At 41.0% G+C, this 56015-nt stretch overlaps 3 protein-coding genes across 3 annotated transcripts; 2 read left to right on the top strand and 1 right to left on the bottom strand.

The window, feature by feature from the left end:
* Positions 1 to 2606: 2606 nt before the first annotated feature.
* On the top strand, positions 2607 to 17333 carry E2F5 (E2F transcription factor 5). Its single transcript, XM_077783025.1, has 9 exons — positions 2607 to 2741; positions 8873 to 8982; positions 9668 to 9831; positions 11029 to 11070; positions 12856 to 12920; positions 13822 to 14089; positions 14891 to 15091; positions 15496 to 15540; positions 16602 to 17333. The coding sequence occupies exons 1-9, from the start codon at positions 2619 to 2621 to the stop codon at positions 16709 to 16711; spliced, it is 1128 nt and encodes a 375-aa protein (XP_077639151.1). The 5' UTR covers positions 2607 to 2618; the 3' UTR covers positions 16712 to 17333.
* Positions 17287 to 22612, bottom strand: RBIS (ribosomal biogenesis factor). The gene is made up of 3 exons (XM_021550536.1): positions 22451 to 22612; positions 18915 to 19031; positions 17287 to 17454 (listed from the first exon to the last, which is right to left on the bottom strand). Exons 1-3 carry the CDS (start codon positions 22586 to 22588, stop codon positions 17386 to 17388), a joined length of 324 nt encoding a protein of 107 aa, XP_021406211.1. The 5' UTR covers positions 22589 to 22612; the 3' UTR covers positions 17287 to 17385.
* A 1150-nt stretch (positions 22613 to 23762) lies between these two features.
* LOC110481785 (carbonic anhydrase 13) lies at positions 23763 to 42376 on the top strand. The gene is made up of 7 exons (XM_021550554.2): positions 23763 to 23793; positions 30577 to 30774; positions 34455 to 34573; positions 37847 to 37942; positions 39067 to 39129; positions 39983 to 40138; positions 42255 to 42376. Exons 1-7 carry the CDS (start codon positions 23763 to 23765, stop codon positions 42366 to 42368), a joined length of 777 nt encoding a protein of 258 aa, XP_021406229.1. The 3' UTR covers positions 42369 to 42376.
* The last annotated feature ends 13639 nt before the right edge of the window (positions 42377 to 56015 follow it).

The raw sequence follows: 56015 nt of genomic DNA, 5'->3' as shown, positions 1-56015 counted from the left end.
ATTTGCTTCTTCTCAGAGTATCCTAAAGTTACTGAACTACCCTGTCCTCTAAAGCATTTTCATGCTGCTGAAGTAAAGAGAGCTGTGAGCAGTAAAATCACAGGGACATGCTGGCACACCAGGTTGGGGGGCTATTTCCTCTCCCCTTGCACCTTGCAGTAGCTGTAGCAGACTCCAGTTGCTCCAGTGACCATAGCAGTCCCTAACATGACTTTACCATCAGTTGTTCAGAACTCTGACTTTAGCACATTGGCACGGAGTAATTGATGGTGTGTTTTGGTGCCCAGCAGCCCTTTAAAAGTACTTTATTTAGTGATAGTAAAAAGCCCTGGCCTTTGGGTAACTGTGTGAGGCCTGCTGGGATTGTTATCAATTTGTTAATGAAAGTTTATTGTGTGAACCAGAGCTTGATACTAGCTGCTTCTTGTTATGAGGTGCAGCTTAAGGGATGACAAAGACCTTGAAAACATGGGCACAAGTTAAAAGCAGAAGTCTTGGCAGTGAAAACAAAATCTGCTGATCAGTGACAAGCCTTTAACAAAGCGCAACCTTGAAACCTGGGAACGAACTCTTTGTTTTAAAAATGGAAGTAGCAGTAGTAAAGCAAAATTTACAAAAAGGCAGCCCAATAACTGAATGAGGTGCCTGCAAGAGCCTAGGAAAACAACCCCCACTCTGCTTTGCACGGGGGAGGTGTGTAGGGCTGGGAATTGCCTAGAGATTGCACTTAGAAAAGGGTGAAATTCCAATTTTGTGGAGGAGACAGAAAGCAGACACCTGCTTCAGCTCTGACTCCCTGCATGCCGTTCCCACCCCTCCTGACCCATGAAAACACCAGGAGTGAGCCATCAGCAATAAAGGGGTGTCTGCACTGTGGTATTTTCAGCTAAGGTAGGAAAGAGCTGCTAAGGACTGTTTTCTTGGAACTTGTGTCATTGGTTCATAATACGTAGAAATTAAGAAATATTGGTAATGGTTAGCAGGGTGTAAGAACAAACCCCAACTATTGGTTTTCTAAAGGCAGAAGAATTATTTTTTACTCTTGTGCTCTATATACTCTGTCCACAGTGTGTGAGGGAAATGCTCACCTGGAAAGCCATTCAGTAGTACTTTCATGGATATGATTGGTGTAGAAAACGTGCACAACTTCAGAGTACCTTTCTGGCATGTTGATCAAGTGTTTCCTGGGGCACTTTTTTTTTGCTTATTATTTGACCAAGCCACACTTTGGGTGAAGTAATTGAATACCTGGAATGCACCAGGAAGTTAAAAGAATTTATTTTCCCCCTGATTTAATATCTTAATATTTCCTCTGAGTTTCAATTCCAAAATTGTTGTTCTGAAACTTTTGGATTTCATCATAGGTAATTGTTAACATTTTTAACATTAATTCTTTCTATTCCTTGCTCTTGGCTCAGGAATTTCATATTATAGTACCTGGGTGTGTTAGTAGTGCTTGGAACATTTGTTTTTCTTGTACATGACTCCATCTTTGGCATTGTTTCCCTCTTTATGCTTACATGGCTTCCTTAGAGCTTTTTAGTAAGTGTTTAAATGATTTTTTACTTTCAAAATGGTAAAATAATAAAGACATGGTGCAGGTGAAACCTGCACTGAATTTACCTATTCACAAGGATAAATTTCAACCCAGCATGACTGAAAGACATAACTTAATAAAATAAATTTAATTAGATAAAAATGTAAACAAAATGTGAACACTAGCCTTGCCAAATGCAAAGCATGCTCTCATGCATTAATCATGACAATTTAAAATCAATTCCATTATTGGACTTTCATTTGCTGACTAGAGAATAATCTGTTTCGATCAATAGTGAGTATGGAATCAAGAAAATTTTGTGTTACTTGAGACCAGGACTGCGGTTCCAGGTCCAGTGTTCCCACGCAGACGCTGCCCTGAGCCTGCGATGGGCTGTGCAGGTGCAGCTCCTGCGCGCCGCGGCACACCCAGGGCCCCGTGCCCGCTGTCCTGTGTCACGCCCAGCTGCGGGTCTGCTCTTTACGTGCGTCCCCGGAGTTCTTGCACAGTACGGACTTCAACGCTTCTCTGCTTTTATTCGATAGTAACTGAGGGAAAGAGGTGTACCTGAACTAAGGCCAAGTATATATGGACACCGTGGAAGGGGCTGGGTAAGCATGGAGAATTCGCTGTGCACCTGGCCAGATCATCAGCGTGTCTTGTGCCTCGCCTGGGGCTTGTGAGAACACCGTCTGCAATTGACCTAAGTGCTTTTATAGCAAATGCGAACGGTGAAATGAGTGACAAGGAGCTATCGAGGCAGCAAAAGGAAGGCTCGAGGGACATGTCTGCCCGACTCCAGGCCGGCGCTATCCGTCCTGGGGGCCCTGAGCGAGAGCAGCCCGACCCAGCCAACTGCAGCCCCTCCTGCGCAGCCCGCCCGCCCCGCCAGGGCCGCGGGCCGGGCCCGGCCCCACCGCAGCCGCAGCCCCGCGGCCGTGCCGCGCCGGTGTCCGGGCAACGGCGGCGGCGTCACTTCCTGCGGGCCGCCCCTGCCGCCGCTGGGCCGGGGCCGCGCTCCGCTCGGGCCGCGCTCCGCTCGGGCCGTTGCGGCGGTCGCGACACGTGGCCCGCCGGCGGCATGGCCGCGGCGGCCGAGGCGGCGGGCGGCAGCAGCCGCCACGAGAAGAGCCTGGGGCTGCTGACCACCAAGTTCGTGTCGCTGCTGCAGGGGGCCAAGGACGGCGTGCTGGACCTCAAAGTGGTGCGAGAGCGGGGGGCGGCACCGGCCGGGCACGGGGCCCGCCGGCTGCAGCCAGGGCGGCGCAGCGCGGGGACCGGCAGGGCCGCCCGCGCCCTCCTTTCCTCCCTTCCTCCTCTCCCTTCGCCCGCCCGGCGCGGCGTGGCCTCCCCGGCCGCTGACGGGCTGCGGGAGCCCGGGGGTGGCTGACAGCCGCCGCGGCCGGCTAAAACACGCGTTTGGGCCCTTTATAAAGGCGTCGTGTGTTAAGTTTAACTTACTGAGATTGGTCTTATTTACTATGCCCTGCTCTGGGCTCTTCAGTAGAAGAAAGACAAGGAGCTACTGGAGAGGGTCCAGCAGGGGGCTACAAAGGTGGTGCGGGGTCTGGAGCATCTCTTATATTTTGTAGTCTCTTATGAGAAGAGACTGCGGGAGCTGGGCCCGTTTAGTCTGGAAAGAAAACATTGAGAGCAGGTCTCACCGGTGCATGTATATGTGTATCTATCTTACTGATGTGTGACAAGAGGATGGTGCCAGACTCCTCGGTAGTGCCCAGTCACAGGACGAGGAGCAATAGCCATAAACTAAAGCACAGAAGTTTCACCCAACATGAGGAGGAACTTCTCTGGGGCAGAGCACTGGAAAAAGCTGCCCAGGGAGGTTGTGGAGTCTCCCTCTCTGGAGACATTCAGAACCCACCTGGATGACTTCCTGTGCACCTGCTCCGGGAGACCCTGCCTTGGTGGGGGTTGCACTAAATGATTTCCAGAGGTCCCTTCCTGCCCTAAGAATTCTGTGATTTTTTTTATTGCCCTATGTTGCTCCCTGCACTGACCTCAGTGTATAGGCTGCTGTTTAAACCTGTTTCTTGCCCACCTCCTCCTTTAAGCAAGAGAAAACCATGTTGAAAAACAGACCGTTGCCGCCTTATGCTTTCTGTGTGTGAATTAAAGAAGTTGAATTGGTACAGGAGTGAAAAATCATTGTCACCCAGCTCTGCAGCCAGCCTGCTGCCTCCAAGGCATGCCTGTGGCTGCAGCGGCTGGAGCCTCTCCGGTGATGCCCTGGGACCAGCCCACCTTGGCAGGGTCCTGGTGCCAGGAGGTCACTGTGCTGCAGGAGGATCCTTGCCACTGTCCTGCCGGGTCCCTGGAGCATGCTGCTGCCCTGGCCCAGGAGCTCGGGCCCTCTGGGCTGTTGGGTGTACAATGAATGCATTGAGGCAAAGGTATGTTAACCTAAGTGGTTAAGGTTGTCAGTGAACAGCTGAGTCGTTCAGCAAAGAGCAGCAAGAGGTTGGCGTGGTGCTCTGCTTGAAGTCCTTCCTGGAAAACTGACCTATTTTTGATCACACTTAATAGGCCCCAGGAGGTAGATGCTGTTCTCTGAGCTTTTTTTGGGTATCCCTGTTCAGAGCAGATGCACTTTGGTGATGTTAGTCTGGCTAATTAAACTTCAGGGTGAATAGGGAAGGACAGTGATAGGTTTTATATTCCTCAAGTTATACTGTGGTCTGGAGAAGTTGTTGAGCTCCTTAGTATTACTTGCCTCTTTATCTAGGAAAACAGAATGAAAATGTCTAGATCTTTGGGGTTGTTATGCAGCTTCTTTTAGTGTCTGCCACATCCTGAGAGATGTTCCAGGTCAATCTGAGAAGCAAAACATACTCAGTATGAAAAACATCAGGCCTAGAAGCTTGGCTTTAGGTGCCAAAGAGGATTGACTTGAACAATAAAGTTGGACTGAGTAGTGGGATGGAGCAATACTGCTTGTTATCTTTAGGAAGAAAGGTACCTACTCAGAGGGAGTGAAAGGGTTGATAGCCACAGAAGAGTTAAGTGGGCATTGCAGCCAATCACAGGCATTTCTGCTCAAGACCTATTGGAGACTGGTTTCTGAATTACAGAAATTTGTTGAAAGTAAATACTAAGTGCAGTACATAAACTGTTGGTATTTTCATAAGCAGTGAATGAGAACATACATTTCTGAAACTGGTTTTCTCCTCAATAAGCCATTATCTAATGAAAAATGAAGACCAGTTTGTGTGTTTGCGTTAAGCCAGTCTGCTCAGCAAACTGAAGAACAGGACAGCCTGGAACAGAGCATTCCAAGAAATGATTTGTGCAGTGAACACCTTTAAGTGTCTCCCTGCTGGCTGGTATTGACTGACTGATGTGCTGCTGATTGGTATTTCTGCAGCAAAACCAGCAGTAGAAAGAAAATAAAATTTGAAAACAGGTGGATTTCCAGCTTTTAGCAATTGAGAAGAAACATCTGTTCTATGGGATCATTTTGTGGTGATCTTTAACACCTCTATAGTTATAGTTTTGCAGGGTGTAAGAGGAAGCTGTGAATATGTTTTAGTGCTGGACACTGGTAACATCTGAGAAATTGTGGGAATGGAAGTGAGAATTTTCTTCACTTGAAACTGAATTTTGTATTTATTTTAAAATCAAACAGTGATTCTAAAATAATGATATACTTGTCATAGAATAGCCCTATATAAAGAAATCTATTTATGGAATTAAGTTTAAAACACTAGGGGATGATACAGAAGGGAAAGAAAGATAAATTTCTATCTGCAGCAACCCATGAATTGCAGGAAAGAGAGAAAAAGAGCAAGAAGAGTGAATAAGGGATAAAGCACCTGAATGGATGCTGTTCATAGTGTACAATATTTGTGCCCTAATTTCTTCGTTTCTAGCAGAATACCATCCCTGCTGTAATGATGTTTAAGTAATGTTTCTGATCATCAGTGCAAAACATGAGATATTCTAAAATCTACTTGTTTTAGAAGTGTAGTGGGCAGGGACAAATAACTGCCTAACACTTGCTGTACTCCACAGAAGAAAGAGCCTGTCTATTCGATTTACATTCCCTTAGTGTTTATGTTGCAATGACATTCAGTATTTTATAAACAATTCGGCAAGAGCGCCATTCAGTTTAAAACTCTTACCAAACTGTTGACAGCCCTCTTGCGGAGAAAATGTTGTCATGTGGTCCAGGCAGAGTTCAGAAGGTGCAGGACCTCCTTCCTTTGACAGACACATGGAGAGAGCAGTGCTGGCCCTTGTGCTTTGTTAAGGTTCTCAGTAATGACGCTGCCTCGGTGCTCTTCAAGTTCCTACTCTCTCTAGGGCTAATGAAGCACTTTACAGCTCATCATTTCTGCTGCCTTTTGTCAGCTCCCAGGGAGCAGACAAGTTTGGGGGGGGGGGGGTACAAACTCCCAGCTGCCCTTTTCCTGGCCTTTCTTTCTTATTTCTGGGCATGTGTGCCTGCCTGCAGCTGAACCTGTGCTGTACAGTGTGTTTTCTGCATTCCATAGCTCTGTGCTTAGATACTTTACTCCAGCTCTGAACCTATCTATGAGACACTTATGAGTGCTTGGCTTGAATACATACTTAATCAAAGTCTGAGGAGATATTAGAAGGAATAGAGTTCAGCAGCTTAACATTAGAAGGATTTTATAAAAGAACTCTGAATATGAAAGCTATGTCCACCCATGTTAGCAGGGCCATTATTGCAGATTTCTCTTTCCTGATACAGTCTAAGAAGAGCTGAGTTTTAACTGTGTTTTTCACAACAGATTTGTGTCAGGAAGCCCTTGTCATTATTTAAATTGTTAGTGAATTGTTTATGTGGTGGACTGAACTTAATTTCTGATCCATGTACCTGGCAGAAGTTACCACACTGATAACTGCTAGAATGTCAGGGAAGAACTTCTCAATTGCTTTTTAAAATACCTGTGAAATTTTTAAAAGATAATTAGATTACAAGATCTGTACCAGAAAGCTAGTGAATGTCTGGATTAAACTTTTGAGCTTGGGAACTGGCCCCAGCTTGTGTTGGAACTCTTGCTGTAAGCAGTTGAACTTCATAGCAGTGATTTAATTGTATACAGGGCTAGTCAGGCCAAATACCTATGTAACTGTGCTGTCCATTTTCCTATTAAATGAGCCCCTGTACTGGGGATCTGGAGCTGCTGGTGGTGAATCTGCTTATGGTGTTCATGACAGCTGTGCTTTGGGCATACAAAATGCAATAACATTTAGAGTGGAACAATTACTTTAACTTTGAAACATTTGAAGTTGGACACTCAGAAAAAGTGACTTCTATTTAAAAAAAAAAATCTTAAGCTTTGGTTTCGTAGCTCTGATTTTATATACGTTGGTATCTTTTGCTGCCAGTTTGAAAATACATTAAGATTAGTAAAGCATTTTTATTTTGTAGACAGACCTTTGGGAAAATTTCAAGAGGTAATGAAATCTATCTCCAGAGCTGCTTCTTCATTGTTCAAGCCATTAGTGGTATACTAAGTCCTAGGTAAATAATGTGGAGCAGTGGGGAAAAAAAGCAGAAAGTTGAACAGCATGTAAATGTGTGCTGCCCATTCCTTGCACTGAATAATGTAAACAGCCTTCAGAATAACTGAAGACTGTGAGATGTATGGGGTGCTGATTCAGCATTGTGCAAACAGCATCAACTCTGTCACTTGCTTGATTTTTAAGGTTCTCTTGCAGTCCTTGGGAGCAGTGTGTATGTATGCAGCAGAAATAGCAAATTAAGATAGCAGGTGCATACCTACTGAAACAAGTGATTGAAGAGCTTGTTTCCTTGGAGAGAATTAAACTGCACTTTATATGTATTTGCATGCATCTGGTTTTGTTAGTTAAGACAATGTTTTAAAAGGCTCATACAGAAGACCATACAAAAGATAAATGCTGCTAATGGTGTCAGTGGAAACAGTATTTAGTGGGTATATCACTGTCCAGGATAAAGAGCAGTGTTTATACTTCATGGTTAAAAGAGTACTTTTTATAATCTCTGTTCTTTCTTTTTATCCTTTCAACTTCATGTCAGTAGCAAAACGTAATTGTGCTATTAAGCAAAGAAATTTGGTTTTCCTTCCAGGTTATGGTTGTCTCAGGCTGTACCTTTCTTTCATATAGGCTGCTCACAAAAAGCATACATTTAATAGATTGTTGGAACAAACTGAAATAAATCATGATGTTCCTGTAGTAGAAATTATTTGCCTTTATGCATTAGTTCAAATTCAGAAGTCTTTGCCTACCCTTCTTTATTTTTCTTGTATATGTTTAATATGTACAATCCCATGTAATCATTGTATTGAGGTGTCCCGAGTAATTACAGACTCCTCTGTGCTTTCCCTTCTTTTAGTGAACATCTTTTGAACTTGAGCTGCTTTCAGGTGCGGAAGGCATGAGTAGCTCATTTGCTTATTTATCTTAACTCTTTGCATCAGTTACACAAAAGTCACCATGGAGAGAAAGAAGTAAGGCACAAAGTGGTTGCCTCTGCCTGATGCTGCTTTGCTCGAAGGGGCGAGGTGTGTCAGCCCTCAGATGCAGTGCACATCTGGCTGTGTGTCAGCAGCACCATCCCGGGCAGCTGTTGCAGGGTGCTGGTGCTCAGTGTGACAGATGGAGCGAGCCCTTGTGCCCTGCGAGGGGCATTTGTGCGAGGACAATGCTGGCCTAAAGTACTGCAGCTCTCCTGCAGCCACTTTGTGAAATTACAGCCCTGTTGTTTGGTATCCTGGCACCACTGAACCCAAACAAAGGCTGTAATACCTCGAGTGTCGGTGGAGTGGATGGTTGTTGTGGCCGGGCGTGACCGTCCTCCTGTGAGCTCTGCAATTCCCAGTTATCGGCAGGTCCAGCGCAGGGACAGACAGCAATGACACGGGTCTGGGGGGAAACAGGCTGGACTTATTCCTGGGCTTCCAGACAAAGCTGGGGGAGGGGGCGAACAGAAGTTTTTCTACAGCAACTCAGGAGGAGGGGTGTAGGAACACTAACCAAGGAGTGAAAGGCTGGGGAGGGGTCAAAGGTGGGAATAACATTTTGTGAACCTATCAGGGAGAACAGGGGAGGGGAATAATACAAAATAACAAATGGGGTGTCAACGGCAACAAGACGGACACAGAACTCTCTGGAAAAAGGGGTAGGGATAGGGAGGATTGACAACTTGGAAGGGAGGGGTTTAGGGATGGGCTTCATGGTGGTGTCTGGCTCTTGGAGTATGGAACCTTCTCCGTTCAAAGTTAAATTAGATGGCATTTTTCCGAGGGAGTGGTTTAAGTGTCTTTCCCTCAGCATGCAAGTTGCTGATACCTGTTCTCTCAACAGGCTGCTGATACGCTTGCTGTGAGGCAGAAGAGAAGGATCTATGATATCACCAACGTTCTGGAGGGGATTGATCTCATCGAGAAGAAGTCAAAAAACAGCATTCAGTGGAAGTAAGTTATGTCAGTTCTGCAAGTTTTCACATGCTTAAGAGCAACAAAAATTGACTCTTTCAACTTCCTCTGACTACATATGGCACCATAAAATTAACATTGTGCTAATCAATGAGCAGTGTGATGTTGTAGAAGTACAAAAAAGTTGCAAATGAACTGTATTTGTTTTCCGTTTAACTTGTGTCTGTGATATATAAAATCAAGTTTAAAGCATATGGAAGAGAATCGTTCAGAAAACATGTAGTGCTATTTTATAACTAGCGTTTGTTGAAAAATTCACCCAGAATGAACAGGGAGGACTGTCAGGACACACTGTGTCCACCTATCTGCCCTACCACAGTCCATGCCTATTTTCTCTTAGGTCTCTGAAGGTAAAAAAAGCTGAAGATAATAATTATAGGGGAAGGAGCTAGGGCCTGAAAAACAGTTCCAACACAGAAAAGAGAAAAAAAAAAATGTTCCAAAAGAAGATAAATTTTTGTAGAGGGAAATTGTAAATTTGATCTGAATTAAAGAATTTTCATTTTCCTGTGAAAATACTACTGAGACGTTAAATGCTCATTTCCTTCATATTGAATCTTAGTAGATTTTCCAAATGTTGAAAATAGTCTTAAGAAACTATCATTGGATATTTGCTTTAGATTTTTGCTTGTGAACCCTTCATGAACCCTTATACCTTTTTAAGAGGAGTAGGTGCTGGCTGCAATACAAAAGAAGTCATAGACAGGCTGAGGTATCTGGAAGCTGAAATTGAAGATTTAGAGCTAAAAGAAAAAGAATTGGATCAGCAGAAATTGTGGCTTCAACAAAGTATCAAGAACGTCATGGATGATTCTACAAACCACCAATATCCTTTTAAATTAATTGTGTGCATTTTGGAACTAGAATTAAAGCAACAGTTGGAAGAGTAGGTAGTGGATAAAGCATAATGTAACTCATTTAGCAAGGAACAGCAAGTATTTTTTCAGGTTTTGCTTCAACAAAAGAAGATGTAAATTTTATTTACGTGTCTTTTTAACTTCAATGACTGTGATTGGTAACTTGAAAATAATTTAGCATATCTATATATACACACAACAGTAACTATTAAGTCAACAATATAATCCTAGTGTCTTACTTGAAATTAGTGATGCTGCTTTCAAGAACTTAAATTTTGTTACTAGTGCTTTACATGAATCTTTTTTGTGCTTCATTCTTTTGAAAAGATTAAGCTATCAGCCAAAGATAAATGGAGTTGACCATGTCCTGAAGCTTGTTGGGTTTCAAACTAGGAAAAAAAAAATCCTTTCTATAAATACCAAGAGTCGCATCTGCATTGCTTGTAAGCATGTGTCTAGCTGTCGTGCAAAACAGACTCCTGAGAATGGGAGCAGGAAAAGTGCCCTTCCTATCTATAATACTATTGATAAGTTCTTAAAAATTAATGGAGTTTCTGTTCAGAAATTGTTTCTGTAAAATGGATTTTGTAGCAAAGTAGGTTGAAGCTATCTGTTAGGAAAAACTTTTGGTAGAGCTAGCACTGAAATTGATCCCCCAGGGAGGTGGTGGAATATCTGTCACTGGAGGTTTTGCAGAAGAGGAAAGACAAACATCTGTCTGGAATATCTGAACAGTGGATTTATCCTACCTTGAGGCAGAGGAATGGGATGGCAGATGAATTCTGAAGTTCCCTCTAGCAGTATTTATGTGTGATTCTTGGAAATGCTGATACATACATGAATTCTGTATTGTCAATTTAGCAAGGTAAATGTTATTCTTCAAAACAAGACTTTACATGTTCTCCTTTTTTAGAAGAATCTCTTCTTGTTCAAGCTACACAGCTATTTTTCTTTTCGTATTTTCTTTGCTGATACAGGTATTTTCTTAAAACACAGAACTCTTTTGTTATTTGTAACAAGCCATTCTGAAAGTCAAAAATAATACCTTGATTACACCTCTAACAATAATAACATTATAGTTGAGGCTCAGTTTGGACAAACTTCTGAAGGGTAGCAAAGACTAATTTTATATTGTATTAAGAAAAATGTTCCTTGACATAAATTACATTTTCATATGTCACCCATGAAGATATCTGCAACTGCTTCAATGGTAAGTTGCTGCTAGGCTGTATTTCTAAAGTGAGTGATTTGTTGAAAAATAACTTGCTAACTAATCCGCTTTTTTCCTGCAAGTATTAAGAATTGAGAAGTACTCAATAATGATCATTACTAGGTAGAGGTCTCATAATGTTCACAGCTACCAAGTTCTAGCATTTTTTAGTTGTAGTCATAGATTGTATAGAATGGAAGTCCTGGAGTCCTGGTTTTTGGTGTCTTTTGGTATTCATACTTTTCAGCAGCTTGCAATGGGCTGTTAATGGAACCAGAAACAGGACATGTTGGTCCAGCCCTCCAAAAGAACCAGGAAGATCCAAATTTTGTATCATGTTCTGGTGGCAACTGTGGCCAGACAGAGCTTGTGATGCTGTATAAATGGAGCCAGTGGAAGGTCAATGATGGAGCATTGCTACTAAATCTAAAAGATTGCTGTACAGGTGGTTTGAAGCAATTGCTGGGAAGTGCTGACAGAGGTTACTTTCCTTGACATCATCTCCTGATCCTGGGACACCCAAGGAAGGTTGTTGTTCAGCCTCCAGCTAGGCTCAAAACAATCTTTTCTTTGCCACAAGGAAGACTTTTTAAATAAAACCACTAGATTAGAAAACTACTTCAGAATTTAACAAAAATGGGCTGTTACTGAAAAGAGGTTAGTCATTACAAAACATGGAGGGAGCTGGCATGGTGCTCACATAGTACTTCACCTAAGTGTTTCTTAGGAGGCAGAGAAAGAAAAGTGTTACTCCAAATTAGTTATGGACAAAGAGGAAATGATGTGCAGGTAAGCAGGTAACCTGCAGTATTGTGCCAGTGCTGTGCGTGTAAATGTGGTCCCCTGATTTTCACCAACACATTTTAATGTGCATAGTAAGCCACAGGTGAGTGTGACAGACAGCTGTTACATCCTAGTTGTATGTGCTGTGGAAGCCATCAGCTTAGACACTTGGAAGTGCTGGCACTGAAGATGAACATTAATACCTCTTCCTTCTGTTAAATCTCTAGTACCACCAGTCATCAAAGTCGTAAAGTGAGCTAGACCAGAGAGCTGGTTTAGCTGAAGTCGAGGAGCAGCTGAGGGAGCTGGGGTTGTTTAGCCTGGAGAAAAGGAGGTTCAGGGGAGACCTTATCTCTGTGTAGAAGTGCCTGAAAGGCTGTAGCCAGGTGGAGGTCAATCTCTTCTCCCAGGCAACCAGTGACAGGACAAGAGGACATGGCCTCAAGCTGCACGAGGGAGGTTCAGGCTGGACGTCAGGAAACATTTCTTCAAGAAAGGCTGATAAAACATTGGATCAGGCTACCCAGAAAGGTGGTGGAGTCACTATCCATGGGGGTGTTCAAGGAACAGCTGGACATGACAGTGCTGTGGTCTAGTTGACATGGTCGTGATCAATCAAAGGTTGGACTTTATGATCTTGGAGGTCTTTTCCAACCTCAATGACTCTTTGATTCTGTGAAAAAAGGAACTAGTTAAATATTTTCACCTTACATTATATATACAACTAAATGACAAATGGGTAAAGAATATGGTAAATCTTGTACTGTTTTGAGAAAATATTTTTGCAGCTATGATTTTAGTGTTGGAATTCGGTGATTTATACTGTGCAATATACTTGGATCTTAGAGAGACTGCACATGTCCTACCACAAGTTTATATATGCTAAATTACACAGTACTTTTAAGTGGCCTTAGAGAATTTCCAGGTCTCATTTGAGTGGATACTATACAAGACTTAAGAAAAATACACTTAACACTTTCTTAAAAATTCCTTTTTAACCAGGAGATACACTTCTAGCAATTCAAGCACCTTGTGGTACAGAACTAGAAGTACCGAGGGCTGAAATGGTATGTACTTGTTTCTCATTTCCTTAAGTGTTCTAGAGCAATAGTGGCAAAGAAGAGCTGTTTTAGAACAGAGGATTTATCTCTATCCGCGTGCAAGAGGAAGGGAGAAAGGATTAGGATTTTTTCAGTTTAGAAGAGGGAGGCCAGACAGAAAAAAATGGAGTTTGTACACTTAGACTAATGGTAACCCTGCCTTCTATTAAAACCAAAATAGGCAAGTTCTCTCTTGCTTTTAAAGGTTGCAGCTTTGAAAATATTGCATAGTTGTCATGAATTCTCTTGAGAACTCTGTCTTTTATGTGTCAAGTTTCTCTGTTATATTGTTAAAATAGATCTCTTATGAAAAAGCCTTTTAGATTTAGTTTTGATGTAATTTAGATTTAGTCTCATGGGTGCTAGACTGGATAGAGAAACAGACTGCAATCTCACTTTTGCCAAAATGATTAAATTGGCAAGATTAAAGTTGGAAGTCAAATTACTTACTTTTGTCCATCTTTAACTTTTTTGTTGTTGTTGCAGCACTTGATTTTAAATAGTGTTTACATAGTTGGGAGAGAGTATGGTATGAAGTGTGATAGCCACTGTGCTTATAGAAGGCTGAAATTCACCTGAGAAGTTTCACAAGCTATTTTTAGTGAGGCTAAGCACAGTCCAACATCAGTAAAAGCCTCCTAGGGGGTTAGAACCATGAAGCTAATCCATGGTCCTATCTTTGTCCATCTGTGCTGAAACCAGTTCAACGGTAAGGTTCTCTGCAAAGACCCAAGTTAGCAGCTGTGATGTTGGATTTTGGGTTTTCTTCTTTTTGTTCAGGACTAAAACAGTTGATCTTAGTCTTCATCACTTTGTAGAGTTCAAGTTCTCAGGGAACAGTAACTTTCATAATACATCACCTTTGCAGGGACAGAATGGACAGAAGAAATACCAGATCAATCTTAAAAGTAGTTCAGGACCCATCCATGTGCTGCTCATAAACAAAGAATCGAGCGCCTCCAAGCCCACAGTGTTTCCAGTTCCTCCACCTGATGACCTTGCACAGCCCTCATCTCAGCCTGCAGCTCCAGCAACTCCACTTAAACCAGCTGCAGCTCCCCCAAATCCCCCAGAACAATGTGACCCGAACCAAGGACAGGAGTTACCACAAACAGCAGCTGCGGACACACCATCAGGTGCATCCCGGGGTTTTCCTACCTCGGGGTTTTCCTACCTCTGATGGGTGGGGGAGGAAGCAGCTGGAGGGAAAGAATAAACTGTTAAGAAAGGTGGTAGACAAAGGAAAGATCAACAATTTGCATAGGTTAGCAGCTGTCAATTAAAAAACTACTCCAGGGCCTTAGTAACAGCTCTCAGGAGGTTACAGACACCTCTTCCTCTTCTGTCTGGTGAAATAGATGCTTCCCTCACATTTACCATCTTACACTGAACAGGTTTTGAATGTAAAACTGTTAATTATTCTGAGGTGCTTCTCCAGAATGCATTATGGAGCAAAATTGCAAACCTCTTGACAGAGGATGATTTGAATGCGTACCTTTTAATGAAATTGATAATACAGACACCAGTTCCAGCTATTGTACCAGAAGGTCACTTACCTTCTCCCACATAGCCACAGTAAGAGGCTGCCTGAATGTCAGTTACTTTTTTTTGTAGTAGTACTAAATTAATAGGCAATAGGAAAAGATTTAAGGAAATGCTGTATTACAGCTGCATTCCTGAGGGGTCCTGATTACCTTCATTTATTGACCTTTAATTAATTGACAATTAAGTTGTGACTGTGGAAGGGGAAGACTTCTCTCACCTGATCCCAGACACTGGCTATGTTCACCTCAAAAGGCAAAGCTGGGGGCAGGTGCTGTGTGCTGTGTCTCACTGTAACACTGGCTATGTTCACCTCAAAAGGCAAAGCTGGGGGCAGGTGCTGTGTGCTGTGTCTCAGTGTAACAGACTTGTAACGTGCCTTCCTGTCCCTGTAGATGGCAGCACCCAGCAGGACAGCGCAGCCCCTGCAGCCCCTTACTCCAGCCTTCCGGAGCCAGGGCTCTATCCCAGCCTGTCTGGAGACAGTGCCCAAGCCTCAGCCAGCTCCAGTGACTACCAGAGCTTGCTGCCTCTGGATGTCAACTGCATTCTCAAGCCAAACTCATTTGACATTGCAAAGATGGAGGAGCCTGCAGGTAGGAAGCAGTAGCTCCTGTTTAAATATTTCAGTGGTTCCCTGAGCCTTTCTTTGTGACCAAATTACCAATGAGTTACACAGAGAAAGACACAAGTCTCTGTTTATCTTCTGATGAAGCCGCTGAGGCAGCTCTGATGAGCATACTAATTTTGAGCAAATGAGTTTCTTTGCCACCAAATAAGCCTCATGGTGTATATGGCTCTTGGGTTTTAAGAGACAAGTGGGAAAAATGGATTGGGGGGAAAAAATCCTTCAGTTTTTACATGTACATGGCATACTATCTCTGCAGCTCCTACACTGTGCAAGCCATAGTGTACTTTTAATGCAAAGAATGTGTTGACTGCTATAAACACATATTAAAAAACCCCACATACGTAAAGCACGTGCTCCTGTCTTTCACAGGAAATATCAGTGGAGATATTATTGATGAACTCATGTCTTCTGATGGTAAGTATATAGCATCTTTTCTAATAATCACAAGTAGCAGCATGGTTTTTGTGTGAACAGCATTTAGAAGGCATCCGTTAAATCTGATGCCGAGAGTCAGTATAAAACTACTATTTTCCAGTGTTGCCTTCTCTGTCACTTTTGTCTTTGCTCCCCTTTCTATACCCTGTAACAGTTTTATTTAACAGTCAAAATAAGAAAACTTTAATCCAACAAGCACTCACCTGCATGAATAACCCACCAGTACTTAATTTAGGAGGAAAAGAAAGAACAAGCTGATCACTAGTGTGCTGCCCTAAAAAAGAAATCTGGTTTAATTCTATTCTGCCTAAAGTTTTGTGCAGGTGCTTTGAATAAGTATTTCAGAATATAGTTCTGGATGCAGACTGGTACATGTCCATCTGTGGTACACTAATGTAACAAGTGTCACCCATTTCTGTTCTTGCATGTCTTTGACCATATGAGTGTAGCACTGAACCACAGCTACTGCAGAATTCATGTACTCCCCACCTCTCTGCCACTCTCACTGAGGTGCCAGACAGGGAGGTGAACTTGACTTGCTTTGTTCCTTTGGCCCTGTATTCTGTAAGGCCTGTAATAATATCTGCTCCTCAAGCAGACCTTCAGGGCTCATCCAGCAAGAGATGTGGTTGAAAGATCCAAGGGGCAAGATGGGATTCTGTCAATGTGCCACTATGTGGTTAACATGGAAACACCCTCTGCTTCTAGAGCACAGATATAGACAGAGGAATATAAATTATGGCTTTCTGATTAAAATTTTCAAAAGCTGCTCAGGAACTCTGTTGCTGCAGAAGAAATTAAACTCATATTCCACACCTATCACTCTACTTCAGCAAACTGACTTAAAATGCCAAGCAAAAATGGCAGACACATCTGCCTTAGTTTGAATGCAGTACAGGTTTTCATGGTATGTATCTCAGTGAGCTTGTCAGATTATCAAGACTATTATTAAGACTAACCCTTGTGACAAACATACTGAAATATGATAGGGCTGATTTTCCAAGTGCTTTAATTTAAACTAAACTATTCCTGCTTTACAGTTTTTCCTCTCTTACGACTCTCTCCTACTCCCGGAGATGACTACAACTTTAACCTGGATGATAATGAAGGAGTCTGTGATCTCTTTGATGTGCAGATACTAAATTATTAGATATTATGTCAACCAGACTACTTATCTACCTCTAACTGTAACAATCTAGACTTCTTCATAACCTAAGTATTTGAATAATGAATGTATAACTTCTTAGTTCACTGACTCTGGGAGTATATTTCCTTTTGCTTCCTTTAACTACTTCACAAAACAAATTCAAGAACAAGAAAAAAGGGCTCTTATCTAAAATTCTGGCACTTTTTCACCTGAATGTTTTTCTGTCTAAGCCAATTGTTTGGAACATTCTTTAGTAAAGTGAAAATACTTTATAGCCTTTTGATCATTTTTAAAAAAAATGATTAGTCTTCTTGCTCACAGTTAACAGCATTTTCTTTGAAGCTTTACTGCCAAGAAGCTTTCTATTCTTTAACTTTTCAAACAATTTTGAAGCTTTCACTGCCAAGTTGAAAGGTGAAGGGTATCAACTTGAGTTACGCTAAACTGTTTCAGTGAACCAATTTTGTGAAGTGCCTTCTGTTTTAGCACTTTAAGTTTCTCACACTGACTTCTGACATTCCACTTTCCTAGATGATAGGAAAGGTCTGTTTGTAGTTTGTATTGAAGTGTGCCAATACTTGTATATTAACAAGATTTTTTTAATAAAATTGTGCAAACAAAGCCATCAGTATGTGTGGTCTTTCATTTCTTGTAACCCCATCATTGTCCATTTTGCATTACAACTGAGATAACAGGCTTGTGGCAGCATCCACGTTTGCTGGTTCCTCTTCCAGATTTGTGGAAACCTGGAAAAACAAAGAGTTTCAGTTTAAAGCAGAAAATAATTTCATTTTATTCTGCTTGGAAAAAAAAAAACAAAACAGACTAATAAATATCCATTGGCCAGAAGATTAATTTGACTTTTATATATTTAATTTCAGCTAATTTTGCAGTTATACTTCAATAATTTGAGGGGATTGCAGGATACACTGAAGTTGAGACATAAGCAGAAAATGCTTTGTGCTTTGGGAGCATCATACCAGTAACACACCACACATGGCTGTAATGTAACAACCGAGACAGGCTCAGCTTTTAGTTCACAACTGCCTTCAACAACATTTTTTGCAACTTTGGAGAAAATACAATTACAGCCTGAGTGATGTAGAGCCCTAATAGCAGAGGAGCAGTAGTACAGTCTGAATTCTTGGAGGAATAAGTAACAAGCCAGCAGGGACAGGACCACTGGCTCCAACTGCCTTGAAATCCTGGCTTCATCCTGTGCTGGCAGCAATGTCACTTATGTTTCAATCTTCCCTCAGCCTCTCTTTAAGGTATTTGACACTTGTTTAGTTGCTCCCAGCTGTACAGAAACTTAATCACTTTAGGCACACTGACAACTCATGTCCACTTCTCCAAACTCCACCTTTCCCCAACAGCAAGATGGATTAATCTGCATCTCATCCTGAAGCACTACTTTCTCTCCCTGAAACTGTGCCTAGAGCATCAATCAGGAGAAAGAGTTTACATGGAGGAACTTGTCAGGAATTAAACTTTTATGAATAGTTGTGCAAGACTGCAAATAGGCCTGTAAAAAAAACAAACTAGACAAAGACAAGAGAAATACTGTCTTGAACCCCAAGTGCTGCAGGCAAAACTTCTACTAGAGAAATTGCTGCTTCAGGTGCTGGTCCTTCTGATGAGGTAGTACAAAGGTTTAGGAATCAGGAACAAACAGAGGCAGAACTGTTTGTTTCAAAGCACTGTCAGGAACTTCAAGTAGGGAACAACCAGGTTCATTCTCTCTGTGCCTATTCATGTAGAGATACAAGTTTCAAATCAAGGGGATGGAGCTGGGACTAACTTAAAAAAATTAGAAATCAGCTATATGCTTAATTAGACAATTAGAAATCAGCTAAAAATATGCTTTTGAAGTGTGTTTCAGCATGGCTGCCACCTCCCTCTCTCTAGTATATATAATTTGAACATGCTAACTAGGTTTCAGCATTGCCACACACTGAAATGCATAGAACTGGGATTCTAGCTTTAAAACAACTGCATGAATTCACAGAATATTCTGAGGTGGAAGGGACCCACAAGGATCATCAAGTCCAACTCATAAGTAAATGGCCCTTAAAAGGGTTGAACTCAGCACCTTGGTATTAACCAGCACCATCTGACCAACTGAGCTAGCTGCAGTCTGTAAGAGACACATTATAATGCTTTAAACACATTTCATTTTCCTCAGATTTTTACAAAGGGAAATTACCTGCTGAGTGTTCTGAGATTCTGCTGTGGTACCTTTTGATAACTGCCGGATTTCTTTCTGAACTTCAGCAAATGCTTTATTTATCGTGCTAACTTTTTCGGCATTTTTAATGTTTATCTGGGAGAGAAAAAAATATACACATTGGTATTTTTAACAAAAATTCCACTGATGTGAAACTGCCCCATTTTTGTGCAATTACTATGCAGACAGTGTTACATGCTTTTCAGTATGTTTTACCTGTTACTTCATTAGGTCATCTAGCTGTGTACTAATAAATTCAAAATTAAGAGTTAAATTTGCTCTACTGGAATGGAACCCCACAGTGATCCAGGAAGAGAACACAGAAAACAAAAGTCAAGCTCCACAGACCCTGCTACACCACTCTCAGCTCGTCTTAGCTGGAATGAAGTCCCAGGAAAGGTTCCTTCCTTTATCTATGGTGGACTGACCCTGGTTGGATGCCAGGTGCCCCCCAAAGCTGCTCCACTGCTGCCTTCTTCAGCTGGGCAGGGAAAATATAATGGAAGGCTCATGGGTAGAGATAAGGGCAGAGAGAGATCACTCACCAGTTGCCATCACAGGCAGAACAGACTCAACTCAACTTGGGAAAAATTAATTTCATTTGTTGTCAAACAAATGCTGCAGAGGAATCTCAGCTCAGGCACATAGGGCATCTCTTCCCCCTCCTTCTTCACTGACCTTGGTGTCTGCAGGGCTGATTCTTTTAAAAATTCTCACTCCTCTGTTCTGACTGCTGCTGGTGGTATGCTTCTTAACTACATCAATCCAGAGGCACTGCCAGTACCTGATGGGCTCTGCCTTGGCCAGCAGTGTATCCATCCTGAAGCCAGCTGGCATTGGCCCTGGCATTCCCCATAAGGGAAGCTTCTAGCAGCTTTTTAGAGAAGCCACACCTGCCGTCCCTCAAGCCAAATACAATTTGTAAATTATTTTATTATGCTGAATTTCTTCCAGTAGCTTACCTTTCATCATCACATCTTGTATCCTAATTGTTTGTACTATAGGTCTGGCCAACAACATCTACCAGGTTTTGCTGCAGTATTTAAAGAAACTCAGCAGCTGTAGCAGAGCGGAATGTGTATCTCTGTCTCTTTTAGCTAAAGTCTGCCTTTGTAAGTTATTTCATCAAAGATTTTACTTTCAAAGAGGAGGCACGAGAATATGGACATGTGTTGCACTCTGGGGACAGCTGTCTGTGGTAGAGGAGCAGGGTGGATGCAAGAGGACATAAACTCTCACCATTGCAGCAAAGTAAGATTCAGCTGATCTGAGCCCTAGCACCTGCTGCTTCTAAGGTCTAGAACAGGATCATAGCCAGATAATGACCTATTACATTGCAAACATTCTAGAAGCATGCTCATAGGTCTTCAGGCAACCCCAAATTTCAGAATACCTACGGCTGTTTCAAAGACTACCCCCATAGTTCATCTCTAAGCAATTTAAACAGGCAGAAGCACACTGTGAATGGTTACACGTATTCATTTTACTTTCAAAGCCTCCATAATTTCAGAGCACATATACAGTAACAATTCCATTCTGACCAGGAAAACCAGCATTAAGAAAGCAGTGGCAATGAGGCTGATGGAACAGGCCTCGTTGTTCCTCAAACAGGAACGTTTGAACTGGGACAGTGACTAGAGAAATAGAGCCCCGGTTCCCAGCTCTGATCAGAGTCGATGGACTGTTGGTAACAACAAGTCAACAAGTCAAACAAAGACCATGTGTTCAATCAGGGCTTATCACCATCTTCCAGCTTCACAGGGGTTTTAGAAGGTTCCAGTCAGTTTTAATAGTGATATCCTCAAGTACTCAGGCACGACTCATCCACAGAAAGAGGCTCTACAGCTAACATGGGTACCTACATGAAAAGTTGTCTGAACAGTTACAATGGGCTTTTAGCTATTAATGAATAAATGTATTGTTGTGATTTTTTTTATCAGCATCTTCTTATACTGCTTAATGATAAGTAAATTGCATTAAGCCCAAAGGCTTAATGCATTAAAGAACACAGCTTCAAACACACAGAATAAAATTTTACTCCTAATAAGCTTTTCAAGACTATGAAACTCAGACATTTCATGAATATGATTTCAAACCTGCTTCTCCCTTTATTATACAGAACAGTCTAGACGAAGAGAAGATGCAATGCCAGCAACATGAAATTGTTTTTTCTAAAGTTCGTTACATTCCTGTCTGTCCACCAGATTAATTTGTCAAGTGGAGCTTGCAGGAGAAAATCTGAAACAGCCTTTTTTTTAAGAGCCATTTACTTGGGTTTGTCCAACATACTGCAACTGCCTCAAATGGAGAAAATAAGCCACCCTCTGCTTTTATTATTTTTAGTACTAGATGCTTTTATAGAGGGACAGCTGAACTCTTGCAGAACACACACCTCAGGCTGGAGGCAGGGTTTGAGAAGATACCATATAATGACTCACTGCTCACAACAGGAAAACTCTTGCTAAGATCACTCCCATCCCTCTTCCCTTGCACTGCTCCCTGCTCCATAACCCACTCTCTCCCTCCTCTGGGCTGTGCTCCTCTACAGACACAAAAATAACAGTAATATTTTTGCTTATTTGTTTTTCTATTGGTTTACTATGTTAAACTGGCTCATAGAAGCATCTACAGAGCATCACAGCCCACGTAAGGGGCAGAGAGGAATTAAGTACAAAACATCCAGCAGTGCACACTCCTGGCTCTGTTCACTGCATATTACTGACAGTTCTACTTGATAGTTGAGGCAGCTACTGGATCAGGAAAAGCTCCATCCTTTCTGGTTCTTCCCCACCAAAACTCCTCTCTCTGCATTCATTCATTTGTAATTAAATTTGTTCAACTCACAAACCCAGCACATAAAAATGCAAAATGTATTTTTAATGGCTTTTGCCGCTGATTTAGCAAGTTGAGTCACCTAGTGGGCGTAGAATTCCTGAGCCAGCATCAAGGAGAGCTGTGGGAATGTAGCCCAGAACCTGGCAAATGGATCCCTCCCTGGGACTAGGAAAGTGATGGAAAGGAGCAGGACACACCCTTGTTAGATGCCCAGTGGTTTGGATCACGGCATTTTGTTAAACTCTACCGTGAATTACACCCTCAGCGATGCTGTGAATGCAGTCCAGCGAACGCAAACTCGCTGAACTGCTGACGCTCCCTTTGGCCTCGCATTCCCGAGGACAAGCAGATACTGTCAGACACTTCCCGAACGACACCCCTCAAGCACAGCCGGATGCCTGCTGTGGCATATGCCTGCAAATTAGCCAAATGAACCTCTTGTGCTTCTCCTTTTGCGGATGCTACATACAGTTTTCCACCTACAAACGTAATTTTCGGGTGAAAATGGTGCATTTTGCCGTTTTGTGCCCGGACGCGCAATGCCCCTACGACAGCTCGCTGTAACCAGTGCCGAGCGCCCACAGCGAGCTCCAAGGGGGGGAATCCCCGCCGGGCCGAGGCCTTCCCTGGTGGGGCGCTGCTCCAGCCCGGCCAGCGCCTGCTCCCGCCGCGGCACTCACCTGCTTCAGCCCGGAGGTGACGGGCCGCGCCTTGCCCTTGGCCCTGGCCCTGAGGACGCCGCTGCGGGCGATGCGGAACACGCTCCCGCTGCCATTGCCGCTGCCGGCCTTGGCGGCCCCGCCGCGCCTCTTGCCCATGGCGGCGGCGACGGCGCGCGGCGGGTGACGTCACACGGGGCTGCGACGCGGGGAGCCGCCCATGGGCCGCAGCGCCGCGCGGGGCCGCCAGGGGGCGTGCGCCGCCTCGGGTGGGCGCTGTGGAGCGGGAGTGGCGGAGCGGGGCTCTCCTCTCCCTGCCCCGGTGCCTGCCCCGGTACCTGCCCCTTCCCGGTCCGGCCCCGGCGTCAGCCTTGGCCCCAGCCCTGCTTGCCCCTCACGCGCCTTCTCAGCCAGCTTTTGGAGCACGGGAAGGCTGGGAGCTCCTTGGCGCGCGCCCGCAGCCCAAGCGGAGTCCCAAGCTCCGCGTCGCCACAAGCACCTGCCCACGGGCAGCCCCGGCACACGCGGAGCTCGGATAAATTCCCAGCGAGGTTGTGGGACAACCTCCTGCCTCGCGGCCCCGCTTGGGAAAACGTGAAATCTTCCTGTGGCCCGTTCCAAGGGGAATTGGGTTTACACCCCTGGGAGAAAAATGGGAGGGGACGCAGCGGTGCGGACTTGGCTTTACTTTCGGGAGCGGCGGGGGTGACCCCAGGAACGGGCACTGCCGTCTTTCCCTGGACCCCATGCGTCTTTCCCTGGATCCCAGGAACGGGCACTGCCGTCTTTCCCTGGACCCCATGCGTCTTTCCCTGGATCCCAGGAACGGGCACTGCCGTCTTTCCCTGGACCCCATGCGTCTTTCCCTGGACCCCAGGAACGGGCACTGCCGTCTTTCCCTGGACCCCATGCGTCTTTCCCTGGACTCCAGGAACGGGCACTGCCGTCTTTTCCTGGACCCCATGCGTCTTTCCCTGGACACCAGGAACGGGCACTGCCGTCTTTCCCTGCCGCACAACTCGTGCCCTGGCGGGACGGGGGCTGGTGGAGCCGCCTTCCCTCTGTTGGAGCGGGCTCTTGAGAGATGGCACTGCCTTCCCCGGGCCACCCCGACGGTGCTGGGGGAAGGCTGGGGAGAGCATGGGCGACGACGGGCATGGGACGACAACAGGCGCGGACGGGCCAGGGGGCCGGAGCGCTGCAGTCTCCTTATCAGCGCCCGAGGATCGGGGCGTCGCCGCCCGTCGCCTTCAAATCGGGCGCAGCCGCCTCTCCCGCCCCAGCCCGTCCCGTCCCGTCCCGTCCCGTCCCGTGGCGGCAGGAGAGCGGAGCCATGCTGCACTGGGGATACGAGGAGCACAACGGTAGGAACAGCGGCCGTGGCGGCCAGCGGGGTCCGGCGGGCAGCGCTCCCCGCCGCTGGGCTCGGCAGCTCCGCGCCCTCGGGGGAGGTGGGCGAGCTGAAACGCTTTGCAGCGTGACAGCGAGCCGATTTTTGCCTCGGCATTCTGCAAGGCAGGCGGCTGAGAGGTGACCGTGCGTGGGGCATCTCCTGCAGAGCCGGGTCGTGTCTGCGGCGCTCCCGCCTGGGGATTTCGTTCGCTCCTTCAGCTGAGCAGTTGCGTGCACAGATCGAGTACGTGGCTGACAGCTGCACTGATCGGAATTAATGTACCAGCAGTGCTTTTCTGATGCCAGCTCTGCTCTGCTTCTACTACACGGTGGGAAATCCTAGTTACTTGACGGGCTTATTTAAATGTATGACTATGCACCTAAGAGGAGACGCTTTTGGATTTTAGTTGTTCAGTGATTTCCTTCATCTTGTCAGTCTTTGAAGTCCCAAGATGGGCTCATCAGCAGGCTTAAAGACTTGGCTCTGTTTTGCATCTTTAGTCATGCGAATGCTGCTCCAGTGTTCAGACGGTCTCACAAGTCATGCAAGTAAAATAAAAGTGTTTTTGTAAATTGTAGGCTCAACTCTGATAAATCACATAGAATATCTTATATTGTCTGTACACAAAGAAATGAAATGCTGCGACAGTAAAGGGAGACAGCTGTATATTTGCATGTAGTAATGCTTACAAGAATATACTTTGTGTATATTACGTAGACTTTGGAATATTATTTGTGCAAGTCTTACCTTTCCTTCCTGGCCCTCTTGTTCCATCTTTTCTGGATGGATGCACTTTTCCTGAAAAACTGGGTGGTGGTGGTGGATCACAGGGATGTTGCAATGATTGGGTGTGTTATCTGCTGTTGTGCAGTCTACCCTACCCCTCCCCTGAAGACGTAAATGGGTCTTGTTTTTCAATTTTTTTCTCTATACGTTTCTATGCTTTGAGCTTCACCTGCACTGCCTAGATAAGAAGTCCACTTTCCCTCCCTTATCCTATCTCTTCTTGTTTGCTATTCTCAACTTACAGAGAGGGGAGGCTACCAGAATGTCTACTGGGTTGACCCTGGACCTTGCTTGAGACCCTGTCTCTCCTATGAAATTCTATTTACTGCCTGCCTGGTAACATATTTGAGGTGGAATTTGCCTTTCACTTCTTTCTTGGAGCCCCAGAGCATCTGTGGGATGGATAGTTCCTCATCAGTCCATCCCCTTCACCACACCTTTCACAGGAGATGAGGGGAGGGAGGCATGGATATTGAACACTTTAGTGCTTTTCCCTAGCATCAGTTTCATTTCTCAGCCTTTTCTCTTCTATTGCATTTATTTTATTGATTTTACTTGTTATTATTGTTTGATTGAGTAGCAGGTGAAGGAAATTGTTTTGATTGTTGAAAAATTTTGTTTGCCTTCATGGCACTGGAAATAGTTTCTCTGAAACTAAGATTACCTTTTGCAATTCAGACAGAAATAAAGTGAAATTAATTAAATGTGGTGCAGGTTGACTGCTTGAAGAGTTGAAAAGACATCTGTGTTCACTCTGAGTTCTGCAATTGCTACTTGCAACACTCACAACATAAATCACTATGTGCATAAAGTAAACGGATAAATACTAAAACATACATGTCTGCATATATAGAATATCAATGTTTAAGGACATGGGCTCACTGTTAGGTAAAGATTAAAATATTTGGGGATTGACCCTGACTGGACACCAGGTGCCCACAAAAGTCACTGTATCACTCCCCTCCTCTGCTGGACAGAGCAGAGAAAATAGACTGAAAGGCTCAGGGGTTAAGATAAGGACAGGGGGAGATCACTCTCCAGTCACTTTTCCCAAGACTCACCGTGGGAAAATTAGTTTGTTTGTTGCTTATCAAATCAGAGTAGGGTAACAAGAAAATAAAACCTTTAAAACAGCTTCCCTCCAACCCTCCCTTTATTGCAGTCCCAACTTCACTCCTGATTTTCTCTATGTCCTCTGCTGCACCAGCTGTGGTCAGTTAATCACATGTTGTCTCTGCCTCTCCCTTCTCTTCAGCGGCAGGGCTACTCACTATGCCCCTGCTCCAGCATGGAGTCCCTCCCATGGAGACAGCCCTCCATGAACTTCTCCAATGTGAGTGCTTCCCACAGGCTGTAGTTTTTCACAAACTGCTCTAGCATAGATTCCCCAGGGGGCCCCAAGTCCTGCCAGCAAACCTGCTCCAGCCTGGGCTTCCCATGGGGTCCTGCCAGGAGCCTGTTCCAGTGTAGGCTGTCCACGAGGTCACAGCTTCCTTCAAGCCACACTTTCTCCAGTTGTGACCCTCCGTGGGCTGCAGGTGGATCTCTGCTTCACTGTGGACCTGCATACAGGGCACAGCTGCCTCACCCTGGTCTTCACTATGGAGCAGGGAATCTCTGTGGTGGCTCTGTGACCATGTCCTCCCCTTCCTCTTGGTGTCTGCAGAGCTGTTTCTCTCACATATTCTCACTCCTCACTTTCAGCTGCTGTTGCATAGTAACTTTTTCCCCTTCTTAAAGCTCTCATCCCAGAGGTGCTAGCACTGTCCCTGATGGGCCTAGTTTTGTCCAGCAGTGGGTCCATCCTTGATCCAACTGGCACTGGCCCCATTGGACCTGGGGAAAGCTTCAGCAGCTTCTCACAGAAGCCTGCAGCCTCCCTGCTACGAGTGTCTTGTCACACAAACCGAATGCACAAGTTCTCGGTTACTTTGATGCACCTATTTCTGAAATGCATGAAGGCATTATTTTATTTCTGTGAAAACTTTGGCCTTTGCTTTCTTGCCACTTTTCTTACCTCACAGTTTTGATGATGCTTATCTGTAGAAGCATAATACTGAAATCTTGAAGACTGGCTTCAGTGTGGCATCATGCATGCTTTTCACTGCTGCTCAAGGTTCCTGTCAGGATGGGAATGTTCTTGCTCCTTAAATCCTTTTCCGTTTACAGGGGAATTGCTTTAGTTAAAAGACAAATCAAAAAATGAGTAAGGTTGGAATGGACCACAGTGGGAAATCAGTTGACTTCAGTTTACTACTTTGTTAATTAAATATATGGGAATTATTTACATGTATTATCTGTTACAGCAAAAATTTCTCTTGATCTATTTACTACAGTAATGCTGAGGCATTTTCTAAATAAAAGGGATATTAATTCATAGAATCATAGAATTATTTTGATTGCAAAATTCTTTAAGATACTTCAGTCGAACCATAACTCCTTATATGTTTTTTTCTGAGAATAATTACATCATTTCAATATCTGCTTTTAAAAGGTGCTTAATTTTACCCATAATGAATTTTTAGTTGCTTTTGTTTGAGCTCATCTTACTGTAACCTAATATGCAATCAAATTATTTGCAAAAAAATAATGAATTTTCTATATATAATAACAAACTGTAAAAAAAAAAAAAAAAAAACAACTCAAACCCCTTTTCACCTGTACATGCTCCATTTTATGCACATATTAGCTGTATCTTCTAGTGTCTTCACTGGGCTTGTCTCAAGTTATCCTGCTGGTGAAATTTGTGATCTTCAGCTTCAGCTGGATCAAAATGCAGCACTGAGGTGCTATAGTGAGTTCTGGTTCCTGCCAAATTCTTAATGCCTTCGTCATGAAATCTGTTTCATGAACTAGCTGTATGCTGGTGAGTGGTATGTGCAGCGATAGTCTGACCTAAAATAATTCAATGCCTGTGGTAATGCTGTGTCCAAAATAAAGGCATGAAATTGTCAGAGCAGATGGTTCAGTTTTTTGTCATAAATCTCAGTCACAATAGCTTTGATTGTTAAGAGCTACTAGAAAATTGCCTCTAGCAAGAGAACATTTTCCCAGCAGTAGGAGAGGATTTCATAAGTTCAAAAATTGGTATATTAATCACTTTCATTCAGTAAAGGAAAACATGAAGGGAGGTGAATTAATTAGTTATACTCCCTGGATATGTCTTAAAGTGCATGCTTAGAAAACTGAAGTGTACATTATTTTTATATGGAGGAATCTAATTCACAATAAATTTTAACCCTGGGGACCCCACTGACTTAAATCTGATTGTATGACATGTATTTCTTTCAATAGTAATGACTTTTTTTTTTTTTTTTATGACAGTCATACACAAAGTTTGCATTGGGCTGGGGTCTGTAGAAATGAATTGAGTCAAAGTTTTCCTAGAGTGGCAAGAGCATGATAATTAGCATGATAATTGTAATAGATTGCTGGTAGATTACCTAGTAAGGAATACCTCTTGATATAATCTAGTGGTGTAAAATGAACTGAAGGTTCTTGATACTTTCCTGTATATTTTGAAAGGTCAGATGTCTGGTAGTTGGTTTACTGGTAGATGTTTAATCACCATAGTGAACCAGTATTTTGTTCATCTGAGCCAAGAACAAGTGCCAAACTAGCCATAATGTCTTTTTAGAACTGAATGTTACTGTTAAATAATTAAATAGTGACAGAATCACAGCCTTGGGTCCGCTTACTTTGTATTATTTCTGAATGCAAGTCATCCATATTATTAATTCAAATAACTATAGTTATTTCTGAGACAGAGCAATAAGAGACCAAGTAGTTAAGTGCATAAATATATTTTTGGCTTTTCTCAGTTAAGGAGTATTAGAATTATTAAAATTAAGTAGCAATAAACATTTTTTAGTAATTCCAAATCTTGGTAGTGAGGTATAAATTATGGAGTGGTGCTTCTTACAAATAAAATTTTGTTTTGCATTCCTAAATACAGGATATTAGGATCTAAATACAATTAAAATTACATTCTAAACAGTATGTACTTAGAATATTGAATAGAGTTGATGACCATTCATGAACTGAGGGGAATTAAGTTGAGCAGTTTTCTGTTTCAAACCAGTAGGATTTTAATCTTCGGCCTTAGACTCTATTTCCTTATTTAGTTTAGTTAATGAAGTAATCAACAAAAGTACCTTTTAAAAAAATGAAGACTGAAGGCCTTCGTCTTTGTTCTGAGGCTTAAGTTTTAGGCCATTCTTTACAAGTTTTTCCCACTTCTGTTTTTCAGTGCTGCTAAGAGGAGAATCATTGTCTGCACAGGTGCTGTGCAAGCTGCAGCCCCCGGCGCTGTGGGCGCTTCATCCCTGATTTACTGCCGGGGTGCATGGGTGCTTTTAGCACCTGTGAGTTTCTGAGCTGTGTTCACTTCTATTGAAGTCAAGGAAAGAAAATGATAGCTTTTGAGGTTAGGCTATTAACCACTGCCTTATACATTTTCATCCTTTTTTGTCATTATTTTTATTTAAGTGCTAAGTCATCCAGAAAGACTCAAACCAAATTTTTGCACTGAGGTCAGTTATCTACAGCGTAGGGAGTTAGTTATGAGGATTTCCAGTGATGCAGATTTTATTTGACCAGGTTCTAATGCTCATATTAAGTATTTCTTATACCCAGTCTCTCAATTGATTTATTATGCTTTTTTACCTATTATAAGCCTGGAGGAAAAACAAGTTCTGTGCACTTCTTAATACTAAAAGATCGTTTGCCCTGCAGACTTTCATCTTTCACTTTTTCCTTTCTTCTTTCCCGTTGCTCTCCCCTCATTTCCATCCTAAACCTTGTTTTCTGTCTTTATAGAATATATTCCCCAGGCAACTTACTCTTCATATTTTTCTTTACCTTCTTATCCAAATATGGTTAAAAAATGGCATGCATATTCTTATTGTGAATTATTGGGAACTCTCAGGTGTTTAGTAGGTAACAACAGATAACTCACACATCTCATCAGTGAAGATTTTCTTACTATTTTAGGATGTTATTTGCCATTTTCTCATATCCATATTATTGATTTATTAGCTTTTCAGGTGACATTTTGCTTAGCCTGCTTGGACAGAGGAAGGCTGAGATGACTGGTATTGATTAACAGCCTCTTTAGTCCTATTATTTCTACCTAAGTCAGGTCAATGTCACTTCATCTGTGTCTGGAAGATCTACTCTCATCAGCTGAAGGCAGTAGAAATACAAACCTCATGCAGGCACCACTGTACTGAGTGTTCCTGTTCTTTGATTTTGTCAGTGCTGCACTAGTGTGTGTGTATGTGTGCCTGTGTGCATGGACACTTCATGATTAGAGGGTGACAGTCTCTCTTTCTTGTGACAGCTGATGTGCACAGTTGGTGGGCTGGGAAGGGGTGATCAGCGGTGCAGCAGTGTTTAGGTTCCAGGCACTGCCATCAGGCTCCAGGAGCCACTCAGGATTTTCTGACACCACCAGTCACCTTTTTTAACATCTCCCCATCTCATTCAGAGTGATCAGGGAAGATGTGTTCTCAGGTCTTTTGCAGCAAATTACTAAGGCATAAAAAATTCTTAATGCAGAGATTTGCATAGAAGAGAGGTAATCACTAAAGACACGATATTAAATATTAGAGACATGATATTAGGCAAAAATGGCATGTCAAAAATGTATTGGGACATAGTGCCTGTTGGTTACAGGATGCCTGATTTGAATGAGCATTTGTTTTATGTGTCTTGTGCATAGCTGAGTCTCACCTGGGAATAATTATCTACATCCTGTGGCCTTATTTAAAAGGGCATGCAAGGGAAGGGGTCCGGAGAACTGCTATTGCAATATGATGCAGCAAAACTAGCTGAATTTTTTGATCTGTGTTTTCCTGATGCATCCTTTTTAATTTAAAAGATGCAGATGAGGACAATTCAAGTAGTTTCCTTTCATAAGAATGAGGCTGCTGTCAGCAATTTAGACTTCTCCTCTAATGCATTGCAGGGCCTGCCCACTGGAAGGAGGTTTTTCCTGTCGCTAACGGAGACCGTCAGTCACCCATTGACATCAAAACTGAGGATACCAAGTATGATCCCTCCCTCCGTCCTCTAAATCCCAGTTATGATCCAGCTTCTGCTAAAATCATCCTTAACAACGGGCACTCCACCAGTGTGGAGTTTGATGACACCGTCAACAAATCAGGTTTGTTCCTTTATTCTTGCACTGTAACTTCCTCCACCAATTCCTAAATAGAATGCCTACAGTCTGGGCACATCTCATTGCTGGGTATGAACTCCTTATAAACAGTAAGGCTTTGCTCCTTTGGATGAGAGATTCCTTTTTCCCTGTCCTTCAGCATGATGCAGTGTGGGAACATATTTGGACACAAGTTCGAGGTTGTGTTTCTCAGAAAGTGCTGGGATTCCCTACTTACAGGAGTGTTTGATCCACCCTCACCAGCTGGATAGTGCAAGCCCCCTGTTTGAACAGTGTTGTGTACAATCTTTCAAATGCTGCTCTCTCTCTCACTGCAGATGAATCCTTTGTGTCTCATTACAGGTTCATTCCAACCGAATCGCTCAAATCTCTTATCTGAATTTATCTGCAGGTTTGGTTATATGTTTTTCCCTTTTTTACAACCTATACTCAGACTTCTTATGACAAGTAAGAGCCAATACAGAACAAATGAAATAGATCTCAAGTAATCTCTTTTCTTCTCTGAAAAGTATTATTGCCCAGGTCTTTTCCAGGAGTATGTAGCTTCCCTTTTTGCAAACAACAGTTCTTATTTAGAAGTTCTCTGATGTATCATAGTCTTTGTAATGTTAGTGCCTTCATCTTTGAAACCTTCTCTTGGATTTTGGGCAGGCCAGCATGCCTCCTCTTCTAGCTGTAGGAGTGCAGAATATTGAAGCAATAAAATAGTTTTGTGGCTGTGTGAGGCTTAGCTCAGGATCCAAGACCGTATGATGCTTTCACAAGCATCAAAGCCAGAGAGAGACTAATTTTTGATGACCCCTTAGTCCTGAGGACTTACTAGCTCATAGTGACAAGAGGGAGAGGCACACATGAGGACACTGCTGTGTTTTTGTTTCCTGAACAGTCTTAGTTTTAAACTTTCTGTCAGCATTGGATGTTGCCTGAAAGCCACCAGCTGACCATCAATGATCAGTCTGACCTTGTGTCAGGTGCCATGGAACTTCCCAGAACTAATCTCTGCTCCGAGCCTAGTAGATGCTGGTGAACTAAAGCACATCTCTTAGAAAAATATACAATCTTGATTTCAAATTTTCCAGCGATGCTGAACCTACCACAGCCTTTGGTAAGTTGTTCAAATTGTTAATCACCCTCACAGTTTAAAAGAAAAAAAGTTAATGAATGTGAATACACCAAGAACCTCTTCCACTCTGTTAACTCCTTTCAAGAAGTGACAGTGTTTCTCTAGGTACCAAAGTAATGGTGATGGAATCCTCCTCTTACTGCTTTCCCCAGGCCATATCTCCAAGGATATAGTTCATATCATGGCAAAGCACTAATGGATGTTGATCAGATAATTAACAGATGGAATACCCACTCTCCTTCAGTAGACTCCTTGTCTCCTATGCATGGACTAGATTCTTCAGTCCACAACCATAAATTGAATAATTCACTATTTTCCCTAATATTTGTCACTGACAAACTTTATCAGTATTGTTTTTGTTTTCTTTCAGGTCATTGCTCAAAAAATACTGAATTTTCTAGGGCCCAAATTTGGCTTCTGGGGCACCTCTGTGAAGTAAGAACTCCTGCCATGTGCTGGTTTCATGAAAAAATCAAATTAATTGGTACTAAATACATTAGCATCTTCTAATGCATTATTAATTGACTCCCATATGAACTATTTCCTCACTTTGGTCAGCACTGGAACTGGGCTGTCAAGTCTGTAGCTGTTTGTGTAAGTCTGTTTATGCTCTTTGGTACCACATTAACTCCATTCTTTGAAATTGTGCTATTGATCTTCTTCCAGTATTTTTCAAAAGATACTGATATTTGCCTTAAGAATTTCTGACTACCCTCTTCCTTAATTACTGTTGGAATGAAATGGTTTTACCATCACTGTGTGATGTGGTACAATTACATCAACAGGCCATTTTCCACATTTTTCAGCATAAGTATTTTATGCTGGTGCATTTCTACATAATAGTTTTTCCTCAGCCAGTTAGAACACTGATCTTTACACTTTTCTAGCATCATTTGCATTGAAGTTTACAGTCCTTAAAATAAAGAATTTAAAAGTGCCACTGCTCCATGTCCTCTGTTTGCTAAGTTTATAGGCTGTGAAAATGCATGTTTTTTGAGTTGAAGATTTAAGGAAGTTAAATATTTTTCCCCAGAATAAACAGTCCCAGTTCTTTTTTGTTATCCAAGCTACTTGTTTTAGCAAATAGGCAACTTAAAAATTCTTCTTTAATCTTTATTTGGTGTATTTTGTTCCTAAAAATATGTAGGTTTTGCACTAAACCTAAAAGAGAGAAAAAATTGTTTTTGTCCTCCCTACTGCTCTTAATTAAAAAAAAAAAAATCTGGTTAAATCTCCCTTCATTTCCCTTTAAAATTTCTGTAATGAGCCAGTAAACTGTTCCAGACTGACTTCCAAACAGTCAGAGGACATACAGAGTTGTGAGCATGGAGTGATTTGTTTTGCTGTGAATAAGTAACTCTCTGATTGTAATTCACATTCCACATTCTCTGTGAAGAGATATTTTGATTCTAAGTGTGACAAGAAAATTATGAACACTTGCAAAAACAAAATAATGAAAAGCCCACCCATATGCATGCTACTTTGAATAGAATTAGAGCAGAACAGAATATAAATAGAAAGAATAGAATAGAGTAGAGTAGACTCTTTCAGGTGGAAGGAACCTGCAGCGATCATGTCCAACTGCCTGAGCAGTTCAGGGCTAACCAAAAGTTAAAGGATGTTGTTAAGGGCATTGTCCAAATGCCTCTTAAAATCTGATAAGCCTGGGGCTTGACAAGCTTTCTAGGAAGCTTGTTACAGGGTTTGACCACCATCGTGGTAAGGAAATGCTTCCTAGCATCCAGTTTAAATCTTCTCTGGCACAGCTTTGAGCCTTATCCATGAGTGCTGTCACTGGATACTTGAGACAAGAGACCAGCAGCCCCCTCTCTGCTTCGCCTCTGCAGAAGTAGAGAGCAGCGAGGACACCACTCAGCCTCCTTTTCTCCAAACTAGACAAGCCCAAATTACACAGCTGCTCCTCATAAGACATGCTTTCCAGCCCTGGCTAATTGACAGTAATGTTGCAGTTGTACAATGCACATATAGCATTGGCTTAATTTTATTTATGTTAATATAAGCTCATTTTCCTCAGACTTCAATCTGATATAACTGGATTTAGTTGCAAATGAAGGAAAGAGCCCTGAAAATTGCAGCTCCTCCTATTTTCCACCAAATTTCAAAGACAAAAATAAATTCTGCTGGCATTAAATTTTAATGATTCTGCTCCTTATTCATAAAATCTATATTTTGAGCTTAATTTCTTAATAATTATTTTGAAAATAATCAAGACAGGAAACTCTTGAGTGTTGAAAAATAGGAGTATTTTCCCATTCTCTGAGAAATATCCAACCTTGACAATAACAGTATACCCTTTAGTGGGTCATAACCCACTAATCTGCCCATAAATGCAATTTTCATAGTCATATCCTTGACAGGTGAGGGTTTCTGTAGCACTTCCAGGAAACAGAAAGCCATCTGAGACAACTTATGAGCAGGAGCAGAGGAGTGTCCGAAGACTGAATTCTGGTGTGAGGTTAGAGGATGTGGGTGGAGACTCCTGTTCTCTCAGTGAAGCCTTTTCCTCTGCTTGGGTTTCCAGTGCTGACTGGGGGGCCACTCAGTGGGACCTACAGGCTGCGCCAGATTCATTTCCACTGGGGATCCAATGATGAAGCTGGCTCTGAGCACACTGTGGATGGGATGAAGTATGCGGCAGAGGTAAGACTTTACATGGAGTCATCTGTACCTCTAAGCTTGTGACTAGTTTTCCATTGCAAAAATATGTTGCCGTCCCTCTTCCTGCTTTTCATCTTCCCCTCATTTTATCAAAAGACAAGTGGTCTTCCTGAAGTGTTGCATGTTTAATCCTTTCTCAAAGGAGAACCTCTTTGAAAGCTTTGCAGAGGATTAAAAAAGGAGTACAGAAGACAAGAGCTTGATAAGAGCAAGACTTAATGTTCAAGAGTTATTTTAAACTTTGTCTTTCATTATTTCTTCCTTGGAGAACATTTTCAAAGTCATCTTCAATGACAAACCACAGAATTATTGGATTTGGGGCCTATGTAGTGTAAAGTATGTAGTGTAAGTGCATGACTTAAGAACGTTGCATTTTGTGGTGCACTTAGCAATGTGGTGGTTATGACTTTGGGAACCATGCTTTAATATCTTGGGATGCCTGCTGTCTGTGGGGTGGCTGCTGTCTGTGGGGTACTGTGCTTCAGTGGAGGTGGTATGCCACAGGGAGAAGTGCACCATCTGCTCTGGCATGGAGCATTCACTCCTGCTCTGTCTTTGGTGTATTTGAGTAATCTGCAGAAGAAAGTTCTCAGTATGAGATTCCTCTTTCAAAATGGAAGTAACATGGAATATTTTCAGGAGATTGATATATTTGAAAACATATGATTCAGACAGTGTAGAGTTTTCTGGGGTTAAAAAGAAGTAAAAAGGGTAAAAATAAATGGACAAATGAAAGGCATAATACTGCAGAAGAAAGAGATGTAATGTATGCACTGTGATGTGATCAGATTTTACTGGAAATTGTATAAGAGATACTGGTCAGGAAAAAAGATTGGTTTTCTAACACTAATGGGGAAAAGTGACATTTGCAGTGTTTAAAGGCTTATGTTTTCCACAGGAACCAGGTGAGATGGAATATAAAGAATTAATAGAGGTGCTTTAAAACCATTAAGTACCAACCCCAAATTTCTAGCTGAGAAAATATATGTTTCCCATCTAAGAAACCAAATGGAACGAGAAAATATCTCTGAATTTCTAGCCAGTCTAAAAGCCTTTCTGTTACCTGTTGGTTGGGTAACGCTCCACAAGAAGCTCTCTAGATGTCACTTTGGCTTTGAGATAAGAAACTCAGAATTAAAACCAAGGCTTCTGAATATTGCTGACACAAACGAAAATACCTCAGAAGGAGACATGAAGATGTTTTCAGTGCTCACCTTTGTAAGGAAGATGTGCGAGGTTTGAAGAAAAAGCATCGACTGAATTGAAGAAAGAATTAATGTACAGGTAAGGAAGACTGCAAGGTTTGGCCCTTAAGCCCACCAGGAAGCAGAAGGGATCTGTGGCTCCATTCTCTGTGACAGCATACAGTCTCATCAAGGTCGCTTCACAAGCTGCAGTGACACCACGGTGGTAAGACAGGATATATTCCTAAGAGAAGTCACACGCCATTGAGAACGGGTCTGTACCCAAAAGTGTTTCACACTGTTTGGGGGTCTGGTTTTTGGAGGGTTACCTTCTGGGGTTTTTTGGCAAAGCTATTAGGGAGTGGGAGTGAGCTTTTAATAGCTGTGGGAATTTTCCTTTTTGTTTTTTGTTGGGTGTTCTTTTTGATGGTGGTTTGTTTTTTTTTTTTCCCAAATCCACAATAAAGGTAATTTCTGACTAAGAGTATCTGTTTCCTTTTTGTGTATGTAAAAATGTAATTGTTTAAAAGTTGTTCAACATAGGCTCTGTGAATTTACAATAGGGAGCAGTGCAGACACTACGAACCCCAGGATATTAATGCACTTGAGAAAGTTTTAGTGTACTATGTTCTCCTCTTGGTTTAATGTATAATATTCTTAGCAACTTTCCTTCAAGGATTTCTAATGCTGTGAACCAGCATGCATGTCATCATGGCTGTACATGTCCTTACTTGCTGCAAGTAATGTTTCATCACCTTAGAGCCCAAATGCTTAAAATGTTGATGCCAAGTAAGACTAAGAGTTCCATTTTATAGATATGGAAAATTGTAACTTGTAGAGGTTAAGCAAGGATTGATATTTAGAATAAAAATCTTCATACTTCTAGATCCCTATATCAACCATGCAGCTATGTTGCTTTAGATAGAAATCCTTTAAAACAGGTTTCAGCTTTCCTAAATTTTTCTTACTTTACTTGTCCTGTAGGTGCTATGTTCCAAAAGGAAGCCTTTTTTTTTTTCATGAGTTCATCCCAGTTTAAGTAATTCAATTAGTTGTTTTTCAGCATTCTTGAAGTTCAAAATCTGAAAAGATGGTCACCAATTTTAGAAAAGCCAATCTCATGCCCTGTTTCTGACCATCTTTAACTAAAAATTATATGTAATAAGATTTACTAATCCTTTGAGGATTTGTGAAAGATTTGTGAAGTAATTAGAGTTAAGTGCTGTGTGAGTGTGCTCTCTCCAGTTTGGCAGTCAGAATATTGCTCAAGGTTGGAACAACCTGGAATTCTTGGGAACCAGAAGCTCCTGTCATGAAGTATGGTCAGGAATTAGGAAACCTAATTTTACAAGAGGTACTTAAGTGGCATGGAAATAGGCATCACAGGCTTTTCCTCTTCCATCCTGGCTTGGTAGTGCCTTTAAGCTTCTTAAGCAAATATGACAGGACACTTCCAAAATAATGCATGTTACAAATGCAAATGCTCAAACCTGAGATAATCAAGCTGCTTGTAAGGGCATCACTACTGGTAGTCATAGAAAATAACATTTTAAAATTTTAAAAATAAAATGCTGATGTTCCCTTAAGCTAAAGAACGGAAAAGGGGTCAGTGCAAGTTTAATATGTATTTGCCTGTTTTCTAGCCATTTATGTGGATGATTAATGTTGCTTGATTAAAAGAAAAAAGAGGAGTAAAATACTAATGACATCCTCAGAATTTCAATCACATTTTAGAATCAGCTGTACTAAAAATGGATTTAAAACTTCTAGTTATATAACCACTGGCTTTCTTTTTTTTGTCTTAACTTCTCCGTTCAAAATATGGGGACCCAACAGCAATTTGACAGGCACTGTGGTGTGCCGATTGCTGCTAAATTTTTAATAATCTCAGCCACCGGAAATGCTTTTGCCATTTGTGTGATCTACATATTTACTGATTTCATGAAATATCTGCATTTAGAACACTGAATGATTCTACATACAAAAGAGTGAAATAAAAGTAAAGTTGTAATATTAATTTGCCACTAGAGTTCAGTGAAAGTTGATGCTGTCTGTGTCTCTTGCTTTTCAGCTTCATGTGGTCCATTGGAATGCAGAGAAGTATTCCAGTTTTGTTGAGGCAGCTTGTCAGTCAGATGGACTAGCAGTCATGGCTGTATTTCTGAAGGTAAGAAGAGAATGCTTCATCCCTCATAATAAATCTGCTTTATAAGCCCAAAGAGATAATGGTTATGGTTTGTGTAAGTATTGCTAAAGAGATACTTGTTTTATACTTATTTCCTTCATAGTGTTTAGCTGCCAATATAGAAAGCTGTGCTTCCTTTAAGAATAAAAATATCAGCTTAACAGATTTTTCAAGACAGGCAAATTCTTCAGTTTGCCTAGTCTGCAAGCCCAAACAACATTAGCCGTGGAACCTAATTCAGCTGCCCCTATTTAGATCCCAGTAACTTGTTCTTGACTAACATGTTCCTTTAGGGGGACATCTTGATTTAAATGCTTTCTTAATGGCTTGTTTCTGAGCTGGTAGCTTCTTCTAGAAAATAATAATAATTAAATAATGCAAAACCAGAAACTGGAGAATTTCCTAATAATTATTTTATACCCTTTTTTTGCCTTCTCTACCTGTTCTAAGATTAAATGCGTGCAACAGCTTCACTGAATTCTGTATGAATAAGCAGATGGGGACTTCACACAATCAATGGCAAAAGATAGGGCTTTGGTTAATTCTGTGGTTTCTGGTGGCTGATAACAGCTTCCTGAGAACAGCTAGTATGGGTGCTGGCACAGTCAGCAGTTGCAAAGAACTGCTTCAGCAATTCAGTAATTTTGTCTTTCCAGTTTGCATTACAGTGACTCAATGGAAGTGTCATTGGATTTCTTAGCACACAAATTCAGTTTGGAATGTTCTCATGTAAGAACATTGTTTTCAATGTTATAAACAGTTTAAATTTTTGATGTTAGTCTGTAACTTTTCATATCCTGCATATTGAAACATAAAACATAAAATATAAATAGTTTCTATACCCCTGTAGTCACAAGTTCGTAATTCTTTTGTAGCTGAAGTAATTACTATGAGGACCCAGAATGCTATCAGCAAGGGAGTGAATCTTCTTATGACCAGTATTATTACTAAGGACCAGCTAGTCACAGGCTTGTACTCACAAAATGCATCAGATCTTTCAGTCACTTCAGTTATATAAAGCAATTTCATTACGCATTTGCTTTTTTATTAATTTTTGTTGCTTTTCTCTGGAGTTCCAGTGGTTTTTTTTTCTTTGGTGTTAATAGATTGGTGAATGCAACCCTCAACTGAACAAGATTACTGACCGCTTGGACACCATCAGAATCAAGGTGAACAAGTGCTTCTAAAAGAATGCTAGCTAATAGTGGTGTTGCTTTTGTTGTTTTTTTTTTATTTTTTGGTAGTATTTTTTTATTTTTAGAAACCTGACTGCTACTCCCTGTACCTTCATGTTTCCTATCTCTAGTGATTGATACCTGATTTGAGACAGTTTATATGCATTCTGTTTAAGCTGAAAACTAAGTAGACAAAAAAATAATTTTTACACAGTAAAATATTAGAGGAATTTGCTAATTCTTCACAGAACCCAGTCTCTGATAAATCTGTTGCTATGAGGATAGTAACAGGGGAAAAACATACTTTGTGGAAAGCTGTAAAAAATATGAGGGAAAGACTTCCTTCCCTGTTTTGATGAGGTACAGGGTAAGAACCTATAGCTTGTGAGAGTGAAATCAGCCAGACTCTCAACATGATGTTCAGACAGACATCTGTGGCCTGATATCCAGTACAGGGGGAAGCAGAAGTAATTCCTGGGAGGAGTGGGGAAGGAAGCCAGTAGCAGAAACCTGTGGGGTTACTCTGCCAGCCCCACAGAGACCTCATTGAAAGCCAAACATCTTCTCTCTTTTCCCCTCAACTTCCATTTCATGGTCATCTGTAACTTAAAGGTGACATCTGAAAGGTGTCTGTGTCCTGCTGGCATCAAGGAAAGTCACAGCAAAGCTGTCACTGAGGTAAAACCTCATCAGAAGAGCAGTGATGAGGATCTCCTGTCATCACCCAAGATGGTGCCAGCCCACTTGATAATGGAACAAGCTATACCTCCTTTGGCATGATTTACTTTGGCCTCTTGCTTTTAAATAATATTGCCCTGGTATTTCTTTTTCTTTTATTTCTTTCCAGGGAAAAAAAGCACTATTCACAAACTTCGACCCCAGCTGTCTGCTTCCCAAGTCCCTGGACTACTGGACTTATTTTGGCTCTCTCACTGTTCCACCTCTTCTTGAAAGTGTTATCTGGATTGTTCTGAGAGAGCCCATAAATGTTTGTTCTGAGCAGGTATCTTTGGATTTTTCACTGCTATAGAAATGTTGCTTTTGTAAGAATGGAAATTGTAAATGCCACCCAAAATTATGGGTTTTCAGAGACCTTGGCACTGCAGACCTTACAAGATTTTCAGAAGTCAAAATTTGTATATCAAATTTATTCTGACTAGTTGCCTTTCTTGTTGTAACAGCTATTTATTTTTAATTTTTAAAAAGAATCTGCATACTCTAACAATTAATAAACAAAAATTATCCATAGTGAACTTAAAGAAAGATTTCTAGCGATGCTTAGAAATTCTGGAAGTCCAGTTGATTTAATTATTTGCATATTGAGCATTATCTGCTCAAACCTCATCTGGCAGACAAGTAGTAAATGTCTTCTTGCATTCTAAATACATAAAAATTGATGAACTTACTAGAATTGTGAAAAGAGAATACTACTGTAATAAGTTAGGGTTATGCTAGGCTGTTTTAGGAAAGCTGTGATTCGACATTAAAGAGTCTATTTACAAGAGTCTATTTACATTTCTTTTTAAGGCTTCTTGCTGTATCTTAACTTGGCAACAGTGACACCCAGCGGGCTGATCCTCTTAGGTGTAAAGTATTTCTGAGTAGAGACAGTAAATATACTCAGCAGAAGTGGTGACTTCAGTCTTTGCTGTAAATATTAAGACAGTTCCCTGACTTGATTGTTTGCTAGGAAACCTCAGATTTCTGTTTGTAACTGATTTGAAGTCATTTATTTGCTCAATGTGTGTATTTTTCTCATCTGTATTTCTTCCTCACTCCCCTCAATCTGGCTTTGTAAGGCTCACTGCAACATGTTTGGATGTAGGATTGAAAACTTGTCTTAAAAACAAGCCATTTTTCAGGTTTAAAGCTTCTTATTTGGGCAAATCTTTAATTAATGCATTCTAAAATGTGAAATGCTGTATATAAACAGCCACATGTAACAGGCTCAGGAAACATGGCGTGGGAAAGTGTCAAGTATAGTGATCCTTTATTAGTAATTTTTCATAAACTTTAACTATATCTTATGTATTAAAGTAGAAATTGCTATATTCTTATCAATATAAACATGCACACAGCTAAACCATTTGTGTCCAGTAATGTCCAACATTGTGATTGATCAGCCAGTACTGTGACTAATATTGTTCTACCATTTAATTTTATTCCTCAAGTTTGTATTTCTGTAGGGCTTTAGCATTTACTACAGACTTTTTTTTGCACTTTTCAGGTTGAAATAAATTAAAAATAGCTTTTAAATTTTTAGAAACTTACAGGACCCTGAAATTAGCTTCAGAATAGGTTGAAGTAATATAGGATTGACCTTTTTTGTTCCTAATGTCATTATGATGCAATGTGCCATTACAACTAAATGCTCTATTATAATGGAATGGTTTTCGTACTGTCCTACCTTTCGTAACCTAGGAGGGAAGTAAAGTGATATGTAGAAATAGTTAACTATTGGAAAGATTTGAAATTAAACAAAATTCTATACTTAGGTCAGTAATCTGGCTCAGATTTCCCAAGGTTTAGACATGGAGCTCTGATGGGATTTCTGCTGAGATTAGCATATACTGAGTTATAAATAAGTGCTTGTCCTGTGTCATCACAGGAGAAGAATTTGGAATCTCTCCTGGTTTGAGTGAGTGCTAGTTGCAGAAGCTTTCTGTAGCACCAAAGCTGGTGTGGTTCTTCCAGGTAAATTGTAAATATACTCTTTGAAGAAGGAACCATTTGCAGAATGTTCGTATGGTAAGAAACATAATCTTATCTTTTGGCAAAAAGCATTTCAGAATCTCCAAACAATGAAATATAACTAAAAATATATATAACCCCTTGTTTAGATTAGGTTATGGAAGACAAAGTGTGGATGAAGGAAACAAGTAATCCTTATGCTCAGTTTCATGTTGACATGTATTTTGGGATATTTTTGCAGTAGTCATCCCGTTTTTCATTTAAAATAATAGAAATGGTGAAATTGCTGTTCCCCTCATGACTTAATAAAATACAGCTCTGTTCTTTCAGGTGGAAAAACATGACAAGTGCCTGTAATATCTACATGTTTTTTGATTAGTGTTGATATGAGGGTTTTCTGCTGAACCTTGTGTGTCTTTTGGTTACAGCTGGCCAAATTCCGCAGCCTCCTGAGCACTGCTGAGGATGAGGTCGCCTGCTGCTTGCTGAGAAACTTCCGGCCTCCCCAGCCTCTAAGGGGACGAGAAGTCAGAAGGAATTAAAGGAGTAAATCCAGAGTAGGCTCCCTCTGAAACCAAAGGCTGAATTCATTTTAATAGTTAATATACTTTGTGATTTCTCTTTTTAGTTGTTTTAACTAATAGGTGTTGTTTTATTGGTGGTTTCCATGCAGTCATTTCTCATAGGCAAGTATGTCTGGAGTTATCACAGATTCATTGATATTAACAGGTCTGACTGGGTTTGAGTGCATTGGCTTGGAAGCACTAGGCCATCAGCATTGCATACACACAGGTCACTGCTAATCATAAGGGTCAAATGTGGTGAAGGAGTTGCCCAGATTTTGCCAGTAAATTGCTGAACAGGTTCCTTGGTATTATTAACAGTATAGGATGTTCTGGGATAATTCTTCTGATCTCTAACATAACACTTAGTTTCTGTAAAAACCTCACATTGCAGTTCTCAAAGAAAACATATTTCAAGGATGATGTAATTTCATTGCTGATTAGCAGTAATGATTAGCAGTATTTAAGTAAAACAGATATTTATATGATCCTGTTATTCTGGCTGCTTCATAGAAGTAATGATGTACTGACTGATGAGTTTTTTATAAGCAAATAGTAAGGATTTTGTATATTGCAAGATCATGTCAGGTAGATTGGGTATTCCTGAATTTCACAATGTCACACAATGAAATTGTCCTGAAAACTGAAAACTGCAAGGTGGAAAGGCATAGAGGGAGCTGTTTGTGCCTAAATCCAGTTTGTTGCATTTGGTGAAAAATAGGGGATTATTACACAATATCCATGTAATCATCAGACTTTTGCCACTGAAGCTCAAGAAGCAGGGATAGCTGTTGTTCCAGGCCATTGCACACTGCAGCGTGAACCACATGCTGCTTACCTCTCATCTCGCTGTGGAGCACAGTACTGCCCAGGTATAGAATGTGTCAAGGTGCTGGCTGATGTTCTGTTTCATAGTTGAACTTCAGTGGTTGCACTTATATTCCAACACCAAAGAGAACAAGTCAGAGAGAGCCAAAGAAATTGGAATCAAGTCAACATCGAATAAAAAGCTCAGCCCTCAATAGCAATATGTTGAAACGTCTGTCTTTATGAGTCGACTTGACCCAGTGTTTCTCTCAGGAGCTTTTTTTATCTGAATATAATTGGGTTTTTTTACACCAAATATTTTTATTAATGAGCATGCCATAGGATGTAGCTTAGGATAGAATTATATTACTCTCAAGCTGTGAGAACTGCATAGTGAAATCCAGTGAGTGATACCTGAAAAAGGCAGCTAGAGGTTTTACTGGCAGCAACTAACACCAATCTCTGTAGTACTTCTGACAACTTCATCTTCCATAACTGCTCTCCTTGAATTAATTTCTAAATAGGTTTTATATGCTTTGCCTTTTACCTCAGTGGGTCATTTGATCTTAGATGAAGAAACATGAGGGAAATAACAATCAGGATTGACATTATATGCTGTTTTAGAACGATAAATTAGACATAGATATAGAGATATTTTATCTTAGTTTAAGATATGTGGAATTTTTTGTTTTCCCCTCCCCAGAATATAGCTATTCTATCCTGCAAGGCCTCCCAATGCCTTTTGAATATTTTCTGAAGAAAACCACAAACAGACCATTGGAGAAATAAAAGGCATTAGCAAAACTGCTAAAAAATCAGGAATGTGTTGTACGTTTTCACTCCCTTTTTTAGATTTAGGATTGGATCTCATATGTTTCCGTGTTATGTGAGTAGCTACAGAATGTGGAAAAAAAGGTTTACAAATTGCAGGAAGGATACAAAGGATTAGTTAGTCTCAGAAGAGAAAGGAATAAGGCTACTGCTTCATAGTGTAAACAGAAGTTTTGCTTATTTCTTACCTATTGTAAACAGTGGATGATTCAATTCTTTTATATTTATAAGGATTTTACAAAATAAAATATGGATTTTATGAATGTGTCTTGTATTTTCTATTGAAAAGACTAAAGTTTTACAGAGAAGGCTATACTTTTATAATTAACGCCTGCAACTTTAAGTTTGAAAAAATTGTCACCCATCGTTTGAAGTCTGTCTTTGGGTAGTGTAGTATTAGTGTATTTATAAAATATTTTTGGAAGTAGTATCAATTCTGCAAGTTTCTGATAGTGCATTTTTGAAATTTTGACTATTTTTATTGTTATGCTAGTAAGTTTTAGAATAAGTCATCCTTCAAGTAATTCCCCTTTTGTGGAGATGCCATGTTCCTGTTAGACTGGCCTGGCTGGAACATCAGAAAAAGAGTAGAAATGCTCAGTTACCTGAAATCCTTTGGGAACAACTTCTCAGGTGATCCATCCCCTACAACTGTAAAGTGTGAATTTAGACACAGTCTCAGCTCTGAGCACTTGGCTGGGCCCTCAGTGACTAATTTCCTGTGTGCCCAAGCTACACTGAGCCTCAAACAGACTACTCAACATGCTTCCAGAGAATCTTATCTCGAGTATGAACTCCATGTTGTCCTCTATAGAAATTGAGGCTGAAATATGTCATCACACCCGCCAGCCCCCCGCAGCCACATGTCCCTTTGATCAACTCTTAACACTCTGACACACTTGGAGCCTTTATATTAAGAACAAAATGCTCAGTGACCAAAAAAACTTAGAGTGTATTTGCTGAAAATAGTAGCTGTCAAGAATTGTGGACTGCTGGAAGGTTGATCACCCATAAACTTATTCTCAGGATTAAATAAACCACAGCAGAGCCCTAGGGTCAACTGTACTGTTTTGGGCTCAGGAGGGAAGCAGTCTGCTCTGCTATGCTTATAGCATTTGTCATAATTCTCATGATGTTTTTAATGTTGCACATGTTTAACATCTGCTGGGAATTTTGTTTATGTCAAACAAAAAACCTGAGATGTAGCTCTCTTCCCTTCTGGAGTACAGTGGGCTGAAGATACACCAGACATCTGTTTGATGCCATACACCCATTTGCTATGGGTACCTATGTTTTCTCTGCTGGTTTAGAGATTTGTCTTTCAATTGCTTCCAGGCATGAACTGTGACCTAAAGGAATTCTAAGAATGAATTTGAAGGAAAAAACCCCAAGCCATAAATTAATAAATCTCACAGACAAAAAAGTGGAATGTGGCATATGAATAAAATAACATAGGTCATAGATATATTGTACAGTTTCTATAAACTTAATGCAAAGGAAAATCTGGATTTAGATTCTTGTGGTTTTAAATAGACAAAGGGCAGATTACAAGATAAATCTTCAGATCTTAAAAGCTGAAAATAATTTAAAAACTTGGAGCACTTTCAGGTTTTAAGCTCTGCATTAAGGTATGAATACCAGAGGAATCTTGCTCAAGAGATGTGGCTTATTTCTTTTACTGTCTATTAATTAGTCTAAAAAAAACCATGGTGAAATTTCCCTTATCACTCTGCTACTAGATGTACTGCAACTAATTTCTGACCTAGCTGTTACATTTTTTTGTTCTCCCACCCAATCTGATCTTGCTTTCTAGTTTAGATGTGAAATACAGAGATTTGGTCTGTGATTTAATCTCTTAGATACTGTTATTTCTGTATTTCTTATTTGTGATGTACTTGACTCAGTGACAGGGGACCTTCTCTGCAAGTCTGCTGTTTTTGTGAGACAGGAAATAATACTGAAATGCCAAAACAAAAATGTTTCTAAATACATGGGGTTTTTTCCTATTTCTGTCAATCTCTCCATCATTTATGCCAAGTACAAGTTTTTACTGTGGTGAAGCTTTCTCATGTGTGATCTGTGTGTCTTCTCCTGTGCAGCAGAATTTGAGGACAGGGAATGTCTCTGACAGGAGAATAGAATACTGGATTGTCATGTGAAAACAAAGATTCTCAGCCTCTGATTAATAGAGATGATGTGCTGCATCATCTCTATTAATGATGTAGCACATCATCTCTATCTATTTTATCAAATTTCTATTTTATCAAATTTCACCCACGTACTTGGGTAGATAAATTTGAATAATTTGTAGATACTACTGACAGTTTCAGTTATTAAATGAAAATCATACAGGTAGAAAAAAAATGTTTTTGTGAAGATCTTATTTAATTACTTTTCTGTCTCTGGTTTGTAAATATTTTGAATGAAGTATCAGCTGTTGAAATGCCAACACTGCTTGCCGTTCTTTTGCTTTCTAAAGTTGTATGAACAACAGACAGAAATGTGGCCTCAATATTTCTTCTTTTTTAGCAGCACTTTAGTGATTTTGAGGAAAATGTGAACCCAGTTCTTGGTGCTTTTCTGAGAATTTTTTCTTGATTTATGTTTTCCCTTTGTCCTGTTAAAGCTCCAGCTTTTTTATGGTTTATGTTTTCATTAATAAACTGGCAAATGGTGCTGATGATATAGACTCTTCCCCTGTCAGAAATAGATGAATGATTGATTGAGAATAGGGATATTGAGTTAGAAAAGATGATAACAGGCTAAGTTGTAGTAAGTACTCTAAAATTCTGAACTGATTGGGAAAAACTGAGTGGTGAGATTTGGAGAAGATAAAGAAGAATGCTAAAGATAAAAAAGGTACTCTAAAAGCCTTCTAATGGGGAAAGAGGCCCTTTGCATATTGTTTTTGCCGATAGATGTCACTGTGAATAAGGCAATGGTCACCTGCCCACTGACACAAAATCCTGAATGAGACCCACGGTGCCCTGAAGGCTCAGCCTGTGAAAGAAGAGTATGCAATATAACTCATGTATTAAGGATGTTATGTTGATAGTGATTTACTCCTTTTCTTAAAAGTGAAACAAGATTATGATAAAAAAAAAATTGCATATCAAAAGATAAATTTAAAAAACACATATTTAGGTGAACCTGTGCATTTAAATGCTTCCCTAATTTCCATAAGGAATTGCTGTTATATAGTTTCACACATGCCTAAAGCCACATGCCAGAAACCACCACTATAGGAGCAAGGTTTTTCTGTGTTTTCTTCTATCTAGAAGTTTCCCCAAGCATTAAAAAAAAAAAAAAAAAAAATCAAAGTAATTTGTGTGCATGGCCACATCAGCACTACCAAGCAGGTAGGTCTGGTACATTCTAGCTTAGCTGGGCATCCCTGAACCCATGGAAACCCACTGGGCAAATCACGGGCAGCAGGGCAAGCTGTGCCAGTGCCTTAAATTCTGGCTGCAAGCTGGGTAAGGACAAATTCACACATACAGTAAATACAGCTGAGCATAGGTATACATCATTAACCAGTTGTGGGTTTTTGTAAAGGGTGCAGTGAAGATTCATATGGAAAATCTGATCAGTTATTTAAACCAGTTTCTGCTTCAATTTTCTGAGTCAGATGAATGGTGGTGCTCATTTCAGCCATGGCACCACTGTTGCCTAACACTCTGTGTGAGGTTCCAGAATGGGCTTCTCTGTCTGTCTCTCTAAGTTATGAGATATTTAAATATCACTGTAAGGACTCAAGGCAAGCTCCTTGGTTCACACAAGAACACTGAAAATGTAAATGTGTGCTAAAAGAGCTTTTTGGTATATCAAAAGTCACATTAGTCAGGTGAAGTCCCTGGTGTCTAGAAAAAAGGAAAGATTGCACCTATTTTTTAAAAAGGGTAGAAAGGAGCACCCCAGGAACTACTGATCTGTCTGCCTCACCTCTGTTCTGGGAAGATCATGAAAGACATCCTCTTAGAAGCTCTGCTAATGCACAGGGAGGACAGGGAGGTAATTTGAGATGCCCAGCATGGTTTCACCAAGGGCAAATCTTGCCTCACTAAACTAGTGGTCTTCTAGGTTGAGGTGACTCCATCAGTGAACTAGGAAGGAGCCATGCATGTTACCTCTCTGGAATTCTGTAAGACCTTTAACACAGTCCCCCACAACACCCTTCACTCTAAATTGAAGAGGGATTGATGGGATGGGTGGACTGTTCAGTGGATGAAAAAAAAGGCCACATATCATGCAGAGGGTATTGGTCAATGGCTCAATGCCCTGATGGACATGGGTGACAAGTGGTGTCCCTCAGGTGTCTATACTGGGACCAGCACTGTTCAGTGTCTTCAGCAATGACATAGACAGTGGCATCAAGTGCACCCTCAGTAAGTTTGCGAATGACACCAAGCTGAGTGGTGCAGCTGACACAGCAGTAGGATGGGATGCCACCCAGAAGGACCTGAAGAAGCCGAAGGCCCATAGGAATTGCATGAGGCTCATTAAGATCAAGTGCAAGGTGCTGCACCTGTGTCAGGGCAACTCTTGGTATCAACACAGGCTGGGGATGAACAGATCAAGAGCAGCCTGGCCGAGAATGATTTAGAGGGTCTTGGTGGATGAGAGGCTGGACAGTGTGCACCCGCAGCCCAGAAAGCCAAATGTGTCCTCGGCTGCATCTTTTTGTTTAATTTATTTACATATCTGTCATTTTTACTGCTCTGGATTTCCTCCTTCGTGTCAGCATACAGAGGGTATACACAGCCTACATGGCCCCACCTGTGGGTTATGGCAATCAGGATGTAATCTAGTAATCTATCCCTGCAGTGCAGCCATGGCTGAGTGGGAACACCCAGGATATCAGAGTTGAACAGCACTTGGGTATACATGCTGCTTAGGAGTGATATTGCATAAATAATACAGAAGTCTCATGATTGTGCATCACTTTTCCCTAGTGACTGTGCATTGCATCCTGACATTGTGTTCAGAGGTGCTTGTAGAGACATTCACATGAAGTTCCTGCTAATCTGGGTTGAGATTTAAAAAAAAAGTTCAACTAAGGACTTTCTTCTGCATCTTGCATGCAGTAATTCATGCAGGAAGAAACATGACTGACTGAACAACTTTTTAATGAAATAGAGAAAGCTCCCTTTAGTTTTCTGAAAAGTGTGTATTCCTGTTTACTTGGGCTTTACATATTGTTATTTATATGTCTGTAGTGAACTTGTTTTCTGTTATGGCTTAAGGCTCTTTAGAATCAGTGGCCATCCCAGCCTGGGCAGTGGGATAACTTCAGCCTGCACATCTTTGAGTACTAAGGTGTGCTTATCTTCTAGTACCTAGCTCTTTTACCTAGAACTGTGGTAGTCATTGAACACACATGAGCTAATACTTCTCACTGGCACTGTTACTTTTCTCATTTGACTGTGGAAAAGCTATCTAAGCCAAGAATAAAAGCTCTAACCAAAAGACATGCTAGATGGCTAAAAATAACTATATTTTGTTGTATATTCTTGTTTGCTGACACTGTTTTTTGAGTTTACACCAAGGCATGAAATCACTCACCATGTAAGTACTCCCAAGTTATATCAGTGTCTTCACTGACCAAAAAAACCCAGTAGTTGATTTAAAGGCTGCCCATCAAGGCTCCTGCAGAGGCAACAGGGATGCCTCAGGCTGAGCAGGCAAGAGCCACTTATTTCTTGAATTCATGTGCTAGCTACCAACACCCCCTGCTTTTTCAGAGGGGAATCCAGCATGTCTGCTGTGCCTTGCAGGGAACTTAATGTCTGTGCCTCTCAGGGTTAATAAACAAGTCAGGACTCACTTTCTGGTCCTGGAATAAGGGCCATAACATGTCCTGAGTTTGTGCAGCTGAATTTTCTGCATATTTTATTCCATACAATCTATGGGAAACCACCATCTCACTTGGTTTAGTGAATTTAGGCTCTCTCACAGAGAGCTCTAGCTAACATGTGCCAAAACTGCACTGGGGAGCTTCCACTTGCCATGGCCAAAACTTTCCTTCTCCAGCTGCTGGTATAGGCACAACTAACACTTCTGACATGTGCTTAGGGTGCCACATACAGCAGCGTGACCCAGGCCTTCACCACCACCTCTCTTTCTAAATCCTGTGTGACACCTTGTCCCCAGTCTGGACACTTGGATCTCCACAAGCTGGCAGCTGGGTGAGCACCACTGCAAATGGCATTCCTGCACAGCAGCAGTATTTAGATGTCTCATAAATGAGAGGCAGCCTGGTGTCTGCTTTCTGGAGTTCTCTACTGAATTTAGCCACAGGCATTCATCCTAAGTTTCATTACAGGTGCCAAAATTCATCTTCTGGAAGCTGTTGTACGTTTTCTTGTGCCTTTACTTATTTGCAAAATGAGGCATTAATGCTTGTTCCATTCACTGTTGTTTTGCATATGGTCATTCATATTGCCTTTCAGCAGATTCAGTTTAGGATATAAACTGATTCAGTTTAGGACATAAACTTTCAGATTTTTGTGATTTTTGTGGCACAGAATCCAGCACCTATGTGAATGCTTTTTCACCACTGTCTTTGTTAAGTATGCAGTCAAACTAGAACCAGCTGGTCCTGTGCTCTGAGACAGGAGCATGAGGGTGAGACCAAGTATTAGAAATTGAGTCCCCTCTTCTTTCTCTTTGGGCAAAAGTTTACAGCATGGAAAACTGTATATGTAGAGGGAGTTGACTATATGCAAGGACAGGTCACATACCTGTTTTAGAGAACACTGAAAGGTATTTTTAGAATGCTGTGTTTAATGGTAAGTCTTCTCTAGGGGACTGAGCCATGTCTAGGATGGGAGCCTTGTGCAGAAATTAATTTCTGTTCCTAACTTTGCACCCCTTTTCTTTGTGGCTTTGCAGGAGTTACATTATGTCAGTACTTTCAAATGGATACCTAACTCCTTGTTTAGCCATTTAAAAAGAAGCTTTTAATTTCCTTGAAATACTAACTAGAAGACCTCCTAGTTAACAGAAGCTCCAGCCCTATGGATCACTTGTGTTGTGGTGTTTAGAGATTTTGAGGCATAACCTTTAAAAACAAGAGCTCAGGAGTACCTGCTGAGTCTTTTTATTAGTCTAACCATCTCACTGTAATAGATATATTATTGTATGTTTGCAGATATACAGAAGAACATGAGCACAATATATTTCACACCCTTTAATACAGTTGTCTTAATATATAGTCCTTTATTATTACAATACTGTTCTGTTGAATAATTTATTTGAATTCCAGCTATGTTCCTTTCACAACAGACACCACTTGCTGTAGTATGACATAAATGAGATTTCAGAAGTATATCTAGAGCTTGATCTCCTGTACATAAGGGTCTGATCGTGCAACTGCTTGAGCCAAGTATCTGTTCTCCACCTCTCTCTCATCAATCAGATATTCTTGAATGAGTTAAAATGTCAGTTGAGGAAAGAAATATGTTTACAACAAATGCTTGGAAGCAGAACTAAAAGATCACAGGATAGGACAGCAGTGTTCATGCCAGGGGAACCTAGGAGGCAAAGCAGGGTGCAGTGAGTGAAATAGGAAACAATTCTGTAGGTCTTGGCAGAGCTTTCCTTTGCAATATTTATCTAAAGCTGTCTGGAGGCTTTCCCTGGAACCTTTCTCTCTTGACCCAATCACAAAAATATTCATGCTACAAACTTCATTGTAGGATATGTAAAAGAAATGCAAACCACCAGATTATTGGCTGACAACCTTGGGAAATCCTGCCTTAATGTTAATCCTGCAGAACTTGTTCAAGGACTAAAAGCACTCAGAATAGCTGGACGGTGGCTGTGTCAGGTATTTCTCTTAAACACGTGCATTTTTACAGACAGAAGACACAATGGATCCATGGGACCATAAATCCAAAATATGTAGCAGAAACAACCTGTATGATTCCATGAAGATAATTAAGAATAAAGGGTCTTGGGAGGCTGTTAGAACACACTTCACAATGGTGCAGATCAGTGCAAGAGCCCACGGTTTGGTGAGTTACAGAGGGGATGTGCAGATCTAGCCTCCCCTGAAGAGTGCAGAGAAGCCCAATCCCATGCACAGAAAGGGCTGTGGATGTTTCCCTCCTTGCTCTTCCTCATGGGGAACCTCCTGATAAGACAGGGGTGGTTCTGTTGCATCAGCTGCTGACAGCTTTTTGCGCCACTACTACCAAATCTGTCCTAACACATTTTTAAAGGGTAAATCTAAACATTTCCTGATGTCACGTTGCAGGGGTGCCAAGGGTTAGTATCTCCTTATCATGAGGAAGCAGTTTGGTTTCAAGGGACAGCCCAGATGACCAGATTGCCCCAGGCCTCAGCTGCCTCCTGGTTAACACCCTCCAGCTGAAGCATCAAGCTTACAGCAGGGCAGGAGAGGGTATCCTCTGAGGTACCACTTCTAGAAGTATTGGCTGTGCATGTCTTGGTCTTTCGTATTAGAATCACAGAATCATTTAGGTTGGAAAAGTTCCCTAAGACCAGCAAGTCCAACCATCAGCGATTCACATTATTGCATTGCTCTGGATGCTGAATGTCCCCAATTCACCTAAGATTTAATTGCATTAGTCATGCCAGACTTTTGCACTCTTTTGGTTCCATTCATGTCTTTATCCTGTTCAGCTGAGGTTAACAAGAACTTTGCTGAAGACTCCAGTGGCAATAGGAGCAGGCCAAATCACCACAACACATCAAATCTGTGGCCTCAGAAAAGCACGTCCTTGTGCCACTACGTTTTCTGTGAACAGCTGATGCTTTTGTGACCAAAGGGTCAAAAATGCTTAGGAAACTGTCTCACCTGATGCTGACAAAGTCAGCATTGGTCCCCTCCCCTCCCCTCTCTTCCCCTCTCCTCTCAAAATCACCCATGCAAATTACTACACTGGGTAATTTTCCTTTCCATCTGTTTTATATTGCCAGTAAGTCCTATTAGATGCCAAAATAGTGACAGCTTTATGTCCTAAACTGCAATCCCATTTGTATTTTGTTATCTTTCTTTGCTGTAAAGATAAGAGAACTCCTCTACTCTGCTATTCGAAGTCTGGACATTTTGTGAAATTATCTTGCCTTTCCTTGATCAAGTTAAGGACATTTCCTTTTCCTTACTATTTCCTAGACTATTTTTGTCTTTTTTGACAAAAGAGAGATTTTCTTTATCAAGGTGGAGGTCTAAGGCTAAGCTGAAGTAGTGCATTTTAGCTCCTATGTGCTTTATCTGCTGTTTGTGCTCTCTCTTCTGCAGTTTCAATTAACATGCTTTCCTTTAATTCCAAACCAAGAGAATAAGACTAAATTATCTCTCTCTCTCTCTCTTTTTTTTTTTTTTTCAGGTGTAAATTTCTTATGATATCTCAAAACCTGTTTCATATGGAAAGTTATCTGTAAACGTAGTGCCTGTTTTGAAATGGAATAAAGACAGGGCACAATATGAGTTCATTGTGTTTCTTACAAATGCATTACATTGAATTAAGTTAGAGTATTGACTTCTGCCATCATGCTTAACAAGCAAAGGGCACAGGGTAGCAATGCTACACAAGCCAACCGGGTATAACATAAGTTTATTCATTTCACAGGTTTTTATATACTTATTGCTACTATATTGTGATAATAAGTTACTGGTCAAAGCTTTGGCAATCCAGCTGCTGGCTACATATATTGGTTAGCTGAAAAGGTGGTCCTAGGAATATGGCTTACTGAATGAAGCTTATTGCATCAGAGATGCTATTTTCCATTTAAAACAATTCAGCTTTTGAGTATGTTTGGAGCAGGTATTTGAAATTCCTCTGTAGTTTATAGTGGAAGTGTGAAGACCTGTAAATGTTTACAGCACAGCCATATAGTCAGAGACATGCAAAAGTAAAAGAAGCAGCTCTACCTCTAACGACATATGCTGGAAAACCCTAACAGATAATATTTGCTGAAATTTTAAGGCATATATTTAATTTCAAACAAAAATCTTATAAATTACATAGTGGGGTTGACTATAAACCTAATTTTCCTAATGCTTTATGTTGTTCCTTGTGGAGGCTGACCATCTTCTTCAGACCTTGAAGTGACCTTGGTCACTGCTGGCCATTAAGTAATTCAGTTGTCGTGGCTGGAGCAATTTCTACAGCTGAGAATTTCTGTGCTTAAGGAATAGTGAAATACAAGTGAGTGGCTTGAATGCACAGCCAGACCATGGGCCTTTATTTCTCCATGGACATGTGCGAAATAATTATTTATTAAATGTGCAGTAACTGTCTCATAATTCCTTTTAACACAGTAGTGTTAGTACCCTTAAAATACTGTTTCATTTCAGATTCTATCTCTGGTTGTCTTGTGCCTTTATAAGGAAATCAGTGTGAACAGTTATTGTTTTACAAGACAACATAAGAAAAGTGTATTTCTGGTGTTAATTTCTCCCTGTTTTCTTCCTTCCTTTAACTGAGTAAAATTTCAGCATGGTTATTGTGCAGCTGGTGATAAATACCAGGGTTAATTTTAAATAGATGGATGGAAGTGCAGGATTAGGTAGGAACCAGTAATGGTGAACTCTTACTTCTACATAAAAAGCCCATATCTATCTGCAGGATGGAGCCCTAACAATACAAAATTTTTCATGGGATGCCATAAACTCATACCCAGGATCATGCTTTCAGCCCTCAGATATCAACGCCTTGTTCAGATGAACTCCTGCATTACTTTGAAGTCTTCAAAAAGGCAGATGAGAGACAGCATAGATTTTAATTTAACTATTTTTTATATTATTATAATCAGGATGTGATTATGTTTACCCTAGTCTTTACTGAATTCAAGACTGTTAAGAAAAACTGTTAAGTTTTTCATTGCATAAGCTAACCTGCAAATAAAAACACTTTAAGATCCTAAATACATAATGATAGTTTTATTTTAACAGAATAAAGAACAAGAATATGCTTTATAAGTATTGATTAGTTGAATTTTGCAAACCCATTATGAACAAGACAAAATTTTGAACTTTTGAGATAATAACAGGAATTTTCCCTTTTGTTTTGCAGAATAATACAAACAGTGGTGCAAAATTAATCTGTGTTCAGAAGTAAATGATTGCATTGATCATATGTGCTTATTATTGAAATTCGCTTTGAAAACTTCCTGGTATCTTTTTTTCAATGTGAACGACAAGTAACTATATTTTAGGAGCATATAATATTGAATAATACTGTGTTATATTGGTTCCTTAATATAAAAAGTTCTGTAATAATAAGGAATTACTTTTCCTGCCCCAGTTGGTTTTTGAGTATGTCATGCATGGATTCAAGACTTCTTGGAGTTCTGATCTAGAATTTTCTTTTCTGATTGATAAGACAGAAGTGCCACACATGACTCAGTCTGTCTGAGAAAGTCCATATTATTGGAAAACAAACATGAAAGGTGTGAACATTTCTTGTTACAAAAGCAAATGAAACAACACAAGTTCACTAGCACCTATGTTTTTTTGAGTGGTCTGTGGTTTAAATGGACATCCAGAAGCATGGGCAAAGGTGGAAATATTTGCTATATCAGCATAAGAGGCAATAATTTCCACCTACTTAACACAAAGGTGTATTTTTTTTAGTCTTCCTCACTGTGGCTTTGATAAGGAAAGGGAAGAGAAAGATATTTGTTTTCAGTATGTCACTAACCAGGCTCCAGAAAAACAGTGACAATTGCCAAGCTATCCAGCTTGATGAAAGCCTCAGCTGCATTCAGATTCTTGTCTGCCTTCCAGTGAATGATATAAAGCTGAAAACCAATTAACAGGATCAATTTTACTGGTTCTATTACAAAGGAATGCCACAATCAGTGAGAAATAGAAAAGCCACTCTGCACTCTTAGGGTCTGAGGAAACCGAGGACATGCCTGTGAAAGTTTGCAGATTTATTGTGGTCAGCTGAATTGCCCTGGCATTGTCAGGACTCACTCAGGCTTTACCTTGGGTAAGCACAACTGCAGGGATTCCTG

This window comes from Lonchura striata, chromosome 1 (assembly GCF_046129695.1).
Source record: "Lonchura striata isolate bLonStr1 chromosome 1, bLonStr1.mat, whole genome shotgun sequence".
Classification (NCBI taxonomy): Eukaryota; Metazoa; Chordata; class Aves; order Passeriformes; family Estrildidae; genus Lonchura; species Lonchura striata.
The sequence above is the reverse complement of the archived record's forward strand: the minus strand, read 5'-3'. Positions and strand labels throughout refer to the sequence as shown.

Coding starts and splice junctions, on each gene's coding strand:
- E2F5 (XM_077783025.1), top strand. CDS start 2,619: ATGGCCGCGGCGGCCGAGGCGGCGGGCGGCAGCAGCCGCCACGAGAAG. Junction 8,983..9,667: donor AAAAACAGCATTCAGTGGAA/GTAAGTTATGTC, acceptor TACCTTTTTAAG/AGGAGTAGGTGCTGGCTGCA. Junction 11,071..12,855: donor TATCTGCAACTGCTTCAATG/GTAAGTTGCTGC, acceptor CTTTTTAACCAG/GAGATACACTTCTAGCAATT.
- RBIS (XM_021550536.1), bottom strand. CDS start 22,588: ATGGGCAAGAGGCGCGGCGGGGCCGCCAAGGCCGGCAGCGGCAATGGC. Junction 19,032..22,450: donor TCACCTCCGGGCTGAAGCAG/GTGAGTGCCGCG, acceptor TTTCTCTCCCAG/ATAAACATTAAAAATGCCGA. Junction 17,455..18,914: donor AATCTCAGAACACTCAGCAG/GTAATTTCCCTT, acceptor TTGTTTTTCCAG/GTTTCCACAAATCTGGAAGA.
- LOC110481785 (XM_021550554.2), top strand. CDS start 23,763: ATGCTGCACTGGGGATACGAGGAGCACAACG. Junction 23,794..30,576: donor GGGATACGAGGAGCACAACG/GTAGGAACAGCG, acceptor AATGCATTGCAG/GGCCTGCCCACTGGAAGGAG. Junction 39,130..39,982: donor TGGACACCATCAGAATCAAG/GTGAACAAGTGC, acceptor ATTTCTTTCCAG/GGAAAAAAAGCACTATTCAC.